Genomic DNA, 72089 nt, shown 5'->3' with positions numbered 1-72089 from the left:
TCATATAAAGTTTGTAATAAATACCCTAAAGCAAAAACATCAAATGCAGGAGTGTATGCATCTGCCAAAAACGGATCATAAAGTTCCGGGGCTATCCACGGCCGTTTATTTCGCTCTCTGTCTGCGTAGGAGACCGCCTATGCCACCTTCTCAAGGTTCTTGTCTGCTTCAAATACAAAATTGAGAGACACCCATTTTTTGGGTGCTCTCAGCAGTAACCCCCAATCGATAATACCTACGCGTGGCTTCAACTCTTTTGTAAAATCCAACACTACATTGAATGGATGTAGGTCGGTATGTACAATTCCTGCCAAATGTGTTGCCGCTAGGCCTTCCACCAGGGCATGCATAATATGTGGCATGGTTATTACTATTTGTTTTATTTTAGAAAGTTCTAGATGACTTAAAGGAATATTATCGGGTGGGGGTTGTCTCCATCCTTGATCCAAACGAAAAATTGCTCTGGTGAACTCACTGAATCTGAACGGGACCTTCAGAAGAGTATCACCAAGCGAGCCGCCATTATAGTATGGGAAAATAGTGATCCAAGGAGATTCTTTTGTGAAGGCAATACACCTGACAATTGATGGGTGTAGAACCTGCATGCCCTGCTCTGCCTGGAAGCTCTCGAACTTGGCGCTGCCTTCTCCTTTGTAGTGCTTTCCGCAAAAAGTAATGTGCTCCGGCAAAAATGATATACCTTTAACTGTATACTCTTTTACTGTGCCAAAAACACCAAAGCCTATTGTTCGCCCTTCGAACAGAGCCTCGTGCGGGATGCCAATGAGGTGTGTGCACATAGAATTGTAGATTGTACGATTAATGGCACCTGTCCCACTCGCATCTGCCTCGGGGGGGTCACTCACAAAAAAAATGTAAATATCACGTGCATTCAATAGAAGCATATTTTTAATTTATGAAACTTACAGAAATATATTAACATAGGGGTATGATTTAAAAATTTTTCAAAAAAATTTACAGATTCATAAAGAAAAGGGGATATTATATAGATAAAAAAATTCACAGATAAAGGATTTAAAATATAGGCCTTGAACGCACGTGATAGGGGTATTCTACATATAGTGACCCCCCCGAGGCATCTGCCTGGCTGGATGTTGTAGCGACGTCCTGGGCAATGCACACTCTTTTGGGGAGTGACTCTGCATCCAGCGCCTTCATGCGCTTGCTCTTGTCTCTTTACTCGCTCCATACAACATCCCATAACTGTAGACGATGCATATTAGCTTCAGGCGGGGCAGCTTCTCTAAGATCATTGCATGCTACACGCATGCTCCCCAAAATGGTTCGTGTTATATGTTGATGGTTGAAATCTGCTATCTTTTGTCTATCAAGCAACTCAGCGTTGCCTCCGCTTCGAAGTCGACGCTGTGCATTTTCCCATATCTGCTCTATTAGATCTCGCATGAGTATCTCAGACTCATTGATCTTTTTGACGACGTCATCAGCACATTGTGACACTGTGATGACTGCTTCAATGCGAATTGCTCGTAGAACGATTTTACGCTCTTCAGGGAAAAGCATGTTGGTCGTCTTCGTAAATCTAGCAAATATCACTAAACATAACAAAAACAGAATATTAAACAACATTACTGAAATCAACATCAAGCAAATGTGAGAGAACAGCAACAAGTGTATCATTACTTATCAATGTTCAAACAAAAACGGAATATCAAATAATTTTACTGAAATCAACGTCATCCAATACATCATCAAACGTGAGAGAACAACAACAAGTGTATCATTACTTATCAATGATCAAACAAAAACGGAATATCAAACAAATATTACTGAACTCAACATCATGCAATACATTATCGAACGTGAGACAACCGCAACAAGTGCATTATTACTTATCAAGTGTATACATGTTGCACTCCTCATCTACACACCTATCGTGACAGAGAGAGAAAGAGAGAGAGTTGTGAAGTGTATTATGAGAGAGAGAGAGAGAGAGGGGGAGGAAGAGAGAGAGGTGTGACAGATAGAGAGAGAGGGAACATTAGATGACATTTTTAATAGTTTTGTGAGTTCCTAAAGAGAGGAAAATAATGTTTTGTATTCCTAAAGCACTCCTCATCTACACACCTATCGTGATAGAGAGAGAGTTGTGAAGTGTATCATAAGAGAGAGGGTGAGTTGTGAAGTGTATCGTGAGAGAGAGAGAGAGAGAGAGAGAGAGAGAGAATTGTGAAGTGTATCATGAGAGAGAGAGAGAGAGAGGAGAGAAGAGGAAGAGAGAGAGTTGTGACAGATAGAGAGAAGAAACATTAGATGACATTTTCAATATTTTTGTGAGTTCCTAAAGAGGAAAATAATGTACTGTTTTAATTTTTAAGTAAATAGAGGGAGACAAAAGAAATTATTAGGAATTATGTATATTTTAAGAGAAAAAAAAAGAAATCCTCATCTACACATCTATCGTGTTGTGAAGTGTATCATGAGAGAGAGAGAGAGAGAGAGAGAGAGAGAGAAAGAGTTGTGAAGTGTATCATGAGAGAGAGAGAGGGGGGCAGGAAGAGAGAGAGAGATATTCATTTTTTCGAGTTACGATATTATGAAATAAAATGCAAAGACAATATGATGTAAACTTTGATCCATGAAATACTCATGCCGCGTTAGCAACCAAGTATCGCATGAAATACTCATGCCGCGTTAGCAACCAAGTATCGCATGGATCAAACATAATAAAAACAATACAAGTCAAATCAAACAAATTTATGACATTTTTTCGACCGCGTTAACGATCATATGCCGTAACATGCAAGCAAATTTACGACATTTTTCTGACCGCGTTAACGATCAAATGTCGCAATATGCAAAAAACAATATATGCACTAGCGGACGACACCAACTTGCCGCGTTAACGACAAAATGCCACCCGATTCTATGGGAATACGAATAGGATACGGACATACACTGGCCGTGTTACCGACCATATGCCCGCATTTGACAAAGGGAAGGGAAGGGAAGGTGACATCGCCATAACGATACTATGCTTGCCGCGTTACCGACTAGTACCGCTACGGCGTGCCATACTTACCATAGGACACAGACTAGCCGCGTTACCGACTAAGTGCCCCAGGGTAAGCACCATTCCGAAGAATGGCCTTACACACACACCCCTCGTGTGGCGGACCACCCACATCGTGCCGCGCATTGCGACAATGGGCGGCTGCCCGCACGAACACACACCCACACACACACCCCTCGTGTGGCGGACCACCCACATCCTGCCGCGCATTGCGACAATGGGCGGCTGCCTACATGAACACACACCCACACACACACACACATAAACACAAGTCTCATTACCTGTGTATATTGTCAGCAATGAACTCCCAAAGGGCCCCCCGGGCCCATATATATAGAAAATTGTAGCCCGCCGGGCTAGATGACGACCCCGCCGGGACCCGTCGGGGTTTTCTTTTCCCCGACGGGACCGCCGGGTATTGCAAAACCCCCGCGGGATTTTATCCGGTTATCAGGGAGCTTCCCATCGGCTTTTTTGGGAACATGTTAACATGTTAACACATGTTATTAACAAAAAAAAAATTTGTGATCACGTGAATATAAAATCATTGACGAGTACTCTTGTAAGAACTTCATAACCATATCTCACACCAAACTCATAATCACTACGGATTAAATGCCAGGGCTTGCAAAATTGAATGTTGTCTGATAGGTAGAGGGGATCATCAAACTACGGATGACCTTGACAACTCACTAGGATTAGTGATGTGTAACTTTTAAGTTACTCCACTCTCCTTGCTTATTCCATACCATCGAACAAATCGGTCCCTCGATTTGAGCAACGTCAACATATTTATGAGTACCTCGATACTCATGGATTGTGGTTCGGTAATTTAAAATGTTGATCTAGAGTATCTTTCACTCGAGGATCTTAATTTTATTAGCAGCTATGTATTAGTAGTGAGTAACTACGTACCCACTATCATCACACTAGTAGCTCCATACTAGTCTATGAGTAACTCCGTATCCAATGGCGTACCTCCCCCGAGTGGGAGTACCATATACAACCATCTATAACAAGATGCTTAAGTCACTTGCTGCTAAGAAGTGACTACACAAATTGACCCCTCCATTGCACATTGCAGTACAATCTCTGGTATTACAACACGAATTTTCGGACGTCCTTATCATAGAGGTCAACTTAAAAACTAGTGCATAGGTCTTGTGGAGTCTCGGCTGACCTAACCACACCACTGGTGACTTCCTACAAAAAATGTGGCGCCAAAGTCACCACCTATATACTTTAACTCCGTAAAGTACATGGTCTTCATCTATCATCTATGGAAAGTTGTAAAACATTCCTGCGATGGATTTTTATCACCCTAAAATTATTGTGCACTATTTTAGTGTGAAGAGCTTTTTTCCTGGGTACCATGGTTCACCCCAAGCTCATCTGTTGCTAAATTCTCCGATTTAACAAAAGATATGTCTACCTCCGAACACTCCAGTTCAGCCCCAGACTTTGAGTTTACTTCATAACACTCCGGTTAAGTCAAAACTCACCAGATACAGTAGGATTTACCACTAAGCTCTCTGGCTTAGCCTCCTATCCTAACTCAGCCCGAGTTTATGTACACTACATATATCGGATCCGATACTAACAACAACCAGGCTCGTCTGGAGTGAGATACTACTCACTATTGCCATGTAAAACCTTATTAAATCCTAGAAATGCTCCACTCATTCCCCAGGGGTCATACGACTTATAGGGTTTACACGCACATGAACTTTGTAAGCAAAATAGCCTGTCATGCAATATTACAATTGCTTATGTAGGAAAGTAATATATTTCCCAAATTCATATGGTAGCAACTAAAATGTGCTCACAATCGCACACTTATGTTGAACATAGGCAAGACTACGCTTGCAAAATGCTATAGGGCATCCCCCATGCATGAAACTGTCCAACCAAACTAGTCTTACTGCTAACCTCTAGATTTAGATCACTCCGAAACTAAATCACTCTGTTAGCACTAGTACACCATCATGGTCTTGCTACCTAGATCTTCTCCGAACTCTGTAACTGGGTTTTATCCCAACTTATGGCTATATTTGGTAATTTTCAAAGTTCAAATTTTATCTTGCACACTTTATCACTACAAACAAGTGTACATACAGACCTGCCAAAGAGTCAAGTTACATGCACAAGCCTTGGCGTCCCATTCCACCAAGACTACAATCGATTCCGTGAGAATTTGATGTCCCATACCATCAAATTACCACCAAACCAATTGATGTGACATATACCAAGGCTCTTTCCCCCCTTGAAAGATCACCACAAACTCTCGAGCAGTGGGATGTCGATGCATGGCAATAAAAAGGAGAGAAAACCATGCTAGTAAGTTTAAGAACAGTTCTCTTCGATCAACTTCTATAAGGGCATTGAGCATTACATCTCAAGACTATACCCCTTCAGATTTACCTTTGATTTCTACAAATCAATCCTAAATCTGCTATTATTATCTAGGCGTGTGCTAATCCCTCAGATTAGTACTCCTAGATAAACCATTCAATTGAGTACTGCTAGCAGCACTGCTAGCCCCTTTATCCCAAGTAATACACACCTTAGGGATTACTTTTACAAGGCAATCTACGTGACTAAATCAAACTAGTCACTACTCTCTAGGCCCAAGTAGTGACACTATTTTGTTACTACCAACAAGGTCCAGCTTGCCTCTATGGGCCAAGGCTCTCTTGTTGCTACAAATAGTAAGCAACTTGTTTGGACACAAGGCATAACCACATCAATACTACTCTTGTACATGGTTCTCATCTGCCAAAGTTTATCACAATCTTCTAGCAACTGTTAAAAGATTGTGAAGGGTTATGAGCACTATGGCTCAATTAGGCTTACCTTGATTTCTCGTGATAAGCACTTCGTCTAATTTGGGCACAACTGACGCCACTGTCGGTCCTCTTAGCCCAAGTAAAACACACCGCAGTTTTAGATTTACACTATAGCCAAACTACGTGACTTTGATGGTTAATAGTAAGTCTATGCTCAGCTTAAATTTAGTCTCTCTGAACCAAATGTGTGATCATCACATGTGCTACCCTCAATTCACTTCGAACTAGGACCAAGTCACTCCGGACTAGACCCTTGAATGGTGACACTGCAGAGAAGGTGTGTCCACAGAAGAACACACTTGTTTGTCACTACGAAACAAACACAAATTTGTCCGAACAAAAACTTTAACTCTAGCAAGACGACGTTCGCAAAAGTGGAAATTGAAATCTGGCAAGGCTACGCTCCCAGAGTCTAACACTAGTCATGTCTAGACAGTACGTTGCTAATGGGGTCATGTGATCAAGGCTACTAGCAGGTAATCGACAAACGCGACCTCAATCCCAGCTATCTTAAATGCCATCGCACCAATTTTAGAAGTCATGACCATGGCAAGACTGCGCTTGCAAAAGTGTCTCTACGGACTACACTTGTTCGTCACAATGGACCACATCCAAGTAGACATTTTTCATCACACTGCAGTTGGGTCTAAGCACATTGGAGTCACGAACTTCTTCTTGTGGACTTTCAACAAGAACAATGTGTCTGATCTGCTCTCATATTACTTTGTGGTAAACCACATGGTTAAACCACTAACAGAGAGAATTTATATCATGTATTTATGTATTGTCAACGAATACTTCTCGAACTACGCAAGAACATTACCATCGATTTCCATCTTGCCACCTAAAAAAAAATTCTAGTGCACTACGGCTCAATGTGGGCAGGGATTTCATTAACGTCTTCACAATTTCGTGATCACGTTAACAAAACCTGTTGTTAACATAAAAATTCTTGTGATCACAATGTATATTCACGGGCATTTTTTATGACCTGCAAAAACCTTCTCTGCCAGTAATCCCGCCGGGAAAATGTACATTTCCCGGCGGGCCCGCCGGGAAAACCCATTTTCCCGGCGGACAAATTAAAAAAATAAAAAATAATAAAAAAATAAAAAAATAAAAAAATAAAAAAATAAAAAAAATCATGTTCACAGTCATTCTTACCATTTTTGGGCCTTCTGGACTCATTTATGATGTCAAAAGTTCAAAATTCTTGGCACAAAAAAAGTTTTATATAATTTGCTGGCCTTAAGTTCAATTGACACACCAATTAAATCTAACTATACTTACATCAATTGACTCAATTGTCCATGACATCATTGCACTCAATTGACCCCAATTGGACTCAATTACACTTGATTTACACTCAATTGATATTAATTGGGTGTCAATTGATGTCAATTGTGCCTAATTCGACGCAATTGAGCCCAATTTACACCCAATTTACATAAATTGGGTGTAAACTAAGTATCAATTGAGTCGAATTGGACTCAATTGATAATAATTGGATGTTAATTGATATTAATAAAGCCCAATTGACTTCAATTGGGTGTTAATTTATTACAATTAATGTCAATTAAGCTCAATTGAGCTCAGTTGACATCAATTGGGTGTCAATTGATATCAATTAAGCTCAATTGAGCTCAATTGACATCAATTGGGTGTCAATTGATATCAATTGAGCTCAATTGGGCTCAATTGCACTCAATTGACACTCAATTGGGTGTTAATTCGATGCAATTGAGCTCAATTCACATCAGTTCATATCAATTGGGTGTCAATTGATGTCAATTGAGTAAAATTGAGTCTAATTGGGTGTCAATTGAGTCAAATTGAGTATAATTGGGTGTCAATTGATATCAATTGAGCCAAATTGAGTCTAATTGAGTCTAATTAGACTTAATTAAGCCAAATTGAGTCTAATTGGGTGTCAATTGATGTCAATTGAGCCAAATTGAGTCTAATTGGGTGTCAATGGAGCCTAATTGACATCAATTGGGTGTCAATTGATGTCAATTGAGCCCAATTGAAGCTAATTGTGTATCAATTGACACACAATTGATGTCAATTGGGCTCAATTGACATCAATTGGATTCAATTGACACACAATTGATGTCACATAGGCTCAATTGACATCAATTAACACCTAATTGATGTCAATTAATATCAATTGGGTGTCAATTGATTATAATTGATGCTAAATTGAATGAATTGAGTCCAATTGACATCAATTAAGTCTAATTGGGTATTAATTGATCAATTGGGCTCAATTGATATCAATTGACACCCAATTGGACTCAATTGACATCAATTGGACTCAAAAGGGTGTTTAACTAATGTTAATTGAGCCCAATTGACATCAATTGGGTGTTAATTGAGCTCAATTGGACACAATTAACAATAATTGGGTATGAATTGAACTCAATTGACATCAATTAGGTGTCAATTGAGCCTAATTGCATCCAATTGAACTCAATTGACATCAATTGGACAAATTGCATCCAATTTAATTCAATTGACATCAATTAAGCCTAGTTGCATCCAATTTAACCCAATTGGACTCAATTGAATCCAATTGGACTCAATTGACATCAGTTAGGTGTCAATTGAGCCTAATTGTATCTATTTGGACTTAATTGACATCAATTGGGTGTTTATTGATGTCAATCGAGTCCAATTAGATGCAATTAGACTCAATTGGGTGTGAATTAGACTCAATTAATATCAATTGGGCTCAATTGATATCAATTAGGTGTGAATTGATGTCAATTGAGTCCAATTCGATGCAATTGATATCACTTGGGTGTCAATTAGACTCAATTGGCACCCAATTGATGTCAATTGAGTCCAAGTGGATATCAATTGATATCAATTGAGTCCAATTGATCAATTGACACCCAATTAGACTTAATTGATATCAATTTGACTCAATTAGGTGTTATTTGATATCAATTAGACTCAATTGGGTGCTAATTGATATTAATTGAGCTCAATTAGACTCAATTGATATCAATTATGTGCTAATTAAGTGTAATTGATGTCCATTAAGTCCAATTTGGCTTAATTGACATCAATTAGGTATCAATTTACTACAATTGATGTCAATTGAGCTCAATTGACATCAATTGAGTGTTAATTAATGTCAATCGAGTCCAATTAATATCAATTAGGTATCAATTAAGCCAAATTGATATCAATTGGGTGTCAATTGAGCCCAATTCACATCAATTGGGTGTAAATTGAACCTAATTGGACTCAATTAACATCAATTAGGTGTGAATTGATGTCAATTGACCCCACTTGGATGCAATTGATATCAATTTGGTGTCAATTGGACTCAATTGGTACCCAATTGATGTCAATTGAGTTCACTTGGATGTCAATTGATATCAATTGAGCCCAATTGATCAATTGACACCCAATTAGACTTAATTGATATCAATTTGACTCAATTGGGTATTAATTGATGTCAATTGAACTCAATTGGATGTTAATTGATGTTAATTGAGTCTCAATTGACATCAATTGGGTGCCAATTGAGTGCAATTGATGTCAATTAAGCCCAATTTGGCTCAATTAACATCAATTGGGTGTCAATTAACTACGATTGATGTCAATTGAGCTGAATTGACATCAATTGGGTGTTAATTGATGTTAATTGAGTTTAATTAACATCAATTGGGTGTTAATTGATGTCACTTGAGTCCAATTAGATGTAATTAGACTCAATTGGGTTTGAATTAGACTCAATTGATATCAATTGGGTTGAGTTAATTGGGTGTCAATTGAGCCCAATTGACATCAATTGGGTGTGAATTGAATGTGATTGGACTCAATTGACATTAATTAGATGTGAATTGATGTCAATTGAGTCCAATTGGATGCAATGGATATCAATTGGGTGTCACTTGGACTCAATTGGCACCCAATTGATGTCAATTGAGTCCAATTGGATGTCAATTGGTACCAATTGAGTCCAATTGATCAATTGACATCCAATTAGACTTAATTAATATCAATTTGACTTAATTAGGTATTAATTGATATTAATTAGACTTAATTAGGTATTAATTGATGTTAATTGAGTCTAATCGGACTCAATTGATATCAATTGGGTGCCAATTGATATCAATTGGGTGCCAATTGAGTGTAATTAATATCAATTAAGCTCAATTGGCATCAATTGGGTGTCAATTGACTACGATTGATGTCAATTGAGCTCAATTGACATCAATTGGGTGTTAATTGATGTCAATTGAGTCCAATTAACATCAATTGGATGTCAATTGAGCCCAATTGACATCAATTGGGTGTGAATTGAACCGGATTGGACTCAATTGACATCAATTAGGTGTGAATTGATGTCAATTAAGCCCAATTGGATGCAATTGATATCAATTGGGTGTCACTTGGACTCAATTGGCACCCAATTGATGTCAATTGAGTCTAATTGGATGTCAATTGATATCAGTTGAGTCGAATTGATTAATTGACACCCAATTATACTTAATTGATATCAATTTGACTCAATTGGGTATTAGTTGATGTCAATTGGACTCAATTGGGTGTTAATTGATGTTAATTGAGGACTCAATTGACATCAATTGGATACCAATTGAGTGCAATTGGTGTCAATTCGGCTCAATTGGCATCAATTGGATATCAATTGACTAGGATTGATGTCAATTGAGCTCAATTGACATCAATTGGGTGTTAATCGATGTCAATTGAGTCCAATTAAGCCCAGTTGTGTCCAATTGGGTGTCAATTGATTGAATCCAATTAAGTCCAATTAAGCCCAATTGAGTCCAATGGGGTGTCAATTGATGTCAATTGAGCCCAATCGATCAATTGACACCCAATTAGACTTAATTGATACCAATTGGACTCAATTGGATATTAATTGATGTCAATTAGACTCAATTGGAAGTATAATAAGATCTAATTGATGGTAATCGAGCTTAAGGTGATAAATTTAGAGATAACTTTTTTTGTACAAAGAATTTTGAACTTTTGACATCATAAATGAGTCCAGAAGGCCCAAAAATGGTAGGAATGACTGTGAACATGAATATATTTTGACCATTTTTTTAACTTTTTTTCCCGCCGGGAAAATGGATTTTCCCGGCGGGCCCGCCGGGAAAACAAAAATCCCGGCGGGCTTCGGCAGGTTACCAGGTCACTGGTAACCTGCTATTTTGAGAACATGAAAACATGTGAACATGTGAATAACATGTTCACAAGTGTTATTAACAAAAAAAATCTTGTGATCACGTGAATATAAAATCCCTGAATGTGGGTATGAGTGCACTTACGACGTGACACCAACATGTGCACGCCATGACATGACTTGTGTGTGCAAGACTGTCAATGGTTCAACAGACATGGGCACGCTACGGCACCCTTAGACGTATGTGCACCGCACGAGCAAGTGCGTTATGCCACAAATGGCCAGGGTGCACTACGGCACGACTGTGCCACACTTCTCCCAAAGATATAACTCCAAGTGTTGGTGGGGGGGTTAGTGTGCTACGGCACATATATTCGTCTACTACACCATGAATGCAAAGCATGTGCACTACAGCACAAATTAGACATGAGGGCATACGTACACTACGACACGATTGGGTTGGACTCTACCAATGCGTCCACAACTGGTACCAAACATTGGAGGATGCAGACATTGCGCATAGGCAAGGTGTAAAGACAATTGTCGCAATCATTTTCTACATTAGAGCCAGTGGAGGAGTGTCGATCGACTCTAGCATAAACGTGGGCTATGTCACGTGGGCTATGTCCGTAGCATAGAAGTGAGCGCTTCTATGATTCGGTCTTATGCACTACGGCATAAGTAAGGTGTGTACATGTGGCTACAAAGGCACTGCTAACAAATTACGATATGGGCACTGGCCTTACTCTCATGGGAAACACCCCCTTTTTTTAAAAATCCTTTTTAAAAATTAAAAGGCTACAAAATTCAATTGTGTGGAGTTGAAGCGCCATGCTGCCAGCGTGCATTACACGGAGGCAAAGAAGATATACCCTGCAGCCCACGTGCTCACACACGCCCCTCTCAATTATCTGCGCACGCACACGCCCATCTCTGCAAGGTCCACGTGGGTGTGCATGGGGCACTGCAGGAAGAGGATAAGCTTTTGACCTCTCTCAACCACACTCATCCCTGCGCTGCTACAAGCTTCAACCCCTCTGCTGCTCTTGTATGTGTGCAAACATGGTGCTTTCTCGTGCAGCGTGCTCCTTCACGCCCATCTCTGCAAGCATCACCCCCTTTATCAGCTCATACATGCACTGTGCCTTTATCGGCTCATACATGCACTGTGCATTGCGCAGAGGGCTAGAGACTTCTGTGACCTCTCCTGCAGGTGCTGCCCCAAGATTAACTCCCTGCTGATCAGTCCCGCATCTGCTGCTTGTTTCCTCCGGCAGCACCACACACATAGCCTTGTCCGCCTGCTCTTTATTGCAGCACTACGGCTGCTGCCCCCGCTAGCTCCTGGCTCTTCTATGCTAAAATTCCCGCCTTCAAGCTCTTACCTGCTGTAGGCTGCTTAGTAGCAGCCTACTTCTATACTTCTATTGTTTCTTGGGTAACAAAGACAGATATTGCTTGATGCTCGCTTTTCACTAGCGGCCTGGATATTACATCCAAGCCTAACAGCTTGCCAACACACAATTTCGATTTCTCATTGTATGTGTAGCACACACACACTATCACCATCTTCTTTCTCTCAAGCAATATAGAGTTCACTTAAAAGACAGTATTCTCCTCTATTCCAATAACTGGAATCAAAGAAGATAGATCCATATTCCACACACAAAACAATCTGGGAAAAATTATATGAGAAATTTATGAGAACAAATGACTTAGCTCCTGTTATTCCAGAAGAAAGCTGTGCGCGACAAGTGAGAGGAAGAGGACAACGCCGCTCTGATACCAATGTTACGCCAACGTAACGACGCCATGGACTCTGCCATAGCCGAGAGGGTAAGGAGCTCGTGGTCTCACCACCCAACCATAGAGGGCATGCTCTCAAGAGAGCCATATATGAGAATGAGGATAACACCTCATGACCAGGTCATATATAGTGGTGGCCTGCCTGCCCACACTAACCCGACCGCCCGCGGTACTCCGACCCGGGTGCCCTCACCCCTGAACCCCGAACACCTTCGCCACCCATACTCCGACGTGTGGTCTACGTGTCCGGTCGAGCTCGACCGCCGCTACTACGGGCAATCCGACGTGCCATTACAGGCTACGTGACAGAAATCCAAGACTTTTTCTGGTTCGTGTGGTAAGGATGGGGGTTCAATAAGCTGTACTAGGATCTCTTGAACTGACGATACTATCGTCATCACCCAACTTCTTTTTCAATCTACTGACCGGAAAAACTAGATGAACTTTAGAGCTTTATGATAAAGCTAACTTATAAGAAACATTACCTACTTTTTTAAGTATTGTAAATGGACCACAATACCTTGGAGATATCTTCAGACTTCTCCCCATTTTCAAAGATTGGGAGTGTTCGAAAACCTTTAAAAACACTTTATCACCTTCCTCAAAGATGATTTATCGATGGTCTTTGTCGGCATAATGTTTAGCACGGTCTTGTGCTCTCTTAATATTATCTTTCGTGATTTTTGTCATCTCCTGGAGATCTTGAAGAAAATCTTTCGGCATAATGTTTAGCACGGTCTTGTGCTCTCTTAATATTATCTTTCGTGATTTTTGTCATCTCCTGGAGATCTTGAAGAAAATCTTTAACCTTTTATATCTTTTCTTTCTTGAGTCCAACGGACACTAGAGATCGTGGTCTAAAACCATACATCAAGATAAATGGACTAAATTCCATTGTTGAATGTCTGGCACTATTATAGGCGAATTCCAATATGGGTAAATAATCTTCCCAATTGGTTTGTTTTGCTTACATATGCTCGTAGCATGTCTTTCAAGACTTGGTTGACTCTCTCTTTGACCACCACTTTGAGGATGATCAACTGTCTTTCATACTTATCATGGTGTCTAATCTCTTGACCACAGCACGCCATAAATGCCTGTTAAACTTTGTATCTCAATCACTAACTATATCGGCAGGTAAGCCATATAGTCGATAGATATTTTTAATGAACAGCCTTGCCAACTTAGGCATAGTCACTGTCGTTTTTGTTGGAATAAACCGACACAACCTATTTATGAAACCACCCAAACCAAATCGTGGCCTCTATTCGTTTTAGGTAATCGAACTATAAAGTCCATTGAGATACTCTCCCATTTGCCATTTGGGATCTCTAGTGGACTAAGTAAACCACCTACCTTTAGGTGCTCTACTTTATTTACCTGGCACTTTTGGCATTTTAAGACATAGTCATGGACATCCTTACTTAAGCTAGACCAATAAAATTGTCTCTTAACTAGTGCATATGTCTTCCATATTCCAGGATGGCCAGCACTCAGACTATCATGGCATTCATATAAAATACGGTGCCTAATGTTTGAGTCCGAAGGTATTGAGTCCGAAGGTATACATACTCTACTTTTGTAAAGTAGGTAACCATTATCAATGGAAAAATTCTTCTAACGATTTCTTTCGTCACTTGTAAGTGACATGTCTCCTTGAGACATCTCTCAAGACTTACCTCTAGTGGAAGTGTCTGTCTCCTGATCGGGGCTATGTTTATTTATGTTCAAGGGATCCCTCTTGTCTATGACACTCCACATAATGTGGATCATCAATGCATTTCCCCTTAAGTGATTCCAAAAAATCACTCTTAATTTGAGTAAAACTCAACTTATTAACCATGGGCATACGACTAAATGAATTAGCTACCACATTGTAACGTCCTTTTCTATATCTCAGTTGAAAGTCATACTCTTGGAGAAACTCTACCCATCAAGCTTTGCATCCTCTCAACTCTTTTTGACTAGATAGCCATTTGATACTCTTATGATCAAAGACTATCTCAAATCTGGCACACCATATAAATAATGCCTCCACTTCTTTAAGGCATGAATTATAGCATGTAACTCCCTTTCATAAGCTGAATAATTTTGTTAAGCTCTATCCAGCTTTTTACTTTCAAATGCAATAGGTTTCCCTCCTTGTAAGAGGACTACTCCTACTGCAATATTACTAGCATCCATCTCTACCACCACAAAGGGTTGATTCGAATCAACAACTTGGAGAATGGGAGATATAGCTATAGCTACCTTAAGTTTTTCAAAACCTTTTTTCTAGGAACCCCCCAAACAAAATTCTTTCCCTTTCCTTTAAGCTGATCCATTCGGAAAACAACTATCTTAGCATAATCTTGAACATATTTTCTATAGGATCCAGACAAACCAAGAAAAATTTGTAATTCTTCTAAGTTTGTGGGATGTGGCCATTTCAATATGGCTTCAACTTTCATTGGATCCATACGAATGCCATCTTCTGAGATTATGTGGCCTAAGTATTGGATTTTTTTAATTAAGAATTCATATTTACTCTCTTTGGCATAAAGTAAATGCTTCCTAGGTAACTCAAATACTTGCAAAAGTGTTCAAGATGTTCTTTCTTAGTGCGACTACAGATCAGGATATCGTCTAGGAAAACCACGATAAATTTTCCTTAATAGGGTTTCAAGACACTATCCATGAGTGTCATGAACGTGGCCGGAGCATAAGTCAAACCGAAGGCCATGACTAAAAACTCATAGTGACCAAACTTAGTTCGAAACGCAGTCTTTTGGACATGCGCTTCCCAAATTCTCACTTGATGATATCGAGATCGTAAATCGATTTTTGTAAAGTACTTTTCCCCTTGGAGTTGATCAAACAACTCATCTATTCGTGGAAAAGGGTACTTACATTACGGGGCTGGGGAGGTAGCAAAAAGGGCCCTCTAAGAGACGTTTTTCTCATTTTCTATCTCTAATAGAGAAAACGTTTTCTACTCATTTTTTAACGAAATCTCACAAAAAAGATCTTTGTTGAATTTGATGGTTCGTTAAAGCCCTTGAAAAAATGTGCACGAGTGTATCTCATAGATTTGCAATCAACACCGAGGTAAGAAGCTTAACCTACCAAAATAACAAACTTTTGGAGGCTAGTTTGAAAAACTGAATGGCAACAAAATCTACTGCATTAGCCATGGAGACTCCTATTAGGACGGGATAGCCATCACAACAATCATGGTGGACAATGCAAACACGCAAATCTACACAGTTCATGCTAAACTTCCAAAAGAGTATGCTATGCCGAAGGACCGTTCTGATGAGGGCAATGGAGAGCCTTGCATTCAAAGAGGTTGCAAAAGCTATTAAGAAGCAAGATATTGTCTAAGGTAGATAATCCAGTTGAACTTGATGATGCAAAGAATTTAAGATGTTGTCCAGAACATCCAGTTTTATAGTTCTGCTTGAAAATGGACGAAAGCGAGATAAAAAGAGACAAAAACTGGAGCGTGTCAGCTTGGTGGTTATGAACGGAGGCGTTATGTCCATCACAAAGATCAATGAAGAGGGAGAATCCAACAGCTTTCAGCGTTCAATCGGAGAATGATACATGGTGGCTTGCTGCTGTCGAGGTGCCAAAGGAGAATTATGGCGTTCTTTCTTGGATCTTCTCCTTGTCACATCTCCCAGAATCCATAGGCTGACAAATCGATGGTGAAAAATTATTTGTTGACGGAGGAGGTGAGTTCAACATGGACTTGCATATATCGGAAGATCTTAAATCAAGTGTCTTGGTCGATGCGAACAAGGGCCAAGAGCGAAATAATGTTGCCCCTTCTGTAGAGTTCAACGCAAAATACAGAAAAATACCAATGAGATTAAATGGGTGAAAGATTGCGTGTCAGTGGATTATACCAAGCCACCGGATATTGATCAAAGGAGCAATAATGCAGAGGAAACCGATTGCGTTTGGACCCCATCCCACTGACTAATGCGCATTTTTGTACTTTACATGTGGAGATGAGGATAATCGACAAATTAGTCCACCTTCACATAAACTACGCAAACACAATGCCTAACAGAAGAATGTCATGCATGACATTGAAGGCATGCTAAATGAGATGGGTGCTTATGGAGGCAATACTAGAGCTGGAAAAGATGTGCAGCTTTCAGGAAAGACAGTAGATGTACCAAACAAAGTCTCCATTGGGGGGGTCAAGTGTAGGCGTTTCCTAGTGCCTGTGTCTGACAAATGCTATGGAAAGTTTGAGTACTGGAGACGTTTGTGTGGGATAACCACTTCAAAAACAAAAAAATGCAAGACAAGCTCTCATGTACAAGGAAGTTTTGGTTAATTTCAACAAACTTGTAGTGTACCTTTGCCGCCATACTATCCATCCTGTGATGAAGCTGAAGAGTATCAGGTCACTGTCACTGCATTCTCCACTATGTTTATCAAAGCTTGGGGAGAAAGACATTGGTTTTTCTTGAATTAAAGAATAAATTATTTCTATTTTCATACTTACTGTATCCTTTTTTTCACAATGTTACCTCCTTTGGCAAGCCCAATATTTTGGTCTGTGTATCTGCGTTGCTTAGGGATCATCCGTACTATCCATGGTTTGGTCACACAGCTCAGTATTTTGGTCTGTGTATTGAGGGTGTGTGGGTGATTTGGGTTGTTTTGGTATGAGTATTTTGGGGGTGTGGGTGTTCTGGGTTTTTCTATTTCGGGACTCTGTGTCTGTGTTTGGTTCTGTGTCTGGAGGAAGGGACGCAAATTTAGAGGATAGGAAGGAGCATGCAGGAGAGCCACTGACCTATGCAATAGCTTTGGCTTCGTTTGCTGCTTCGTCTTCGTCTTCCTCTACTTCGTGCGATAGCTCACGCGAACGTTTGAAATAAACGATTATAAGTCATGGTGGCTGCGCAAGCGTAACCGTTGAACTAAAGGTGAGTGACTGCGTTCACCAGAAAGTAGCAAAAAACAACCGACTTGCTGGTCCCATGCCTTAGCTTTGCCAGGGTCATGCATGAGACCCTCCAGGCTTACAGAGAGTACAAAGTGACACATGTGGCATTGTGTACCATGCAAGAGGTAGCAGAAGCGCACCTTATCGACTTGATGGGGCCGATGGCATGGAGTAGCTATTAACATAGGCAAAGGGTCACCTTGATGCCAAAAGATTTGTGCCTTGTGAAAAGACTACGGAAAGACCAGTATGCAGTAAGCTATGCATCCATGTCAAAGACGGCCTGGTCAGCAGGCTAGGTGCAGAAGCACACTGTTGAAAAGCGGCAACAAGGAAAGAAACAAGAAGCTCCAAAGATATAAACAGTGCTAGAGAACGATAATGATAACATGCGCATTCTGTCACACCAATACAGAGTCTGTTGTTCTCGGCGATGACTTGATCAATGCTGGTGCGGCTTGGCTCCACAACACTTGCATGAAGGGTGATCCGCTTGACGAAGTTTGTCGCTACTCGGTGTTTCTAAGCATAATGCTGCTCCGGGATCATTAGCACAAGGATTTTCTACATTAAAGACCGTGGGTTTTTGAAGACAATGAAATACATTCTTTTTCCTATATATCATGCGTAAGTAAATTTGAAGTTTGGTGAAAAACCTCTTTACAAGTTTAAAACACCATATTGTGGAATATGGGAATTTTCCACAAGTTTGGGACACGTGGTCAAAAGTTTGGATTAACCATAACTTGAACACCACTAATCCAAAATGAGCGCTTTATAGCTCTTTAGATTCCATTTTTCAAGCGCTTTCCAACGATAGGTCATATGATAGGGTTTTGAGAAACTTACAAACATGTTATCCATGTCCCCTTTTTTAAGTATTCAAAAATGGGAATTGGAAAATTCCCAAATTCACTAATATGGTGTTTTAAGGAGAAAAGAGTTATTAACAGACAGACTTATTGTGGAGGAGGCGCGTCTAACCGTTGAACTAAAGGTGAGTGATTGTGTTTTGCTAGGAAAGTGTAGCTGAAGATGTAAACACAGCAGAACTTTTTCTGAATTAAAGAAATACAATCAAGCTTCAAAAGACATGTTTTCCAAAATTGTTGTGACTAATTGTCTTACATAAAATGCTTGAACAAGGTTTACATTGGAGAGATGTTTAAGTGGAATACATCCTGGTTTTCAAAGAGTTTTTGTATTGTAAGACTGGTTTCTCTTCTCTTGCGAATAACTTTGTTGAGGTGAAGGAAAACAAAATCTTCAAGGTAGCATCTATTTCCTTGTAAAAGTTGTCGAACATCAAATAAAGACCACCAACGCTCCACTTTTATCACTTCTACCTCCTCGTTGTTCAAGAACACTGTTGTTGTTGCAAGCATTGTTGCTTCTGCACGTGTATGCTCTGTTTCTCTCCATGATGTTCCTTCGTGTGCATACCTCGTGAAAGAGAAGGTCATACGTAGCTCTAGGGTTTTGATGATGTACCTAAAAGAAGCAGATGAAGGGTTTAACTCTGCCTTGACCAACTCTCTTCCTATTTAGACCTCTTTGGTCAAGCAGGCTTCTCCAAAGAGATCATGAATGATAGTTTCATCACATTTTGAAAGTGTATACATTGTCCTTGTCTTCTTCATGGCTGCACTCTGTTGAAACAAATCAACAAAAACATTGAAGGGAACAAGCCATTTCACATGAACCCTTTTTGACCTGAATGTCACCTTCATGTTATTCTTTATGTCTGCCTGCTACAAGTTTTGTCTGCACACAAACTCAACTGTTTGCGTGCATGGCACTGCCCACTCTTGGCTGTGGGGAAAGGAGGGAGAGGAATGTGAAGAAGAGCACCATATGCTTGGCCTGTTGAGGGAGTCTCATAAAATTTATTGTAGAAGAAAAACTCCTTTTTTATCCGTTGGTTCATCCGGTATACTTCTTCTCCCATCTCTACATGCCAGACATCTAATAGACCTGTAATGCTCTCGATTGGCTGCCATTCATAGATATCCGAGGGAAAGATATCTACAAAGACCAGTAAAAAATTTAATCAATGGCACAATAGTGTGTGGTGGGACAACTCTAGTTGATGTGAATAAAGCACAGACGAAGCTTTCATAGGCCATTACTGAGTGGAAATAAAGTTAGCTAATTGATTCCACTCAAGAAACAAGAGCTCGTGGCTGAGCTCGTCGATATAATGTAGCGGGCTCAGCATAATGCTTAGGTAGTGCATGTAGAAAATGGGGCCATCCCATGGGGCTACCCCAGAGAAGAGTCTAAGGCTCTTTCACTGGGCATGGGCCAGCTTAGAGCCACCCCAACGGGCCAAGAAGGCCCCAAGTAGTGCCCACCAACCCTTGCATGGGCTGGGCAGGTTGTCGACCAGCCCTAGGGGCCCTGGCCAAGCAGCCAACAAAGCCATGGCCCTGCCCAGCCAGTCAGCTAAGTGTGGGGCAATCCCACATGGTTTTTGTATAACTACCCACCAACAGGTGGAAAGAGGTCAGGTGATCTATGTATCTGGTCTACGACCGGGTACCAGACATCTGTAGGTGCATGTAGGATTGTATCTAGAGAAGCGGCCAGCCCATAAGACTACCCCAGGGCAGAGCCTTGTGCTCTTCTTGTGGGCATGGGGGATGTATAGAACCCCCCCAATGGACCAAGAGGGCCCCATAGTGTGCCCACCAACCTTGGCTTGGGTGAAGGGAATGTCGACTAGCCCTATGGCCCATGGATAGCCAGTCGACTCGGCCCCAGGCCCTAGAGAAGCTAGTGGCCAACTATAAGACAACCCAAATAACCAGCCCAGTAGTTTCCTAGCAACTGACCGGTTTTCTTAGGGTCGCCAAACCATACACAGTCAAGGGGAGGCTCTAGTCCTATGGGTATTCGGGACCCAATATTGTGTCCTCTTCTCCCTCTCTCTCTCTCTCTCTCCCCCTCTCTCTCTCTCTCTCCCTCTCTCTCTCTCTCTCTCTCTCTCTCTCTCTCTCTCTCTCTCTCTCTCTCTCTCTCTCTCTTTTCTGCACATCTACTTCAATTTTGTGCATTATTTTTGTCGTGAAAGATTGTTGAATTCTAAGCATGGAAGTTACTGATTCGAGCCCGTAGCTTCCGCATGTCATACCGAGAATCTCTCCATTATATTGGTGGTCTTCATCCCAAGACCCTAGGAAGGTGTGGAGTCAACACCCAGGTAACAAGCTTAACCCACCAAAATAACAAACTTTTGGAGGCTAGTTTGAAAAACGGAATGGCAACAAAATCTGCTGCATTAGCCATGGAGACTCCTATTAGGATGGAACAGCCGTCACAACAATCATGGACAATGTAAACACGCGAATCTACACAGTGCACGCTAAACTTCCAAAAGAGTATGCTATGCCTTCATGACCAAACTTAGTTCAAAACACAGTCTTTTGGACATCCGCTTCCCAAATTCTCACTTGATGATATCCGGATCATAAATCGATTTTTGTAAAGTACTTTGCCCCTTGGAGTTGATCAAACAACTCATCTGCTCGTGGAAAAGGGTACTTACATTAGGGGGCTGGGGAGGTAGCAAAAAGGATCCTCTAAGAGACGTTTTTCTCATTTTTCTCTCTAATAGAGAAATCGTTTTCTACTCATTTTCTCATGAAATCTCACAAAAAAGAAGATCTTTGTTGAATTTGATGGTTCGTTAAAGCCCGTATCATATAGATTTGCAATCAACACCCACGTAACAAGGTTAACCCACCAAAATATCAACACCCACGTAACAAGCTTAACCCACCAAAATAACAAGCTTTTGGAGGCTAGTTTGAAAAATGGAATGGCAACAAAATGTACTGTGTTAGCCATGGAGACTCCTGTTAGAACGGAACAGGCATCACAACAGTCATGGACAATGCAAACACGAAATCAACTCAATTAAATAAGATGTTTTTTTTTAAAGTCACAACAGTCATAGTGGAAACATGAAAAAGAGGGTGAGATCGATGAGGTCAGTGTGTTGGTTCATTATATAAATTTGTAGAACTTATGCAATTAAATCTTAATGGTGTTTTGGTATTTTGTAGGATGACTGCATTAGCAAACACGGCAAGTGGAGAGAAAACCAAAGGCAATCTTCCAGCACAATTAATACAAACATCCGAGCTAGTGGAGGGAATTACAAGCAGACGAAGGATCGTTCTCATGAGGGCAATGGAGATCCTTGAATTGAAAGAGGTTGCAGAAGCTATTAAAAGAAGCAAGATATTGTCTAAGGTAGATAATCCAGTTGAACTTGATGTTGCAAAGAATTTAAGACAATCCTATTGTTGTCCAGAACATCCAATTTTACAGTTTTGCTTGAAAATGGACGAAAGCGAGATAAAGAAGAGACAAAAACTGGAGCGTGTCAGCTTGGTGGTTATGAACGGAGCCGTTATGTCCATCACAAGATCAATCGGAGGATGATACATGGTGGCTTGCTGCTGTCGAGGTGCCAAAGGAGAATTACAACGTTCTTTCTTGGATCTTCTCCTTGTCAGATCTCCCAGAATCCATAGGCCGACACATCGATGGTGAGAAATTATTTGTTGACGGAGGAGGTGAGTTCAACATGGACTGGCATATATCGGGAGACCTTAAAACAAGTGTCAAGTGTCTTGGTCGATGTGAACAAGGGCCAAGAGCGAAACAATGTTGCCCCTTCTGTAGAGTTCAACGCAAAATACAGAAAAATACCAATGAGATTAAATGGGTGAAAGATTGCATATCAGTGGATTATACAAAGCCACCGGATCATGATCAAAGGAGCAATAATGCGGAGGAAGCGGATTGCGTTTGGACCCATCTTCCCCATCCCACTGACTAATGCGCATTTCTGTACTTTGCATGCGGAGATGAGGATAATCGACAAATTATTCCACCTTCACATAAACTACGCAAACACAATGCCTAACAGCAAGGATGTCATGCGTGACATTGAAGGCATCCTAAATGAGATGGGTGCTTATGGGGGCAATACTAGAATTGGAAAAGATGTGCAGCTTTCAGGATAGCAGCATACATACCAACCAAAGTCTCCATTGGGGGGGGGTCAAGTGTAGGCATTTCCTATTGCCTGTGTGTGACAAATGCTATGGAAAGTTTGAGTACTAGAGACGTTTGTGTGGGATAACCACTTCAAAAACAAAAAAATGCAAGACAAGCTCTCATGTACAAGGAAGTTTCGATTAATTTCAACAAACTTGTAGTGTACCTTCGTCGCCATACTATCCATCTTGATGAAGCTAAAGAGTATCAGGTCACTGTCCACTGCATTCTCCACTGTGTTTATCAAAGCTTGGGGAGAAAGACATTGGTTTTTCTTGAATTAAAGAATAAATTGTTACTATTTTCATACTTACTATATCCTTTTCATCACAATGTTACCTCCTTGGCAAGCCCAATGTCTCCTTGGCAAGCCCAATATTTTGATTTGTGTATCTACGCTGCTTAGGGATCATCCGCAGTATCCATGGTTTGGTCACACAGCTCAGTACTTTGGTCAGCGTATTGAGGGTGTGTGGGTGATTTGGGTTGTTTTGGTATGAGTATTTTGGGGGTGTGGGTGTTCTGGGTCTTCCTATTTCGGGACTCTGTGTCTGTGTTTGGTTTTGTGTTTGGAGGAAGGGACACAAATTTAGAGGATAGGAAGGAGGGGAGGGAGCATGCAGGAGAGCCACTGACCTATGCGATAGCTTTGGCTTCGTCTGCTACTTCGTCTTCGTCTTCCTCTGCTTCGTGTGATAGCTCATGCGAACGTTTGAAATAAACGATTATAAGTCATGGCTGCACCTTGTTCGCACGTTCCAAGCGTAACCGTTGAACTAAAGGTGAGTGATTGTGCTAAGGGGGCGTTCACCAGAAAGTAGCAGAAAACAACCGACTTGCTGATCCCACGCCTTAGCTTTGCCAGGGTCGTGTGTGAGACCCTCCAGGCTTACGGAGAGTATAGAGTGACACATGCGGCATTGTGTACCATGCAAGAGGTAGCAGAAGCGCACCTTATCTACCTGATGGTGGCTGATGGCATGGAGTGGCTGTTTACATAGGCAAAGGGTCACCTTGATGCCAAAAGATTTGCGCCTTGTGAAAAGACTACAGAAAGACCAGTATGCAGTAAGCTATGCACCCATGACAAAGATGGCCTGGTCAGGCTGGGTGCAGAAGCACACTGTTGAAAAGCGGCAACAAGGAAAGAAAGAAGAAGCTAAAGATACAAACAATGCTAGAGAACGATAATGATAACATGCGCATTCTGTCACAAATACAAAGTCTGTTGTTCTCGGCGATGACCTGATCGATGCTGGCGCAGCTTGGCTCCACAGCACTTGCATGAAGGGTGATCCACTCGACGAAGTTTGCCACTACTCGGTGTTTCTAAGCACAATGTTGCTCCGGGATCATAAGCACAAGGATTTTTCTACATCAAAGACCGTGGGTTTTTGGAGACAATGAAATACATTCTTTTTCCTATATATCATGCGTAAGTAAATTTGAAGTTTGGTGAAAAACCTCTTTACAAGTTTAAGAAGAAAAGAGTTATTAACAGACAGACTTATTGTGGAGGAGGCGCGTTCCAAGCCGAACCGTTGAACTAAAGGTGAGTGACTGTGTTTTGCCAGGAAAGTGTAGCTGAATATGTAAACACAGTAGAATTTTTTCCGAATTAAAGAAATACAATCAAGCTTCAAAAGACATGTTTTCCAAAATGTTTGTGACTAATTGTCTTACATAAAATGCTTGAACAAGGTTTACATTGGAGAGATGTTTAAGTGGAATACATCTTGGTTTTCAAAGAGTTTTTGTATTGTAAGACTGGTTTCTCTTCTCTTGCGAATAACTTTGTTGAGGTGAAGGAAAACAAAATCTTCAGGGTAGCATCCATTTCCTTGTAAAAGTTATCGAACATCAAATAAAGACCACCAACGCTCCACTTTTATCACTTCTACCTCCTTGTTGTTCAAGAACACTGTTGCAAGCATTGTTGCTTCTTCACCTGTATGCTCTATTTCTCTCCATGATGTTCCTTCGTGTGCGTACCTCTCCTGAAAGAGAAGGTCATATGTAGCTCTAGGGTTTTGATGATGTACCTAAAAGAAGCAGATGAAGGGTTGACCAACTCTCTTCCTGTATAGACCTCTTTGGTCAAGCAGGCTTCTCCAAAGAGATCATGAATGATAGTTTTATCACATTTTGAAAGAGTATACATTGTCCTTGTCTTCGTTATGGCTGCACTTTGTTGAAACAAATCAACAAAAACATTGAAGGGAACAAGCTATATGAACCCTTTTTTATCCGAATGTCACCTTCATGTTACTCTTTATGTCTGCTGCAAGTTTTGTCTACACAGACTCAACTGTTTGCGTGCATGGCACTGCCCACTCTCCTGGCTATCGAAAGGAGGGAGAGGAATGTGAAGAAGAGCACCATATGCTTGGCCTATTGAAGGAGTCTCATAAAATTTATTGTAGAAGAAATCCTCCTTTTTATCTGTTGGTTCATCCGGTATACTTCTTCTCCCATCTCTGCGTGCCAAACATCTAATAGACATGTAATGCTCTCGATTGGCTGCCATTCATAGATATTCGAGGGAAATATATCTACAAAGACCAGTAAAAATTTTAATCAATACCATTGTTACAACAACAAACATAAGAAAGCAAAGTCTTTTTGTACTCATAGTTTGATGGGAATGACGAGTGATACCGCAATGCTAGTTGGTTTTTGTTGTAAACGTGCTGCACTTCAACGAGCACCTTATTGCCAAACGATTTGAAGGAGATGATGCAGGCCTTCCAGTGATTCTTGGTGTCCCTTAACGCATTCTTTTTCTTCCTGCTGTGCAGGGTCCCTTCTGTGAAGGGAGAAGGGTTACCCAACCATGAAAACCGGTTGACTTTGATGGGCTCCCATTCGTCTGATTCTGACTTGGAGTTGAATATTACATACGAGTCCACGAACCTTGTGGGTCGTCGTCTTACCTCTTGCTGAATAGTATCTCCAAGCATCTCCTTATACTTGTCCAAGGTTATTCTGCGGGATGTTCTAGGCACCATTGGGTGAGCTGTACTAAAAGAGAAGATGTGCACAAAACACAACTCGTGAAGGAAGAGGAGACGTTTTGGGAGGGAACATTTGTTTTGGAGGGAAATTTACTTTTGAGGGGAAGGAGATTTAAGAATTATGAGCAAGATTTATCTCCTTGTATTCCCCTCACAGTTTCAAAACTACAAAAGAAAGTGTTAATAAAGGAGAGAAAGGAAAAATAAAGGGAGAAAGAGGGAAAATTCTGTAGCTGATGTTGACAGGCAGAGTCCCTGGGTACCCAATTCCAGCTCTGTGATTGGTTGGGGAGTTTCTTTTCTCTCTCTAAGAAGGGGCCTTTTGCCACCTCCCCAGCCCCCTAATGTTCTTAATCATGATTTAATTCAAAATACAGTAGTCTACACATAGTCGTATAGACCCCTCTTTTTTCTTAACCAATAGAATTGTTGAAGCCCAAGGTGAAGTGCTTGGTCGAATGAATCCACTTTTAAGGTATTCCTTTAACTGTCGTTCGACTTCTTGTGCTTCCTTAAAACAAACCCGATAAGGAGGCTTACTTATTGGCTTTGAGGCTTTGAGCCAGGTATTACTTCTATTGGATGCTCAACATTGTGGACATGAGGTAATCGTTCCGGTAATTCATTTGGAAACACATTTGACAATTGCTTTAGGGATTCATTAACTTTTTTATTGTTAACATGCTTTGATTGAAAAGAAGTCATGTATACACTGTGCTTACTTAAACCACTTATGTTTTCACATGTAGAAAAGGAAATGACATCATCAAGAATCATGTAGCACAAACAGATGTTTTCTACTTCATTAGCTTGTACAAGGAGATTAATTCCATAAAACATATAAGAGGTGAGGAGGGTACAACATGTTCACCTTGCAAGCACTCTTTCTTACCATCTACTTCAAACTCAAAAGAATTATGTAAAAAACTTACCCTGGCCAAGTAGCCAACAAAGCCATGGCCCTACCCAGCCAGTCAACTAAGTGTGGGGAAATCCCACATGGTTTTTGTATGACTACCCAACAGTTGGAAAGAGGTCAGGTGATCTATGTATCTGGTTTGCGATCGGGTGCCAGACATTTGTATAAGACTACCCCAGGAGGGTAGAGCCTTGTGCTCTTGTTGTGGGCATGGGGGATGTGTAGAACCCCCCCAATGGACCAAGAGGGCCCCATGTTGTGCCCACCAACCTTGGCTTGGGTGAAGGGGATGTCGGCCAGCCCTATGGCCCATGGATAGCCAGCCGACTCGCCCAGGCCCTAGAGAAGCTATTGGCCAACTATAAGACAACCCAAATAGCCAGCCCAGTGGTTTCCTAGCAACCGACTGATTTTCTTAGGGTGGCCAAACCATACACAGTCAAGGGGCAGCTCTAGTCCTACGGGTATTCGGGACCCAATATTGTGTCCTCTTCTCCCTCTATATCTCTCTCTCTCTCTCTCCCTCCCTCTCTCTCTCTCTCTCTCTCTCTCTCTCTCTCTCTCTCTCTCTCTCTCTCTCTATTTTCTACACATCTACTTCAGTTTTGTGCATTATTTTTGTCGTGAAAGATTATTGAATTTATTCTAAGCATTGAAGTTAACGATTCAAGCCCGAAGCTTCTGCATGTCATACCGAGAAGCTCTCCATTGTTTTGGTGGTCTTCATCCCAAGACCCTAGGAAGGTGTGGAGTTGAGAATTCAGCAGTACATCAGTTCAGCATTCATAAGTCAGCATTCTATCAAAGTAGCATCATCATCATCACAAATCTTATTAGATTTCACAGTTGTAACCATTTCATCTAATATAGCTGCATTGCATTTGCATTGAAACCATTCTCTATCTCTTAAGTATATTTCTAAGTATCGTTTGGTTTATTAGACTAAGGTTCTTTTACTAAAATCAATCCCTCACATGTCACAGATGATCTATGTATCTGGTTTGCAACTAGATGCCAATGTAGGTTTGCATGTAGAAAAAGGGGCCAACCCATAGGGCTACCCCAGAGCAGAGTCTATGGCTCTTGTAGTGGGCATGGGGCAGCTTAGAGCCACCCCAAGGGGCAAGGAAGGCCCCAAGCTATGCCCACCATCCCTTGCATGGGCTAGGCAGGCTATCAGTCAGCCCTAGGGGCCTTGGCCAGGTAGAGCTGACAGAGCAAGGGCCTTGTCGAGCCAATCGGCTAAGTGTGGGGCAATCCTACACTGTTTGTGCATGGTTGCTCAGCAAGATCGAATGATGTCAAGTGATTTGTGTATCTGGTCTCTGCGCGACGGGGTGTCGAAAACCTATAGACGCATGTAGGATTGCATGTAGAGAAGGGGGGGCTAGCCCATAAGGTTACCCCAGGGCAGAGCCTTGTGTTCTTGTTACTAGCATGGGGAGGTGTAAAACAAACCCCAAGGGGCTAGGAGGGCCCCAGGCTATGCCCACCAGCCTTAGCTTAGGTAGGAGGGGATGTCAGACAGCCCTATGGCGCATGGAGGATAGCCAGCCAACTCGGTCCCTAGAGAAGTTGTTGCCAACTATAGGACAACCCAGACAGCTAGGTAACTAGCCAATTTTCTTGGGGTGGCCAAACCATACACAATCAAGGGGAAGCTCCAGTCCCATGGGTATTCGGGACCCAAGGGCCAATATTGTGTCCTCTTCTCCCTCTCTCTCTCTCTCTCTCTCTCTCTCTCTATATATATATATATTTTCTACACATATACTTCAGTTTTGTGCGTTATATTCGTCTCGTGAAACATTGTTGAATTTTGAGCATTGAAGTTACCGATTTGAGCCCGAAGTTTCCATATGTCATACTAGGCAGCTCTCCATCCTTTTGGGGTGATCTTTAGCCCAAGACCCTTGGAAGGTGTGGAGTTTAACAGTCAATAGTACAATAGTTCAGCATTCATAAGTCAATATCATCATCATCACAGATCTTTTTGGAACCATCTCATATGCATTGCATTTGCATTGAAACCATTCTCTATCTCTTAAGTACATTTCTAAGTGTAGTTTAGTTAAGACTAAGTTTGTTTTACTATGATCAATCCCTCACATGTCAGAGATGATCTGTGTATTTGGCTTGCAACTGGATGCTAGACTTCTGTAGTGCATGTAGGTTTGCATTTAGAAAAGGGGCCCATCCCATAGGGCTACACCAGAGTAGAGCCTTAGGAATGGAACAACTTAGAGCCACTCCAAGGTGCCAAGAAGGCCCCAGGATGTTCCCACCAGCCCTCACATGGGCTGGGCATGCTGTCGGCAATCCCTAGGGGCCCTGGCCAGGAAGTCGACAGGGCAACCAGTCGGCTGAGCGTGGGGGGTAGTCCCACACTATTTGTGCATGGCTGCCCAACATGCTGTAATGATGTCAGGTGATCTGTGTATTTGGTCTATGACTAGGTGCAAGACATCTGTAGGTGCATGTAGGATTGCATGTAGAGAAGGGGCTAGCCCATTAGGCCACCCCAAGGTAGAGCCTTGTGCTCTTGTTGTGGGCATGGGGGAGGTGTAGAACCGCCCACAAGGAGCTAGGAGGGCCCCAGGCTATGCCCACCAGACTTGGCTTGGGTAGGAGGTGTTGCCAGCCAGCCCTATGGCCCATGGACAACCAGTCGACTGGGCCCCAGGCCATAGAGAAGCTTTTGGCCAGCTACTACGGGAGAGCCCAGACCACCAGCCTAGTGGCTGCCTAGCAACAAGCCAGTTTGCTTGGGGTGGCAAATCATACACAGTCAAGGGGAAGCTCTAGTCCCGCAGGTATTTGGGGAAGCTCTAGTCCCGCAGGTATTTGGGGTATGACTCAATCCTCATAAGTGACACTTGGTATTTAGCAGATTTACCTTATGACAAAAAGGCCATTGGTACAAAGTGGGATTATAAGCTAAAGCATAAAGTTGTTGATGGTGTCATAAGGCAATTTGTGAGGTAAGATGAGACAATTACGGATGATGCAATGGATGAGGGCCATCCAAGAGTATGCCAAAATGGCTAGTGTAGACATTGCCCTAGGATAGCAAATTAGCTACTCCTTTACCTAGTAGAGCATGTGCATGTTCTCATCATGAATCTTATTCTTTTATGGAGATCATGCTCTCGTTGTTGCCAATAGAGGAACCTGCTTCCTTTCAAGATGCATATAAAAATGATCATTGGATGCAGGCTATGCAGGATGAGTATGACTCAATCCTCAAAAATGACACTTGGTATTTAGCAAATTTGGACAAGATTTGGACCAGTTTAGCTCCCATTTTGATCTAGTTTGATTTAGGAGGAGAGAGGAGAGATAAAAATATCTTAATATTTTTCAATTAAACCCCCCCCCCCCACACATGTGAAGGAGGCGCCTACCTCAAAGGTCTCCCTCTCCTTACCAAGGTGTCAAAAATTCATCATCCCTCCAAAATATCTCATTTTTTTAGTAATATCTCATAATTTTTAACTAATATACTTTGTACTCAGTCAACTCTTCATCTTATGTGAGCATTTACTCATTTTTGGGTATTTTCTTTTATTCATTGGATTTATCTCATCCTAACACCTGGATTAATCTTATTGGCCCATAGGAACCTTAATTGGACCATAATCCAAAAATTTCAAAAAATCTTGACCCTTAGGCTAAGGTCTTTTAAATAATTTTTAATTTATTCCTAATGCACCTTAGAAAATTTATTTTGAACTTCTGTTTGAGGAAAATATATTTTTGATATTAGGAGAATTTGTTTATCCAAAAATATCTGCCCCACATGCATCAAGTGCTCTTCCCTTGACTTGCTTTTTTACAAACAAGAATGGCATTGATCAGGGACAAAACAATGGTGCTTACTTTCAGATCAGCACAATAAGCAGTTGATCTTGCTTTGTGAATGGTTAGGCATTTACGTCGTCAAAGAATAGACCCTTGATAAAAATGACTCCATGATCATGGCTAGAGGATGTACGTGTATGTTTGTATCACACCCAACATAAAACAACATGTGGGAAACCAACGATTGTACCTTTTGACTTCATCTCGTTAGGCGGGCCATGTTCTCTCACTAGCACACCAATCCCCTGTTGAAAAGGCCTTTCATTATTTAGAGGTGGGGTCATGTGACCTGCATTAGCACTTAAGAGTGGTTTGAGCCTTTTCCCTAGCACCCATCCACAATGGGTCCTTTTGCCTTACCAGCACATACAAAGCAAACTAATCAGTAGGGGTGGGAGGTTCTCTCTAGTATAGCACTAGGTTGAGAGGGATCGACCCTCAACATTATTGGTTTGGGAGGGGGACATTGTAGAAGTGTGTCAACTGGGACCCTCAACAATAGTATGATGCTTCAACTCCTCTATCCTTACATTATTCCCTAGTTAAGCTAACCCTATGTTATGATTCCACTTCTGATTCCAAGGGCAATGAGCTTTTAGTTTACCTCCTTGTCATCAAGCTTATATATTTGAAGAATTTGGAAGAGGCACTTAGTGCATCCACTTGGCACTTAATCATTTTTTTTCCTAATTCAAAGGAGTTTTTGCATGGGTTTTTATTGTCTCTAATGGGATTGAAAAAGTCATATTCCTCCAATGACAAGCTTTCTAGAGAAAAGGATTTGTCTTACTTATATGCACACTCAAGAAAGAGGACATAGAGCATGGAATTATCAACATAAACAAGGTGGCAACAATGACAAGATGAGAACAAAACAAAAATGGAATGCAAACTCGTCCATTGGATGGAAAACCATATATAGGAAAAATAAAGATATGGAAAGCTCTCTTGAATTTTCTTTGCATTTGTAATACTCCTAACTTGTGAAATCTTTGTCTTATGCTTAGCATTAAGTAAGAGCTTTGGCATGTGCTTGATCTTGCTTTACATTTGTTAATGCCTTTGCACCAAGAGCTTTACATGTGCTTGTACTTGTTTTGCATTTTCTCAATGAGTTCGTTCACTACCACGAATGCAATATTTTTCATTTAAATTCATTGGCCATTGGATTTAAGGAAAGTCTAACCTCACCCAAGCCAAACTAGAGGACCCAAATATCAGGATTGGTCAAGTTAAGACTCACCACTTTCCATGATGAGTACGAACTTCCTTGCTACCCTCATCAATATTGTCGCAATCGACTCTGGTTTCAATCCTTATTATTAGTCTTAATACATATTCTGTGAGATAAATATTGTGCATAGGCATCATTCCAATATTTTGAAACCATCTTAACCTTTTCAGTATTCTAAGAAATTCTCAAGTACTTTAACATATTCATTCCTCTTTACCTTACCACTCAACTATTCCACTTTAAAAGTGTAACTATTATGATTAAATGATATTCTTAACACCATAACTTGTAGGTTATCTCTAAGAAGGAACAATAAGACCTAATTTAAGAGAAGACAATCCTTCGTACTCATGCACACCAAGATCTCTACTAATAAGGAAATAAAAGCTCTCTTTATATCTCCTACACTCTCGCAAAACCTCTGCTTCTCTCAACGTACAATGATAAGGAAACCATAACTTGCACTATGCCTAGTACAAGAATAATTGATCCTTGCTTAATCTCGATTTACAAATATAAAAAATCTTTTTTCTACTTAAGGAGAATCAAAACCTAACTCTAATTAACCTTACAAACTCACAAACTCAACATCATAAAATATTAGTTACAATTTTCTCTCCTCTTTTCGAGAGAACACTATAATAGAATGAGGGTGTAGTTAGTGAAAATAGCAGCACTTTTATAACTAGAAGGCTAGGGAGATGCTGGGTTATTTTTGATGCTAAAAATATTGCTATTTTTGCTACAACAGGTTCGCTGTTGAGCAGCGAAATATCGCTGGCAGCGAAAATAGCAAGGACATATCGCTGCTCAACAGCGAACCTGCAGCACAGGCAGCAAAATTACTACACAGTAAAAAAAAGCTAGGTAGACTGGGGAGTCTACACGAGACTCCCCAGTCTACCCCTACTCTTTAAAAAAATTTTAAAATAGAGTCGCATTTTTATGACACAAACATAAACATAAAAAACACATAGCCTTTGGCCATATATACAAAAAAATGTATCAATGAATTAGAGGTGGCTAGTCAAAATCCTCATCGGATTCCAAGTTCTCATCATCATCCTCTTCGTCCTCCTCTTCACTTCCTTCCACCCCTTCATACTCGTAATCAGGATCCTTCTCTTCCTCTTCCCCTTCATCCTACATACATGCCATCAAGCGCAAGGTAAGCATAGGGAAATAAAATATAATTAAATGTAGATAAGAGAAGGGTTGTTTCACTAATTACATCATCTGCTTGAGTTCCCAAAATGGACTCATACACCTCGCGTATGCATCCACACTCACAATTGCGGATGCGGGGCTTTGTAGCCATAGTCGTACTCCTCCTTTGTTGGGTCACACACAATAGCCTCCCTCTATAAAAAACAATTAAGAAAATATACAATTAGTTAAAGAAAACAATATAGTACAAAACAAAATAAAAGAGGAGAAGAAATAATTAGTAAAATAAGTACTTACAAAACGAGCAATGGAGGACTTTCCTCCCAAGCCAAAGTGTGAAGCCCCTCGCTTCCCTGGTCAGGAAGCACTCGCCATCGCTGTTGTTGAAAAGTACGTACGTGCTTTCTCATAAAGCCACATGCGTGCCTCCACTAATCATGCGTGCAAACACTGGACTTTTCCAAATTATTCTTTGCCACTCTCTTGATATTTTCTCTCCTATTAGAGAGCAAAAGTTTGATTCTTCTCTTCATCCACTCCTTCGAGAAGCAAAGACACGCATGTGGAAGAGGGAACTCCAACTCAATGACGTATTGCTTTGAAATCTCATCTTGTGCTTTCCACTTTTTGAAGGAGTTCATGAACTCCAGGTTAGCAAATACATGCATGCAGTTCATGACTTGCTTCCCTTGTTAATCAATCACGAGGGAACCATCAACATCCATGTTACATGGTAGGGTGCGTGGATCAAATGGTGGAATGGGTCTCCTCGGGGTTGGCTCACAATGAGCAGATGAAGAGCCTCCCTAACTATTGGGTAGAGGCATCAGGAGACCTAGTGCTACTTTTGCCAAAGCAAAAGTAATCTGCTCCCCCCCCTCTAGTACATCTACTAGCCCCCCTAGACTTCCTACTACATCGTCATTGTGGTGAACATGGATGTGAGGGAGAAAGGGTGGGTATAATCGCGGTAGGTGGTGTAGGCTCATCACAGCCATACTGTGATGGACTTACACCACTTGGCCCTACGCCACTCAGACCTGTGCCTATCAAAGGCGTGTTGATGATGATGATAAGGTGGAATTATGTCTATGTGGTCTCAGGCCATAATACAAGACATTCAAGACATCTATTCAGACTCGGGAGAACATTCCCAACTTTATTGAAGAAAAGATTTTGGGTGAAGACCAATCTTCAAACAAACCAAAGGCAATTCAGAGCAACAAGCCTTCTACACAACTGCATGTAGAGGATGAGGTAGCTCTTCACCTTCTTAATCTCGTTCTCAAAGCTTAAAGCCAAGCTTTTAGCATATACTTTGTTGGCTTTTTACCCATAATTTTGGACTACAAGGAAGGAATTTCATTGGTGCTTCGCCGAGAGAAAAGCAAGCTTTAGAAGGTGTGTCAAGAGAAGGTAACAAGCATTTTTCAGTTTTCAGATTTGAAGAAATGCAAAAGTTCAGGTTTATGGACAAGAAAAGCTTCAATTTCAAAATTGTGGGATGGTATTTGCAGGAAATAAAGTGTTTGTGGCTTTAATTACTTGCAATTTCGGGTATATTTTCATCAATCTATTGTGAGCCTATCAATTTACCTGTTAAGGAGGGGGTAGCACTTCAACAATAGAAGAGCAAAGGGATTTTCTAGTAGAGAAGGCAAAGATTAAAGATGAAGCCAAATAAGGCCATACCCCTACCTGTCCATGATGATGTGGTGGGGTATCCACCGCCCATAATTCATGGGCAAAGTAATCTCCTTTTCCCATACATGGGTGGTGGGGTATGTGTGTATGTGTAATGGTACTAAAAACAACATGGTGTAGAGTAGTGTGTTCACTGCAAGAAAAGAGATGATGAGAGCGGTTGTATAACAACAAAGTGGCCCCCGTATACATTATCAGGCTATTGCTCATGTGCGCAAAGACCAGGCCCTCATATCTTGGGAAGAAGAAATGGTGGCAACTCTGCTCATCAAGAGTTAAAGAAGAAGACAATGCTGATGTTGGGAAAGGAGGTGCCTAATTTAATTGCTCTTCATAGAGATGGCAATCTTGCTTGTACAAGCACTGGTAGGCTTAATTGGCGATTGTGGGGTACGACTACCAGAGGTGATGGTGGCCATTGGTTTGAGTACTAGTGGAGAGCATTGGCATTGCTGCTTTCTCTCACAATGATCTTTCAACCTACAGCTTCCATAATGTTGCCTCTTCCTTCAATATATAAAGACACCATTTAGTGCCAGTTTGTTGTCTGTTGCTTTAGATTCGTAATGGCCACACCATTTGGCGCCACCTCTTCTTGAAGACCATGAGTGCAAGAAGAAGAAGATAAGGTGTTGAACCTTAATTCATTAAATTAGAAAATCTTGGTGTACATGGTCTCCTAAAAGGGTTGTTCCCACATAATGATCACACCAAAGGTTCACATGCTTATTTCTCAAGAGCAACATGAAGGGTCTTCCACATTTCTTTCACATGCATGGTGGGGACAAATTTTTACAAGGAAAGGTGGGGATTGCCAAGGAGATGTTCAAAAAAATCACACAACACACTAAGCTGAATTAAATTTGAGGCTTAGTTTATTTTTTCTTTTTCAATCAAAAACCAAAGAAGTGGATCAAGTGGGTGGAATGACATTCAAGCTTTATCTTTTGATGGGAGTTCTTTCATTGCAAAATTTTTATGGGTTTTCATTGGTGCCAAAAGGTGGACTTAGCATTCTTTTTATGCTTGGTTGGGAAGTTTCTTACGTTGTTCATTTTAGTTCCATTGCAGAGACCAAGGCTAGCCATAAAATCTACAAATAAAGGGGAGAAGGGTTGGTTCCAAGGCTTGTATGAATGAGGAAGAAGGATAAGAAGTGCTACTGTGGAAGCTGTGGAGATATTCATCGACCTATCTCAAGTGCAAGGAGAAGAAAGGAGTCCATATAATCAAGAGAGAAGAAAGGAGATATTCATCGACCTATCTCAAGTGCAAGGAGAAGAAAGGAGTCCATATAATCAAGAGAGTGATTTCAAGAAGAGGTTTACCATGTGGTAACATAATCATGAAATTTCTTTACTCTTTAGCCATGGAGTTGGAAGAGGTGGTGGGAATGACCCCTAACTTTGGGGCCTTGAAAGAAGAAAAGAAGATGGAGGGTGTGGTGTTACTGCAACACAGGATCATCAATGTCTGACCGCACCATTAGCAAAGGAGGTGGTAGAGCCCAGCAAGGTAGAAGAACTAGCAGCACTGCCTAAGGTAGCACAAAAGCAAAGAAAGAGAGTAGAGCACAGAAAGTGGTTCTTCTATTAAGAGAGCTATCCCCAGTTGAATTCCAATTGATGTCCAAATTTATTTGAAAAATCTCGAATCAAGTGGTATGCCTCTTGTCATAAGAAATCAGTCTACATTGGGCATAGGCAGCTTAAGAGACTTGGTGACACTAGAGGAGAGTGTAAGCAGCATGAGGGGGATACAGGAAACCCTTAGGTGCTAAGATGAAGAGAGAGAGATAGAGAAAAAAGTGTAAAGCAAATCCTACAGGCAAAACATAAATGACAAACCAACAAGACTCCCTGCTACTTTGGCTACAAATAGGAGAAATTGAGGAAGGTAGCAAATATAAGGCTCTTCACGGGGTAGGCAAGCTAGAAATTTCACAAATTTGAAAGAAGTTGACAGAAATTATGGTTCGTGAGGTGTAGGGAGAAGATGAAAAGGATGATGGTGTAGAGGAAGATGACGACAAGGCCTGGGTGATAGTCTGCTTTACAAAGCAATGGTGAGCTTCTCTTATGATGGCGGTGCCGACCTGTCTCCTACTTGAATGTGATGGTGATCTTGCTCACACGCGTGATGGAGTGGTCAAGCTCCTCTTTGGTCTGAGCACTCATGGGATGAGCGTTGGCAGCAGCGCAGATTCCCCACCATGTTGTTCACGGCGGTCAAGCCTCTATCTGCATATTTGTACAGCCATGCATTTGCAGCACAAAGAAGATAAGATAACGTGATCAGGGTTTTCAAGTTCAGGTGTGAAGTGTCTTCCATAAGCAAGTGCTTACATGGTGTGAAGTGTTATCCATAAGGAGGTGTTTACATGGTGTGAAGTGTCATCCATAAGCATGTGTTTACATGGTGTGAAATGTCATCGGGTGTTTACATGGTGTGAAGTGTCTTCCATAAGCGGGTGTTTACATGGTGGTGAAGTGTCTTCCATAAGCAAGTGTTTACATGGTGGTGAAATGTCTTCCATAAGAAGGTGTTTACATGGTGGTGAAATGTCTTCCATAAGCAGGTGTTTACACGGGGGTGTCTTCCATAAGTAGGTTTTTACATGGTTTTCAAGTTCAGGTGTGAATTGTTTTCCATAAGCAGAAGTTTTCAAGTTCAGGTGTGAAGTATCTTCCATAAGTAGAGGTTTTCAAGTTTAGGTGTGAAGTGTCTTCCATAAGCAAGTGTTTTCAAGTACAGGTGTGAAGTGTCTTCCATAAGCGGGTGTTTTTAAGTTCAGGTGTGAAGTGTCTTCCATAAGCAGGTGTTTACATGATGGTGGCTCCAAACCTATTTCTTCATGCTCTCTTGTCCAAGAAAACCCAACCCACTCACAACAAGAACCGATCTTAGTTTAGTTCTTTTTTCTTTTCCACATTAATAAATTCTCTTTCCTCTTCAAAGTTGGGAATTCACAAATATCTTTTCCGGTGGAGAACTTCATGATAAATATTTCGTGAGGGTGAACATTCATGTTAAATTCTTTTGATGGGAATTTTACTATGGTTTTTCCATGATTGCATTGAGCTTCAATGATGGTGGTTTTCATTGCTTCTTTTACCAAGTTGTGGGCATATGTGTGTTCAATTGGGAACGTTCTTTTGCCTTGTGTTCTTTTAAAATCAAAGTGGAAAAATAATTATGCAATTTTGGTGATGATGATGAAGAAGAAGAAGAAGATGAAGATGAAGATAGTGTGAGAGTGAAGAGTGAGAGTTGGTGTTTGAGAGAAATGAAGAGAAGTGAAGTGTTCGTGAGAAGTGTATTTCTTCATCGACATGTCCGAGGTGCTTATTCCAAGGCAAAGGGTTCTTCTCAAGTGTTCGCGAGGACACTTCACATTTAAGTGAAGGAGGAATGATAACCCCCAAATTTATGCTAAATTTGGCACATTTTATTGGTCTACATCGACAAACTTTTAGCATTTTAGCTATTAAATCATCTTATTTGATGAGCTTTTTAATATTAAATCAAATGTAAATTGCCATGGCTTTATAGCAGGTCCGCATAAAATTTTAAAAGCCATTGGTCAATACAATATTTATGTTTGATTTTTTAACTTTTCGAAGGTTGTGGGATACTTTTTAGTTCCTTATGTTGTAAAAAAATAAAAGGTCTCATGAACCTTAGACCAAAAGATGTACTCAATTTTTTATAATATCAAGAAAAGTAGTGGGAGTGGTCGAGGAGGTTATGCACGACTCTTTATGTGCATGCTTCTTCCACTTTTCTTTCTCTCTCATTTTGGCACAACTCTCTCTCTCTTGTCTTTCTTGTTTCTTACATTCTTTCTTGCAAAATTAGCTATGGATGAAGAAGATGAGAGTCAGGATGGTGAGGAAGATGAAATTTTCTGTGTGCCAAGTTCTTTGTGAGCGTGTGAGCTGTTTCTTGGTAAGAGAGCAAAATTTACAGGTTTCATGGTGAGGGGCTAAGCCCTAAGCATATATTTTGTTTCCTTGTTGGTACCCTGGTTTTGTGTCTGTTTTGAGTGATATGAGTGAGAGTTGTTCACTTAATGAGAATTAGTAGCTGACCTCTTAAGTGGAAGCTTCATATGTGATAGATCGTACAGGAGGAGGAGGTGGGACAGCGAGTGACGGGGGTCCAAAGTTGAGTGGTATGAGACGGAATGAAAAACCTTGATGGGTTAGTGCGGCCTCGACCCATGCTCCCACCGCCAGAGACCCTATCAAGAGGGCAATTCCCGCCGTAGAGAGCAAGGAGAGAAGGGGTGGAGATGACTTGGGAGACGCTGCAAGGCCTGCGCCATACGTAGGCCAGGAGAAGATTGAAGACGCGGGCCTTGCAGAGGAGAGAGAGGATCGGGTCGAGGAGCACCTCTAGCTGGGGTAAAGGCACACGATGGAGGCGCTCGAGGAGCAGTATTCCATAGAGGGCGGTGTAGTAGGCGAACGAATTGAAGCAGAAGAAGAGGGAGAGGAAGACAGAACCATCGTGAAAATGGTCGGCTGGGAGGTTATTGGAGGTAGCCGGAGAAGCAGAGAGCAGCAACAGAGGTGAAGAGAATGCCACCATTGACAAAGACTTTACGAGGCTGTGAGTAAAGTTTGCGCCAGGGAGAGTGCGTCTCTTTTATTTTGCATCGTCGTGTGTCGTGAGTCATGACCCACCGCCGGTCCGCCACCCCTATGGCCACTAACAAGTACAGACAGGCTGATTTTGCCATTAAGAGCCTGTGTTTTGTCACCACGTTGCATTGGTGCAATCGTCTAACCCTATCCAATCGTATAACCAAGGTATATCCCAAGGTATTTTTGCTTGCTTTTTCAAAACCTTAGCCTTCAAATTTTCCCTTCACTACTTGTGGGAACCCATGCTTCCCACGTCTTTTGAGGCTTCCAAAATCAAATGCCAGCCAAACCTCCTCCTCTCTTTCTAGAACCTTCAAATTCTTGCCGTGTGGAAACTTTGTGAAACTCTTCCTTAAGATGTGAATGGGGAACACTCCCCTTTTTGAGCTTTCTCGAAGGGTATGTTTTTTTGAAGCTTTTTTACAAACAAGAATGACATTGATGGGGGACAAAACAATGGTACTCACTTGCAGATAAGCAATAAACGGTTGATCTCGCTTTGTGAATGGTTAGGCATTTACGTCGTCATAGAATAGAACCTTGGAGAAAATGACTCCATGATCATGGCTAGAGGATGTACGTGTATGTTTGTATCACACCCAACATAAAACAACATGTGGGAAACCAACGATTGTACCCTTCGACTTCCTCTATTAGAGGGGGCCATGTTCTCTCACTAGCACACCAAACCTCTCTTCAAGAGGTTTTCAGTATTTAGAGGTGGGGTCATGTGACCTACATTAGCACTTAAGGGTGGTTTGAGCCTTTTCTTTAGCACCCATCACAATGGGCCCTTTTTCCTTACCAATACATATGAAGCAAACTAATCAATGGGGGTGGGAGGGTCTCTTTAGTATAGCACTAGTTCGAGAGGGATCGACCCCTCAACATTGGTGGTTTGGGGAGTGTATTGGTTGGGACCCTCAACAATAGTATGATGCTTCAACTCCTCTATCCTTACATTGTACATGTGTGTTAGCTACTGGGACCGTCAACAATAGTATGATGCTTCAACCTCTATATCCTTACATTATTCCCTAGTCAAGCTAACCCTACGTTATGATTCCACTTTTGATTCCAAGGGCAATGAGATTTTAGTTTACCTCCTTGTCATCAAGCTTATATATTTGGAGAATTTGGAAGAGGCACTTAGTGCATCCACTTGTTGGCACTTGATCATTATTTTCCTTTTTCTTATTTCAAAGGAAGTTTTCCATGGGTTTCTCATCGTCTCTAATGGGATCAACAAAGTCATATTCCTCCAATGAGAATATTTCTAGAGAAAGGGATTTGTCTTACTTATGTGCACTCAAGAAAGAGGACATAGAGCATGGCATCAACAACACAAACAAGGTGGAAAGGACAAGATGAACTACTCAAAACAAAACAAAATGGAATGTAGACTCATCCATTAGATGGAAAACCATATGAAGGAAAAATAAAATCATCAAAGATCTGTTGAATTTTCTTTGCATTTGTCAATCTCCTAAGTGAAATCTTTGTCTTATGCTTAGCATTGACTAAGAGCTTTGGCATGTGCTTGAGTTTGCTTTACATTTGCCAATGTCTTTGCACTAAGAGCTTTACATGTGCTTGTACCTGTATTGCAATTTCCAATGACTTTGTCACTACCATGAATACATTATTTTTTAGTTGAATTCATTGGCCATTGGATTCAAGGAGTACCAAAGCAACTAGAAAAAGGAAAGCTTTGAGGAGTACTAGAAAAACTAAAAAAGGAAACCAAAGTGGAAGTTTGCCCTTGGGAACAAGAAAAGGATGCTAAGAGCTTAACATATGTTGAATATTTGTTAATGATTTTATCAAGCATTGCATTAAATTTTGCACTTATTTTTTATTTTGCACATAGTATACATGTGTTTGTGTTTCTCTTTTTGAATTTGTGATATAGAAAAGATAACAATGTCTCTCATACTTTATCATTTCTTCCAAAGCCATTTTTTACCAAACTATCTACAAAAAAGCTTTCAAAGTAATGTTTTAAAATTCAAAACATTCTTATTAATCATGCAAACAAGCTTTCAAATAAATTTCCATGGTAATAACATTTCCTTACTAATAACCTTAATTTGGACATTTTTTTCCATTTGCATACTTTAGCAGTTTTAACATGCTAGATATAATTGAACTATGTCTCTCATACTTTATCATTTCTTCCAAAGCCATTTTTTCCCAAACTATCTACAAAAAAGCTTTCAAAGTAATGTTTTAAAATTCAAAACATTCTTATTAATCATGCAAACAAGCTTTCTAATAAATTTCCATGGTAATAACATTTCCTTACTAATAACCTTAATTTGGACATTTTTTTCCATTTGCATACTTTAGCAGTTTTAACATGCTAGATATAATTGAACATTACTATATTTTTGAGTAAGTTTTGTAAAGATAATGTCCATTTTCCATTCTGGTAGTGAGGCCTGACCCACCTACCATTGAGTCTATGACTGCTTCGCATGGGTGGTTTGCCTCCACTTGGATGCCAAAATTCCATTAGCCCAAGGGGGTAACACAAAGCATAAGAACCCACATGGACTCAATTTCAAAAATATAAATAGTGTTGATTCTGTTTAATATCAACTCCTTATCACTTATAACTTAGAAGTTATGTTCTACTTTCCAAGCTATAGTTCTCACTCCTTCATTAGTGTCTAGTAACTTGTTCAAACTATAAGCAACATGCATGTGTAAAGCTGCCAAAGTTTAAATCACTTTTGACTCGCTGACATGGCACATTCTCAGATATAGACTCTAAGTCTAGTCAGCATATATATAATGTTTCGATCATATCTCTTGTGTAAATAATACACTACTATGTATTAGTTCCATAAACCATTACATGAGTGTGTTCTATGAAATCTTTTGAATTATTGAATATGATTTTCCACTCATTGTGTGCCCCTATACCATCAAATGATCAATGGTACTAAGAGAATACAACCAAGTAGGGAAAATCAAAACAATAATGCAAGTATGCTATATTTTGTATAATGTGCTTATGTAAGGTTCTTACAAGAACTTCCAATCATCATATAAGTTGGAACAAAAAAACCCTATACTCATTTATCCCTCGCCGCAAGGCCTGCACATACGTAGGCCATGAGAATATTGACGACGCAGGGAGACGCTGCAAGGCCTGCACATACGTAGGCCAGGAGAATATTGACGACGCAGGCCTTGCAGAGGAGAGAGAGGATCGGGCCGAGGAGCACCTCTAGCTGGGGTAAAGGCACACGATGGAGGTGCTCGAGGAGCAGTATTCCACAGAGGGTGGTGTAGCAGGCGAATGAATTGAAGCAGAAGAAGAGGGAAAGGAAGGCAGAACCATCGTGAAAATGGTCTGCATGGAATCCGCTAGGAGGTTGGAGGTAGCTAGAGAAGCAGAGAGCAGCGAAGACAGAGGTGAAGAGGGTGGTGTAGAATGCTGCCAATCGACGGAGAGTGTGTCCCTTTTATTTTGCATTGTCGTGTGTCGTGACCCACCATAGGTCCGCCACCCCCATGGCCACTACCGACAAGTACGGACGTGAGCAATCTAAGAAGATCAGTAGTTGAGTGCTGCAGCCGCCCCAACGGACAGGCGGATTTTGCTATTAAGAGCCCGTGTTTGTCACCACGTTGCATTCGTGCCCCTCTAACCCTATCCAAAGGTATTTATCCTTAACTTTTTTAAAACCGTAGCCTTCATGTGAATGGGGAACCCAACCCTTTGAGCTTTCTCGAAGGGTATGCTTTTATGAAGCTTTTTTACAAACATTGATGAGGGACAAACAATGGTACTTGCTTGGAGATGAGCAATAAGCGGTTGATGGGTCTTTGTGAATGGTTACGCATTTATGTCGTAGAATAGAACCTTGCCAAAAATGACTCCATGATCATGGTTGGAGGAATGTACGTGTATGTTTGTATCACACCCAACTTAAAACAACATGTGGGAGACCAAGGATTGTACCTTTCGACTTCCTCTCGTTAGAGGGGGCCATGTTCTCTCACTAGCACACCAATCCCCTCTTCAAGAGGCCTTTCATTATTTAGAGGTGGGGTCATGTGACCTACATTAGCGCTTAAGGGTGGTTTGAGCCTTTTCTCTAGCACCCATCACCAATGGGCCCTTTTGCCTTACAAGTACATACAAAGCGAACGAATCAGTGGGGGTGGGAGGGTCTCTCTAGTATAGCACTGCATCGAGAGGGATCGACCCTCAACATTGGTGGTTTGGGAGGGCGACATTGTAGAAGTGTGTCAACTGGGACCCTCAACAATAGTATGATGCTTCAACTCCTCTATCCTTACATTATTCCCTAGTCAAGCTAACCCTTTGTTATGATTCCACTTTAGTTCCAAGGGCAATGAGCTTTTAGTTTACCTCCTTGTCATCAATCTTATATATTTGAAGAATTCGGAAGAGGCACTTAGTGCATCCACTTGGCACTTGATCGTTTCTTTTCTTTTTCTTAATTCAAAGGAAGTTTTCCATAGGTTTTTATCGTCTCTAATGGGATCACAAGAGTCATATTCCTCGAATGACAAGCTGTCTAGAGAAAGGGATTTGTCTTACTTATGTGCACTCAAGAAATAAAATACATGAATAAACTTTTTGTATAATAAAATCTATACAAAAATATTTTTCGTACAAAAATCTTGAGTGTTATTTTTTGTTCAACCTATTGCCTAGTAATTCAACCTAATATTTGATAATCCATCAAATAATCTACATAATCTTTTTCTAGCCCCAATAATGATAAATGAGATTGATAAGTGTCACTCATCCATGCTAGATGATGGTGGCTCAAATAGCTTAGTGTGCGTGGAACCATGGGGAGTTATCTTGTAGGTCTGTCATCTGACTAGGCTTGATATTTTGAGGGGGGGGGACAACCAAGAGATGGAAGCCTTCCTGGTGATGCCTTCTCTCTCCAATGTTGGGGTGGAATCCTTCCATCTCTTGATATTATTTTAAGTGGGGATGACCAAGAGATGGAAGCCTTCCTGGTGATGTCTTATCTCTGGTGATGTCTTCTCTCTCCAATAATGGTGGTTATCTTGGGTCCCTATTCCGATGCATCTGCTTTGGTGGTCCTTATTGGCATGGGCACCTTGGAGGTGGTAATGTTGTTTTGGTTTCTCACATGGTATTAGTGTTTGGGTCTGCGATGGATCTTGGGCTAGTTGGTTCATGTGGCATGATTAGAGGAGGGTGTTAGAGGCTCAAATTTCTTGGTGTGTGTGTGGAGCCACATGGAGCAATCTCGTTGAGCAAAGTTTGTTGATATATTAAAACTCTATATGAGGTCTTTTTGTCTCCCCCATGTCTACATCTCCCCATGCCTAATATTTTAAGGGGCATAGGGGGGAGGGCGGTAGGAGACAAGATCCTTCCTTTGATGACTTTTCCCCTCTCCTATGGTGGAAATGTCTTGGCCTCCTATTTGGTGCATTTTCCTGGTGGCCTTGAGTGATGTGTCGGGCAGCACCTCCACCATCGTGGGTGATGCTACTCTAACTATATCTATGGTTTCCCATAGAAGAATGTTGCATTTTGAATTTTTAGACCAGTATATCTTTCTTTGAGATCCCATCCCAACCTCAACTATTAGCTCAATGCTTCCTTAGATGACCTTGAACATTCAACAGCTCATAAGCTATGAGCTTTATGATATTTCATAGTCTTTCCTCTTAAACACTTAACAGCTCATAAACTATGAGCTTTATAATATGTCAAAGTCCTGCCCTCTTGAAAGAAGAGTAGTAACAAATGAACCTTTTTTATATAAATAACATCAATCATGGTGAAAAATGTCACTAATAATCTATTACTCTCCAAATAATCCTATGGGGGATCTATGGGGGTGTTTATGATGTACAAATTTGGGAATAAAAGGGCTGAAGTTGGATGCACATGGAGTAGCCAAACTCACGTTAGATGGCATCTTAAAATAGCCATGGGGTGTGAGATATGACCACTACAAAGTTTGGCATTGGAACAAGCTCTTAAGAGGTGTAACTCATTGGTATAAAGTAAGATTAGATGAATCATAAGAAGATTACATGTGTGCAACATGTCAAAAAAACTCCATGCCTTACAAGTGGTGGACTTGCTATATGAGGGTGCGATGAGTTATTGGAGACATCTTTCTGCAGGCACATGAAAACATTCTCATAGGATTGGGGAGGATGAGATGTTGCAAGATTTCTTGTGGAGTCTCTTACTCTAAAAAGACTTGGAGCATGAGCCTTATATATGGGCAATAGCCAATTACGCATAGCACAAGGCAAGGTGTTAGCTCTTGCTATAAAAATATTTGGGCACGAGCCTTGTATAAGAAAAGTCTGAATCATGTGCATTATCTTTGTATAAAAATATATGGGGCATGAGCCTTGTATAAGCAAGTACCAAAGTAATTGAAAATGTAGTGTGAGGCTTATACACCCTCACCAATATAGATGCTAGAGCTCCTCATTTAACCTTGTTGGGTGCATATAGTTGAAGCATAATGAGAAGTGAGGAACGAGACTCAATCAGACACATGCTAGAAGAGGTAATGAGTATACAATAAGATAGAACATTAACACAAGCATGAGTCACATCATATATGTAGAACCCAAGGAAACTAGAAGTACATTACTAACACACATCAAGTAGGAAAGCAATAGGCTACAAGAGTGAGTGTAGCTCTAACATATAGGGAAAGTATATGGCTCAATATGCAAATATGCTACTATATGCTAATATTTATAATATTCCTTACAAGTGAGCAAGATGGCTCCTTATATAGAAGATTTCTCACCCTCATCTCAAGAATTACATTAAGAGATAAAAGAAGCATTCAACTTTGGATTGGACATTAGCGATGGTTCGGTGTGAATGGTGCAAATGACATACTTAAAGCACACACATTGTATAAAGATAAACCAATTATATGGTTAGTTTGATTTTCAAAATGAGAGAATAGGAAAATCCACTTAATATAAAAACATCAGTCTTTATACTAATACATGAGTCTTTATAAAAACATAAGTCTTTATACCAATTTAATATTGTAATATTGGATCCCTATCAAATAAAGTGTGAAAGAGATAAAAATTGGAAATAACATAGCATAGATTTTCAAAATGAAAGAATAGGAATATCCACTCAATATAAAATCATGAGTCTTTATACCAATACAATATTGCAACAATAGATCCCTATCAAATAAATTACGAAAGAAATACAAATTAGAAATACCATAGCCTATACACAAAATTTTGGAAATGAAAATTGGAAATACCATAGCATATACATTTACATAAAAACTATTTCATATACAAAAGAAATACAAATTAGAAATAATGTAGCATATACATTTATAAAAAAACAATTCCATATCCAATGACCATCAGCAAGAGAGCCATACATCTTGCACAAGGCTTACCGTTGGAGTGGAGATCAATGTAGCAACACACACACAGTGTAGTAATAAGCAACACACATAGTGTAGTTAGATGGAAGCGTAGTAGATTAATGAGAGTGAGTGAACTACACGTGAAGTGACATGATTAGGTCACATACACACTCATAAGAGTGCGTATGTGACCTTATTACTACACACAGTGTAGTAATAAGCAACACACATAGTGTAGTTAGATGGAAGCCTAGTAGATTAATGAGAGTGAGTGAATTACACGTGAAGTGACATGATAAGGTCACATACACACTCATAAGAGTGTGTACATATGCTCGAGGGAAAAAAAACCTCCTAAAGAGGGAAAACGTGTCCCAGCCCATTAAATATTAGCCTATGTCCACACATCACTACCATATAAATGCTATAAATCCCCCCTGTAATCTATATAGGGATCATGCAGTTGATCAATCCCCAAACGACAATAAGCTCAAAGATTTGTGAAAAGCTCCAAACTTCTCTCATGAGAGAGCCTTTGTGAACATATCTTCCACATTGTCTTGTGTAGAGACATAAGCCAAGATCTAATCTCTCCTATAATAAGCCTCTCCCTGACATAATGATAATGTACCTCAATGTGCTTTGTGCAAGCATGAAACAGTAGGTTCCTCACAATGGCTAATTCACTCTATCTATCAGTGAAGATGGAGGTGTGGGCACGACTGTTGTGTCCCAACACAAAAATCTACCAAAAGGCATCTGAGCCATACACACTCCATAGTCCACTATAAAAGTTACCTTGAACTTAGCCTCACAGATTTAAGTGGTCATTTTTGGGCTACATCTTACTGAGCCATGATATACATGAATCACCAAGGTGAAAACAAAAGCCAGTAGTGTAACATCTTGCCTAATCGGAATCACTAAAAGCATTCAGTTGAACCTGGTATGACATATGGAAACTTCGGGCTTGAATTGATAACTTCAATGCTCAAAATTCAACAATCTTTCACGACGAAAATAACGCACAAAACTGAAGTAGATGTGTAGAAAATAGAGACACAGAGACAGAGAGAGAGAGAGAGAGAGAGAGAGAGACAGAGAGACAGAGAGAGAGAGAGAGAGAGAGAGAGAGAGAGAGGGAGAGGGAGAAGAGGACATAATATTGGGTCCCGAATACCCATGGGATTGGAGCTTCCCCTTGATTGTGTATGGTTTGGCCACCCCAAGAAAATCGACTGGCTACGTAGGCAACCACTACTAGCTGTCTCGGCTGTCCCATAGTTGGCAACAACTTCTCTAGGGCCTGGGGCCCGGTTGGCTGGCTGTCCACATGCACCATAGGGCTGGCTGACATCCCCTCCTGCCTAAGCCAAGGCTGGTGGGCATAGTCTGGGGCCCTCCTAGCCCCTTGGGGTTTGTTTTACACCTCCCCATGCTGACAAACAACAAGAGCACAAGGCTCTTCCCTGGGGTAGCCTTATGGGCTGTCCCCCCCATCTCTACATGCAGTCCTACATGCGTCTATAGGTGTTGGACACCTAGTCGTAGACCAGATACACAGATCACTTGACATCATTCGAGTTTGCTGAGTAGCCATGCACAAATAGTGTAGTACTGCCCCACACTTAGCCCATTGGCTCGGCAGGTCCCTTGCTCTGTCAGCTGCCTAGCCAAGGCCCCTAGGGCTGGCAACCCATGCAAGGGATGGTGGGCATAGCTTGGGGCCTTCCTCGCCCCTTGGGGTGGCTCTAAGCTACCCCATGCCCACTACAGGAGCCTTAGACTCTGCTCTGGGGTAGCCCTATGGGTTGGCCCCTTTTTCTACATGCAACGTACATGGACTATAGAAGTTTGGCATCTAGTTGCAAACCAGATATATAGATCATCTGTGACATGTGAGGGATTGATTTTAGTAAAACAACCTTAGTCTAATAAACCAAACTATACTTAGAAATAGACTTAAGAGATAGAGAATGGTTTCAATGCAAATGTAATGCAGCTATATTAGATGAGATGGTTACAACTATGAGATCTAATAAGATTTGTGATGATGATGATGCGGACTTTGACAGAATGCTAACTTATGAATGCTGTACTGTTGAATGCTCAATCTATGAGATACACTCATGCACGTTTTTTCAAGGGCTTTAACGAACCATCAAATTCAACAAAGATCTTCTTTTTTGTGAGATTTCGTGAAAAAATGAGTAGAAAACGTTTTCTCTATTAGAGATAGAAAATGAGAAAAACGTCTCTTAGAGGGCCCTTTTTGCTACCTCCCCAGCCCCCTGATGTAAGTACCCTTTTCCACAAATAGATGAGTTGTTTGATCAAGTCCAAGGGGAAAAGTACTTTACAAAAATCGATTTACAATGTGGATATCATCAAGTGAGAATTTTGGAAGCGGATGTCCAACAGACTGCGTTTCGAACTAAGTTTGGTCACTATGAGTTTTTAGTCATGCCCTTCGGTTTGACTAATGCTCCGGCCACATTCATGACACTCATGGATAGTGTCTTGAAACCCTATTAAGGAAAATTTATCGTGGTTTTCCTAGACGATATCCTGATCTATAGTCGCACTAAGAAAGAACATCTCGAACACTTACGGCAAGTATTTGAGTTACTTAGGAAGCATTTACTTTATGCCAAAGAGAGTAAATATGAATTCTTCGTAAAACAAATCCAATACTAGGCCAATAATCTCAGAAGATGGCATTCGTATGGAACCAATGAAAGTTGAAGCCATATTGAAATGGCCACATCCCACAAACTTAGAAGAATTACAAATTTTTCTTGGTTTGTCTGGATCCTATAGAAAATATATTCAAGATTATGCTAAGATAGCTGTTTTCCGAACGGATCAGCTTAAAGGAAAGGGAAAGAATTTACGGTTTGGGGGGTTCCTAGAAAAAAGATTTTGAAAAACTTAAGGTAGCTATAGCTATAGCTATAGCTCCCATTCTCCAAGTTGTTGATCCGAATCAACCCTTTGTGGTAGAGACAGATGCTAGTAATAATGCAGTAGGAGTAGTCCTCTTACAAGGAGGGAAACCTATTGCATTTGAAAGTAAAAAGCTGGATAGATCTTAACAAAATTATTCAGCTTATGAAAGGGAGTTATATGCTATAAATCATGCCTTAAAGAAGTGGAGGCATTATTTATATGGTGCCAGATTTGAGATAGTCTTTGATCATAGGAGTATCAAATGGCTATCTAGTCAAAAAGAGTTGAGAGGATGCAAAGCTTGATGGGTAGAGTTTCTCCAAGAGTTTGACTTTCAACTGAGATATAGAAAAGGACGTTACAATGTGGTAGCTAATTCATTTAGTCGTATGCCCATGGTTAATAAGTTGAGATTTACTCAAATTAAGAGTGATTTTTTGGAATCACTTAAGGGGAAATGTGTTGATGATCCACATTATGCCCATGTGTGGAGTGTTATAGGACTATAAAAAAAGATAGCCCCGTTCAAGAGACAGACACTTCCACTATAGCAGTAAGTCTTGAGAGATGTCTCAAGCAGACATGTCACTTACAACAAGTGACGAAAGAAATCATTGGAAGATTTTTTCCATCGATAATGGTTACCTACTTTACAAAAGTAGAGTGTGTGGAGTGTTATAGGACTATAAAAAAAGATAGCCCCGTTCAAGAGACAGACACTTCCACTATAGCAGTAAGTCTTGAGAGATGTCTCAAGGAGACATGTCACTTACAACAAGTGACGAAAGAAATCATTGGAAGATTTTTTCCATCGATAATGGTTACCTACTTTACAAAAGTAGAGTATGTAAACCTTCAGACTCAGACATTAGGCACCGTATTTTATATGAATGCCATGATAGTTTGAGTGCTGGCCATCCTGGAATATGGAAGACATATGCACTAGTTAAGAGACAATTTTATTGGTCTAGCTTAAGTAAGGATGTCCATGACTATGTCTTAAAATGCCAAAAGTGCCAGGTAAATAAAGCAGAACACCTAAAGGTAGGTGGTTTACTTAGTCCACTAGAGATCCCAAATGGCAAGTGGGAGAGTATCTCAATGGGCCGATATAGTTAGTGATTGAGATACAAAGTTTAACATGCATTTATGGCATGCTGTGGTCAGGAGATTAGACACCATGATAAGTATGAGATGGCTGATTTTTAGAGAGAGAGAGAGAGAGAGAGAGAGAGAGAGAGAGAGAGAGAGAGATTCATTTCACAAAGGACATTAAGGATATGTGATGTATTAAAAATAAGCATTTCACAAAAGACATTAAGGATATGTGATGTACTAAAAAAAGCATTTCAACAAAAGACGTTAAGTATATGCAATGTATTCAAAAAGACGTTAAGTATATGCGATGTATTTAAAAAGACGTTAAGGATATGTGATGTACTAAAAAAAGCATTTCACAAAATACATTAAGGATATGTGATATATTCAAAATAAGCATTTCACAAAATCCAAAGACCATGATAAAATTTTAATGTTAGAAAGGGTAGACTAGGCACAAGTGTACTTTATCTATGGACGAGATAAAGAAGAAGTTAAAATTATCATGAATACAAAATCTCTTAGTAAGCACAATGTAATCAATCTTAGCTTGAAAGATATTTCATATTTAGATTGTTTTAATGACTACTAGTTTGTTTAGCAAATGTTTGGATTGATCCTGAAGCCTTTCTTTTAATCTAAGCACAAAGTAATATCTTAGCTTGAAAGATATTTGATATTTGCAATGCTACTTTGTTTAGCAAATGTTTGGATTAATCCTAAAGCCTTTCTTTTACAAAGGTTGGCTTAGAAACTCCACCCATAAAAGTGAACATTAACGGTATAAATCTAGAACCCTCTTGTGCATATTTGTGTATAACTCTAGGAGAAGAACTCCTCTCTTAATGAGAATTAGTAGCTCTCCTCTTAAGTGGAAGCTTCATATGTGATAGATCATACCGGAGGAGGAGGCCGGACAGCGACTGACGGGGGTCCAAAGGTGAGCGGTATGAGACGCAATAGAAAACCTTGATGGGTTAGTGCGGCGGCCTCGGCCTATGCTCCCACCGCCAGAGACCCTATCAAGAGGGCAATTCCCGCTGTAGAGAGCAGGCAGAGATGACTTGGGAGACGCTGCAAGGCCTGAAAATGGTCGGCTTTGAATCCGCTGGGACGTTGGAGGTAGCGGGAGAAGCAGAGAGCAGCGACAAGGTGAAGAGGGTGGCATAGAATGCCGCCATCGACAGAGACGTTACGAGGCTGCGGGTAAAGTTTGCATCGTCGTGTGTCGTGACCCATCGCCGGTCCGCCAACCCCATGGCCACTAACAAGTACCGACAGGCGTATTCCTCCAATGAGTATATTTCTAGAGAAAGGGATTTGTCTTATGTGCACTCAAGAAAGAGGACATAGAGCATGGCATCAACAACACAAACAAGGCAAGATGAACTACTCAAAACAAAACAAAAATGGAATGTAGACTCATCCATTAGATGGAAAACCATATGAAGGAAAAATAAAATCATCAAAAGCTCTCTTGAATTTTCTTTGCATTTGTCAATCTCCTAAGTGAAATCCTTGTCTTATGCTTAGCATTGACTAAGAGCTTTGGCATGTTCTTGAGTTTGCTTTACATTTGCCAATGCCTTTGCACTAAGAGATTTACATGTGCTTGTACTTGTTTTGCAATTGCCAATGAGTTTGTCACTACCACGAATGCATTATTTTTTAGTTGAATTCATTGGCCATTGGATTCAAGGAGTACCAAAACAACTAGAAAAAGAAATTTAGCTTTGAGGAGTACTAGAAAAACTAAAAAAGGAAACCAAAGTGGAAGTTTGCCCTTGGGAACAAGAAAAGGATGCTAAGAGCTTAACATATGTTGAATATTTGTTAATGATTTTATCGAGCATTGCATTAAATTTTGCACTTATACCATTGAGTCTATGACTGCTTGGCATGGGTGGTTTGCCTCCACTTGGATGCCAAAACTCCATTAGTCGAAGGGGGTAACACCAAGCATTAGAACCCACATGGACTCAATTTCAAAAACATAAATAGTATTGATTCTGTTAAATATCTACTCCTTATCACTTATAACTTAGAAGTTATGTTCTACTTTCCAAGCTATGGTTCTCACTCCCTCATCGATGTCCGGTAACTTGTTCAAACTATAAGCATCATGCATGTGTAAAGTTGCCAAAGTTTAAATCACTTCTGATTCGCTGACATGGCACATTCTCGGATCTAGACTCTAAGTCTAGTCAGCATATATATAATGCCTTGATCATATCTCTTGTGTAAATAATACACTACTATGTATTAGTTCCATAAACCATTACATGAATGTGTTCTACGAAATCTTATGAATTATTGAATATGATTTTCCACTCATTGTGTGCACCTATACCATCAAATGATCAATGGTACTAAGAGAATACAACCAAGTAGGGAAAATCAAAACAATAATGCAAGTATGCTATATTTTGTATAATGTGCTTATGTAAGGTTCTTACAAGAACTTCCAATCATCATATAAGTTGGAACAAAAAAGCCCTAGACTCATTTATCCATCCCAACCGCATGCCACTATGTCGACCATCAGGATCCCCTTATTCTTATTACTCTATGAGAAGAATGGACTATGGGGTCAGGTCACCCAAGGACCACAGTTCAGTAGGGGGTTCTTCGCCTAAGGGTCTCTTAATAGGCGGGCCCATTTACCCCTAGACCACTGATCGTAAGCTCACCTAATCCAAAGCAGAGGATCTGAATATCAAGGTTGGTCAAGCTGAGAGTCACCACTTTCCGATGAGTACGAACTTCCTCGCTACCCTCATCAATATTGTCAATTGACTCTGTTACAATCCTTATTATTAGTCATTACAAGGCTGTGGGTAAAGTTTGCACCAGGGAGAGTGTGTCCTTTATATTTTCTGTCATGTGTCATGATCCCCATGGCCACTACTGATAAGTATGGACGTGAGTAATCCAAGAAGATCGGTAACAACATCAAAAACTTGACTTACAATTCGGAAACTTTCTAGACTTTTAAAGTTTTGGATTGGTTCTCTCATACCCGAGATGATTACCCAAAACAACTTGTATAGGCAGAGGGCATGGTAAGTGCAACTACGAGACATGTCATACATCCTAATAGAGATAATGATGGACATTGCATAAATCAACATGTAAGGCACTCCTATAAAATTAGATCCACATGACAGGGTTGAAATATTGATAATGAAAGGACAAAACCTAAAAACAAATTTGCTGCTCTCCATGAAACAAAATGTGGAGCCTCTAGCTAAGTAAGTTTTAATAAGAAAGTTGAAGCAACTAAGCTCAAATAAGTAGGTTATAGTGAGAGGATAGTGATAAGCCAATTCAACCACCAATTTTTTGATTGTCCTCTAATTTTGTGAGGGATGAGAGGGTTGATGTTACCCTCATAAACTTTTAGGGTGGACTTGATGTTACCCTCATAAACTTTTAGGGTGGACTTGATTACATTTCCAACTACAAAAAGAAGGAAGAAAAACAATGAGTTCATGAAAAATTCCTTTCATACAAATTTGCACGAGTCTTATTTCTCAGCTTACCATGGTTAAGTATGAATTGATATAGCCACCCAGCATCGCCAATCAAAACCTTGGTACATCCAGAACCACAAACCATGGCTTATGCTTTGATGTACCTATTAAATATAACTCTCTCTCTCTCTCTCTTAATGCATAAACAAATTGTTCAATTATCTCTTTCAAAAAAGATGCACACTTGACATGAAATTTGAATGGTTGTATATGTAAACATATTTATGTTGCAAATATGTATACAATTGATAGATTCAATGGCAAATCGTCCAAATCCAAACAACTTGCATCCATCTTTTCACAAAGTGTATTAGTAATAAGACTATGACAATAAAATGATGAAACCTCCACAAACTTGAAAATATGTAGGCTTTCATCATAGAATGAAAAGTATTGTCATCAGAGATAAAACAACTTATCATATATTGTATGCACTCAAAGGACTAAACTTCTGACAAGATTTAACTTCTCCCCATGCATTTGTGAGAGCATAGTTGATATCCTCTAGAGCATTTCCAATAACATAAATTTAATTTTTAGCTACAGCTGATCATTCTAGATTTGACCTTCACTCTTATACATGATAATGCACCTTATTCTATGTGATAGATAGATTCGAAAGAAAACACAACTCAAACAAGGAAAAGAAACGGTGTTCCAAAAATTTGTTAAAGGTCAAAGGTAGACTTTCTCTCCATATATGCATGTGATTGACATGGCATAAAACAACAAACATGAGGTAATATCAAGGTCAATTTGTCTATAGATATGTGTTTCGCTAACGAGATGCTTCATTCTAGAGCAAACCCTAATCGGTGTTGCTGCCCTGGCCTTTATGTTGCAAACGAAGCCATTCATTCATACGGTCTTTTCAAAGTTTCCAGAGCAAGAGCAAGCTGCATTTCAATAGCACAAAGCCAGAAAATATCCACAACATGGCTTGCTCAAGTAATCCTATTGGGGGTCTCTTTTTCGATGTTATCGGACTGCATGCTATATCAGATTTTTTGACCTTAGGAAAGCAGTTGAGGTCAAAACCATTTAAGTAGTGGATATCCAAACTCTCTAATCTAAAGGTTCAAAGAGGCATTTTTTACTCTAGTGATAAATGGAGGAGCTTCTTGCTCATTAAAAAGGGTCATAGTTTAGAGTGTTGATATATTTGGGCAACCTGTGGGGTTTGTGAAGTTCAAGGCATAGGTGATAGATGATGCCACCAGAAAACCACTTCCAAGTATTGTGTTTGCGCATGGTGCCAGAGCAGTAGCCATTCTTATTTTACTAGAATGTAATGGAGGAACGCATGATGTTTCTTATAGAGCAAGCATAGGTTCTAATCGGTTGTGTTCTTATTATTGAGCTGCCTATAGGCATGCTGGATGATGATGCAGGAGACTTTGTTGGTGCTACTGCTTGTGAGGTAGAAGAGGAAACATGTCTACAAATAAAGATTGCTGATTTGGTTAGTCTTACATATTTTCTCGACAATCTAACTGGACAACAAATATACTCTTCTCCAAGTGGATTTGATGAAAGAATCACTATGCCTCTACAAAAGCCATGTAAAACAAGAGGTAATTGATTCTTCAACACTTGCCCCACATGCATCAAGTGCTCTTCCCTTGACTTGCTTTTTTACAAACCTCTCTTGAATTTGCTTTGCATTTGTAATACTCCTAACTTGTGAAATCTCTGTCTTATGCTTAGCATTTAGTAAGAGCTTTGGCATGTGCTTGAGCTTGCTTTACATTTGTCAATGCCTTTGCACTAAGAGATTTACATGTGCTTGTACTTGTTTTGCAATTGCCAATGAGTTTGTCACTACCACGAATGCATTATTTTTCATTTGAATTCATTGGCCATTGGATTTAAGGAAAGTACTAAAACAACCAGAAAAAGGAAAGCTTTGAGGAGTACCAGAAAAACTAAAAAAGGAAACCAAAGTAGAAGTTTGTCCTTGGTCCGAAGAAGAAAACGATGCTAAGACCTTAACATATGTTGAATATTTGTTAATGATTTTATCCACCATTGCATTAAATTTTGCACTTAATTTTTTATTTTGCACATAGTATACATGTTTTTGAACATGTTTTTGTGGTTCTCTTTTTGAATTTATAATACATAAAAGCTAACAATGTCTCTCATACTTTCTCAACTTTATCAAATTTCTCAAAGCCATTTTTTCCCAAACCAAGCTTTCAAAGTGATGTTTTAAAATCCAAAGCATTCTTATAAATCATGGAAACAAGATCTCAAATAAATTTCCATGGTAGGTAGAGGGAGGAGATAAAATTTCCTAGTAATAACCTTAATTTGGACATTCTTTCCCAAGTGCATACTTTAGCAGTTTTAACATGTTAGATATAATTAAACATTACTCTATTTTTGAGTAAGTTTTGTAAAGGTAATGTCTATTTTCCATTTTGGTAGTGAGGCCCGACCCACCTACCATTGGGTATATCACTACTTGGAATGGGTGGTTTGCCTCCACTTGGATCCCAAAATTCCATCAGCCCAAGGGGGTAACACATAGCATAAGAACCTCATGGACACAATTTGAAAAACATAGATAGTATTGATTATGTTCATTCTTATCACATAAGAAAATACAACCAAGAAGAGAAAATCAAAACAATAATGCATGTATGCTATATTTTGTATAATGTTCTCATGTAAGGTTCTACAAGAACTTCCAATCATCATATAAGTTGGAAAAGAAAAGCACTAGACTCATCTTTTCCACCCAACTGCAGGCCAGTATGTCAACGACCAGGATCCACTTATTCTTGTTACTCTGTGTGAGATGATTGGACTATGGAGTAAATTGACCCAGGGACCATAGTCACCAAGGGGTGATTCGTCTACTAAGGGTCTCTAAGGCGGGCCCATTTTTCCTAGACTATTGATCCTAACCTCACCCAAGCCAAACTAGAGGACCCAAATATCAGGATTGGTCAAGTTAAGACTCACCACTTTCCACGATGAGTACGAACTTCCTTCCTACCCTTATCAATATTGTCGCGAGCGATCGACTCTGGTTTCAATCTTTATTATTAGTCTTTATACATATTCTGTGAGATAATTATTGTGCGTAGACATCATTCCAATATTTTGAAACCATCTTAACCTTTTCAGCATTCTAAGAAATTCTCCAGTACTTTAACATATTTATTTTCATTCCTCTTTACCTCAACACTCAACTATTCCACTTTAAAAGTGTAACTATTGTGATTAAATGATATTCTTAACACCATAACTTGTAGATTATCTCTAAGAAGGAACAATAAAACCTAATTTAAGACAAGACAATCCTTTTTACTCATGCACACCAAGCTCTCTACTAACAAGGAAATAAAAGCTCTCTTTATATCTCCTACACTCTCGCTTCTCTCAACGTACAATGATAAGGAAACCATAACTTGCACTATGCCTAGTACAAGAGTAATTTATCCTTGCTTAATCTCGATTTACAAATACAAAACATCTTTTTTCTACTTAAGAATAATCAAAACCTAACTCTAATTAACCTTACAAACTCACAAACTCAACATCATAAAATATTAGTTACAATTTTCTCTCCTCTTTTCGGGAGAACACTACAACAGAATGAGGGTGTAGTAGCAAAAATAGTAGCGCTTTTATAGCTAGAAGGCTAGGGAGATGTCAGGCTATTTTTTATGCTAAAAATGCTGCTATTTTTGCTACAACAGGCTCGCTGTTGAGCAACGAAATATCGCTGAGCACAACAAAAATAGTAGGGAAATATCGCTGCTCATCAGAGTAGCAAAATTACTACGCAGTAAAAAAAAGCTGGGTAGACTAGGCAGTCTACACGAGACTCCCTAGTCTACCCCAACTCTTTAAAAAAAATTTAAAATAGAGTCGCAGTTTTATGACACAAACATAAACATAAAAAACGCATAGATTGTGAAGAATGCAATTGAGTTTAAAATTTATTTTATTTTACGAAGTGTCGGGCCTTTGGCCATATATACAAAAAAATATATCAATGAAGAGGTGGCTAATCGAAATCCTCATCGGATTCCAAGTTCTCATCATCATCCTCTTTGTCCTCCTCTTCACTTTCTTCCACCGCTTCCTGCTCGTAATCACGATTCTTCTCTTCCTCTTCCCCTTCATCCTACATACATGCCATCAAGCGCAAGGTAAGCATAGGGAAATAAAATACAATTAAATGTAGATAAGAGAAGGGTTGTTTCACTAATTACATCATCTCCTTGAGTTCCCAAAAAGGACTCATCCAAGTGTACGCCTCGCGTATGTATCCACGCTCACAATTGCGAACGGGGGGACTCTGTAGCCATAGTCGTACTCCTCCTTTATTGGGTCACACACAATAGCCTCCCTCTACAAAAAAAACAATTAAGAAAATATACAATTAGTTAAAGAAAATAATATAGTACAAAACAAAATGAAAGAGGAGAAGAAATGATTAGTAGAATAAGTACTTACAAAACGAGCAATGAAGGAGGACTTTCCTCCCGAGCCAAAGTGTGAAACCCCTCGCTTCTGTGGTTGGGAAGAACTCACCATCACTATTGTTGAAAAGCATGTGGGTGCTTTCATAAAGCTACGTGCATGCGTCCACTCCTCGTGCGTGCAAACACTAGGCTTTCCAAATTATTCTTTGCCGCTCTCTTGATATTTTCTCTCCTATTAGAGAGCAAAAGTTTTATTCTTCTCTTCATCCACTCCTCCGAGAAGCAAAGACACGCATGTGGAATAGGGAACTCCAACTCAATGACATATTTCTTTGAAATCTCGTCTTGTGCTTTCCACTTTTTGAAGGAGTTCATGAACTCCAAGTTAGCAAGTACATGCATGCAGCTCATGACTTGCTTCCCTTGTTCATCAATCACAAGGGAACCATTGACATCCACGTTGCATGGTAGGGTGCGTGGATCAAATGGTGGAATGGGTCTCCTGGGGGTTGGCTCATAATGAGCAGATGAAGAGCCTCCCTATTGGGTAGAGGCATCGGGAGACCTAGTGCTACTCTTGCCAAAGCAAAAGCAATCTGCTCCCCCCCTCTAGTATGTCTACTAGCCCCCCTAGACTTCCTACTACATCGTCGTTGTGGTGAAGATGGATGTGAGGGAGCGGGGGTGGGTATAATCGAGGTAGGTGGTGTAGGCTCATGACCTACCTTCCTCACCTTCTCCTATTTGTAGCCAAAGTAGCAGGGAGTCTTGTTGGTTTGTCATTTATGTTTTGCATGTAGGCTTTGCTTTACACTTATTTCTCTATCTCTCTCGTTTCATCTTAGCACCTAAGGGTTTCCTGTATCCCCCTCATGCCTAGGCTCTCCTCTAGTGTCACCACCAGGTCTCTTAAGCTGCCTATGCCCAATGTAGACTGATTTCTTATGACAAGAGGCATACCTCTTGATTCGAGATTTTTCAAATAAATTTGGACATCAGTTGGAATTCAACTGGAAATAGCTCTTTTAATAGAAGAACCACTATCTATGCTCTACTCTCTTTCTTTGCTTTCGTGCTACCTTAGGAAGTGGTGCTACTTCTTCTCCCTTGCTGGGCTCTGCCACCTCCTTTTACTAATGGTGTCGTCAGACATTGATGATCCTGTGTTGCAGTAACACCACACCCTCCATCTTCTTTTCTTCTTTCAAGGCCCCAAAATTAGGGGTCATTCCCACCACCTCTTCCAACTCCATGGCTAAAGCAAGAGTATTGACTATAGGTTTCTCTTCCATTGTAAGAAGAGTAAAGAAATTTCATGATTATGTTACCACATAGTAAACCTCTTCTTGAAATCACTCTTGATTATATGGACTCCTTTCTTCTCCTTGCACTTGAGATAGGTCGATGAATATCTCCATAGCTTCCATAGTAGCATTTCTTATCCTTCTTCCTTGTTCTTATAAGACTTGAAACCAACCCTTCTCCCCTTTCTTTGCAGATTTTATGGCTAGCCTTGGTCTCCGCAACGGAAGTAAAATGTAAAAAGCAAGAAACGTCCCAACCAAGCATAAAAAGAATGCTAAGTCCACCTTTGGCACCAATGAAAACCCATAAAAATTTTGCAATGAAAGAACTCCCATCAAAAGATAAAGCTTGAATGTCATTCCACCCACTTGATCCACTTCTTTGGTTTTTGATTGAGAAAGAAAAAATAAACTAAGCCTCAAATTTAATTCAGCTTAGTGTGTTGTGTGATTTTTTTGAACATCTCCTTGGCAATCCCCACCTTTCCTTGTAAAACTTTGGCCCCACCATGCATGTGAAAGAAATGTTAAACATCCTTCATGTTGCTCTTAAGAAATAAGCATGTGAACCTTTTATGTGATCATTGTGTGGGAACAACCCTTTTAGGAGACCATGTACACCAAGATTTTCTAATTTGATGAATTAAGGTTCAACACCTTATCTTCTTCTTCTTGCACTCATGGTCTTCAAGAACAGGTGGCGTCGAATGGTGTGGCCATTACAAATTTGAAGCAACACACAACAGACTGGCACTGAATGGTGTCTTTATATATTGAAGGAAGAGGCAACATTACGGAAGCTGTAGGTTGAAAGATCATTGTGAGAGAAAGCAGCAATTCCAACGCTCTCCACTAGTACTCAAACCAATGGCCACCATCGCTCTGGTAGTAGCACCCCACAATTGCCAATTAAGCCTGCCAGTGCTTGTACAAGCAGGATTGCCATCTCTATGAGGAGCAATCAAATTAGCACCTCCTTTCCCAACATCAACATCGTCTTCTTCTTTAACTCTTGATGAGTAGAGTTGCCACCATTTCTTCTTCCCAAGATATGATGGCCTGGTCTTTACACACATGAGCAACAGCTCGATAATGTATATGGGGGCCACGGTGTTGTGTTATACAACCGCTCTCATCATCTCTTTTCTTGCAGTGATGAACAGACTACTCTACACCATGTTGTTTTTAGGTCCGTTACAAATACACACATACCCCACCACCCATGTATGGGAAAAGGAGATTGCTTTGCCCATGAATTATGGGCGGTGGATACCCCACCACATCATCATGGACAAGCAAGGGGATGGCAATGTGTAATGGGCCTTATTTGTCTTCGTCTTTAATCTTTGCCTTCTCTTGGCCTTCTCGATAAGAAAATCCCTTTGCCTTCTCTTGGCCTTCTCGATAAGAAAATCCCTTTGCTCTTCTATTGCTAAACTGCTACCCCCTCCTTTTGACAGGTAAATTGATAGGCTCACAACAAATTGATGAAAATATACCCAAAATTGCAAGTAATTAAAGCCACAAACACTTTAATTTATGCAAATACCATCCCACAGTTTTGAAATTGAAGCTTTTCTTGTCCATAAACCTGAAACTTTTGCATTTCTTCAAATCTGAAAACTGAAAATGCTTGTTACCTTCTCTTGACACACCTAAAGCTTGCTTTTCTCCCGGCGAATGCACCAATGAAATTCCTTCCTTGTAGTCCAAAATGATGGGTAAAAACCCAACAAAGTATATGCTGAAAGCTTGGCTTTAAGCTTTGGGAAAATGAGATTAAGAAGGTGAAGAGCTACCTCGTCCTCTACATGTAGTTGTGTAGAAGGCTTGTTGCTCCAAATTGCCTTTGGTTTGTGTGAAGATTGGTCTTCACCCAAATTCTTTTCTTCAATTATCAGCAATAAAGTTGGGAATGTTCTCCCGAGTCTTAATATATGTCTTGAATGTCTTGTATTATGTCCCGAGACCACATAGACATAATTCCACCTTATCATCATCATCAACACGCCTTGATAGGCGCAAGTCCAAGTGGCACAGGGCCAAGTGGTGTAGGTCCATCACAGTATAGCAAATATAAGGCTTGTCATGGGGTAGGCAAGCTAGAAATCTCACAAATCTGAAAGAAGTTGACAGAAATTATGGCTCGTGAGGTGTAGGGAGAAGATGAAAAGGATGATGGTGAAGAGGAAGATGATGGCAAGGCCTAGGTGATAGTCTGCTTTACAAAGCAATGGTGAGCTTCTCTTATGATGGCGGTGCAGGCCTGTCTCCTGCTTGAACGCAATGGTGATCTTGCTCACATGCGTGATGGAGTGGTCAAGCTCCTCTCTGGTCTCTGAACGCTCATGGGATGAGCATTGGCAGCAACGCAGATTCCTCACAATGTTGTTCACGGCAGTCAAGCCTCTATCTGCATATTTGTAACGGCCACCCATTTGCAGCACAAAGAAAATAAGATAACATGATCAGGGTTTTCAAGTTCAGGTGTGAAGTGTCTTCCATAAGCAGGTGTTTACATGGTGTGAAGTGTTATCCATAAGGAGGTGTTTACATGGTGTGAAGTGTTATCCATAAGGAGGTGTTTACATGGTGTGAAGTGTCATCCATAAGCATGTGTTTACATGGTGTGAAGTGTCATCCACCATAAGCGGGTGTTTACATGGTGTGAAGTGTCTTCCATAAGTGGGTGTTTACATGGTGTGAAGTGTCTTCCATAAGCGGGTGTTTACATGGTGGTGAAGTGTCTTCCTCCATAAGCGAGTTTTTACATGGTGGTGAAATATCTTCCATAAGAAGTGGTGGTGAAATTTCTTCCATAAGCAAGTGTTTACATGGTGGTGTCTTCCATAAGCAAGTTTTTACAGGGTTTTCAAGTTCAGGTGTGAATTGTTTTCCATAAGCAGGAGTTTGCAAGTTTAGGTGTGAAGTATCTTCCATAAGCAGGGGTTTTCAAGTTCAGGTGTGAAGTGTCTTCCATAAGCAAGTGTTTTCAAGTTCAGGTGTGAAGTGTCTTCCATAAGCGGGTGTTTTTAAGTTCAGGTGTGAAGTGTCTTCCAGAAGCAGGTGTTTACATGATGGTGGCTCCAAACCTATTTCTTCATGCTCTCTTGTCCAAGAAAACCCAACCCCCTCACCACAAGAACCGATCTTAATTTAGTTCTTTTTTCTTTTTCGCATTAATAAATTCTCTTTCCTCTTCAAAGTTGGGAATTGACACATATTTTTTCGGGTGGAGAACTTCATGATAAATATTTCGTGAGGGTGAACATTCATGTTAAATTCTTTTGATGGGAATTTTACTATGGTTTTTCCATGATTTCATTGAGCTTCAATGATGGTGGTTTTCATTGCTTCTTTACCAAGTTGTGGGCATACGTGTGTTCATTTGGGAACGTTCTTTTGCCTTGTGTTCTTTCAAAATCGAAGTGGAAAAATCATTATGCAATTTTGGTGATAATGAAGAAGAAGATGAAGATGAAGATAGTGTGAGAGTGAAGAGATAGAGTTGGTGTTTGAGAGAAATGAAGAGAAGTGAAGTGTTCGTGTGAGAAGTGTATTTCTTCATCGACATGTCCGAGGTTCTTATTCCAAGGCAAAGTGTTCTTCTCAAGTGTTCGCGCGAGGACGCTTCACATTTAAGTAGAGGAGAAATGATAACCCCCAAATTTATGCTAAATTTGGCACATTTTATTGGTCTACATCGATAAAATTTTAGCATTTTAGCTATTAAATCATCTTATTTGATGAGCTTTTCAATATAAAATCAAATGTAAATTGTCATGGCTTTATAGTAGCAGGTCTGCATAAAATTTTAAAAGCCATTGGTCAATAAAATATTCATGTTTGATTTTTTAACTTTTCGAAGGTTGTGGGATACCTTTTTAGTTCCTTATGTTGTAAAAAAATGAAAGGTCTCATGAACCTTAGGCCAAAAGATGTACTCAATTTTTTATAATATCAAGAAAAGTAGTGGGAGTTTGTTGAGGAGGTTATGCACGACTCCTTATGTGCATGCTTCTTCCACTTTTCTTTCTCTCTCATTTTGGCACAACTCTCTCTCTTGTCTTTCTTGTTTCTTACATTCGTTCTTGCAAAATTAGCTATGGATGAAGAAGATGAGAGTGAGGATGGTGAGGAAGATGAAATTTTCTTTGTGCGAAGTTCTTTGTGAGCGTGTGGGCTGTTTTTCTTTGTAAGAGAGCAAAATTTGCAGGTCTCATGGGTGGGGAGGGGCTAGGCCCTTAGCATATATTTTGTTTCCTTGGTATCCTGGTTTTGTGTCTGTTTTGAGTGATGTGGGTGAGAGCTATTCACTTCATTTGGAATCAACTTATCTTCAAGTATTTTCAAATATAATTTAGTCATCATTGATAGAACATAGGATACAAATCTATATCACACTTTTGTAAAGTAAATTAACGTAATCAATGAAATGAGAACATATAGCTACTATGTTGCAAGCTACAAATCTTAACTAGATCGTCAATGTAGAGTATAATTGTATATTAATTCTATTACATCTATGATGGTCCCATGTTAGTATATGTTGTCGTGGTAAAACATGTTCTATCATGCACAAAGACAAGAATAATATACCAAAGTGTAACCAAACCTTAAAAGTTTAAAATACTTGGACACCAAAGTGAGATCATGATTTTACCTTGCCCTACCTCACAAAGAAATAGGGCTACTAACCAAGTCTCACAAGAATTCCCAAGTCAAGTGGAAGTGTTATATGCTAGGATTCCCCCCACCAAGTAAAATTAGTGAGATCACGACTGAACCTTCCATTAAGTCGTAAATGAGGTGGAATTATGAACCAAATCTATATAAAAAAAACTTGCATAATGCATACACAAGGCCATATTACATAGCCACACCCAATATATGGCATATGGTAGGGGTGTGTGTGTAGCATAATGCTATTTGGATATGTGTTGTTTTTTTTGAGAGAGAGAGAGAGAGAGAGAGAGAGAGAGAGAGAGAGAGAGAGAGAGAGAGAGAGAGAGAGAGAGAGAGAGAGAAGCTCTATATTCACTTACAAGAAAACATTAAGGATGTGTGATGTATTTAAAATAAGCATTTCAAAAAATCCAAGGAGGACCATGATAACATTTTAATGTCAGAAAGGGTAGACTAATGATAACATTTTGATGTTAGAAAGGGTAGACTAGGCACTAGTCTACTTTATCTATGGATGAGAAAAAAGGGGATAAAGAAGAAGTGAAAATTAGCATGTGAATATAAAATCTCTTAGTAAGCAGTATAATCAATCTTGGCTTGAAAGATATTGGATATTTGGATTGTCTTAATCACTACTACTTTGTTTAGCAAATGTTTGGATTCATCTTAAAGCCTTTCTTTTACAAAGGCTGGTTTAGAAACTCCACCCATAAAAGTGAACATTAACGGTATAAATCGAGAACCCTCTTGTGTATATTTGTGTAGAATGCTGCCATCGACGGAGTCGTTACGCAGCTGCGGGTAAAGTTTGCGCCAGGGAGAGTGTGTCCCCTTTATTTTGTGTTATCATGTGTCGTGACCCCCATGCCCACTACCGACAAGTACGGACATGAGCAATCTAAGAAGATCAGTAGTTGAGCACTACAGCCGCCCCAAAAACGGACAGGTGGATTTTGCCATTAAAAGCCCGGGTTTGTCACCACGTTGCATTCGTGCCCCTCTAACTCTATCCAAAGGTATATCCCAAGGTATTTATCAAAACCTTAGCCTTCTTCATGTGAATGGGGAACCCACCCCTTTGAGCTTTCTCGAAAGGTACGCTTTTATGAAGCTTTTTTACAAACATTGATGAGGGACAAACAATGGTACTTGCTTGGAGATGAGCAATAAGCGGTTGATGTTGCTTTGTGAATGGTTACGCATTTATGTCGTAGAATAGAACCTTGCCAAAAATGACTCCATGGTGGGAGGAATGTACGTGTATGTTTGTATCACACCCAACTTAAAACGACATGTGGGAGACCATTTTTGACTTCCTCTCCTTAGAGGGGGCTATGTTCTCTCACTTAGCACACCAATCCCCTCTTCAAGAGGCGTTTCATTATTTAGAGGTGGGGTCATGTGACCTACATTAGCGCTTAAGGGTGGTTTGAGACTTTTCTCTAGCACCCATCCACAATGGGCCCTTTTGCCTTACAAGTACATACGAAGCGAACAAATCAATGGGGGTGGGAGGGTCTCTCTAGTATAGCATTGGGTCAAGAGGGATCAACCCTCAACATTGGCGGTTTGGGAGGGCAACATTGTAGAAGTGTGTCAGCTGGGACCCTCAACAATAGTATGATGCTTCAACTCCTCTATCCACACATTATTCCCTAGTCAAGCTAACCCTATGTTATGATTCCACTTCTGATTCCAAGGGCAATGAGCTTTTAGTTTACCTCCTTATCATCAAGCTTATATATTTGAAGAATTCGGAAGAGGCACTTAGTGCATCCACTTGGCACTTGATCATTACTTTTCTTTTTCTTAATTCAAAGGAAGTTTTCCATAGGTTTTTATCATCTCTAATGGGATCAAAAGAGTCATATTCCTCGAATGACAAGCTTTCTAGAGAAAGGGATTTGTCTTACTTATGTGCACTCAAGAAAGAGGACATAGAGCATGGCATCATCAACATAAACAAGGTGGCAATGACAAGATGAACTAAAGGGAACAAAACAAAAATGGAATGCAAACTCGTCCATTGGATGGAAAACCATATGTAGGAAAAATGAACTCATCGAATGCACTCTTGAATTTTCTTTGCATTTGTCAATATCCTAGGTGAAATCCTTGTCTTATGCTTAGCATTTACTAAGAGCTTTGGCATGTGCTTGAGGTTGCTTTACATTTGCCAATGCCTTTGCACTAAGAGCTTTACATGTGCTTGTACTTGTTTTGCAATTGCCAATGAGTTTGTCACTACCACGATGCATTATTTTTCATTTGAGTTTATTGGCCATTGGATTTAAGGAGAGTACCAAAAAAACTATAAAAAGGAAAGCTTTGAGGAGTACCAGAAAAACTAAAAAAGGAAACCAAAGTGGAAGTTTATCCTTGGGAAGAAGAAAACGATGCTACGAGCTGAATATTTGTTAATGATTTTATCCAGCATTACATTAAATTTTACACTTATTTTTTATTTTGCACATAGTATACATGTGTTTGTGTTTCTCTTTTTGAGTTTGTAATACATAAAAGATAACAATGTCTCTCATACCTTTTAAACTTTATCAAATTTTTCAAAGCCATTTTTTCCCAAACCATCTACAAAGAAGCTTTCAAAGTGATGTTTTAAAATTCAAAGCATTCTTATTTATCATGTAAACAAGCTTTCAAATAAATTTCCATTTCAAAAGCTTTAAAAATGTAGCCACTTATCCAACTAACTATGAATTTTCCCTATTAGCTTATCCATAAATTCCATTTTTGGGAATTGATCAGCAGCATATTTGGTAGCTAATGCCTCTCTTATGTGCAATACAATGGATAGCAGAGAGGGAAACGACCTTTTAAGTCTAGCTACCACAGCTATTCATCTTCTCACGGTGATACAGCCCATTAGTAGCAATGGCTATAAATCTTTTGGTGCCTAGCTTCAAGTCTCCAAGAGCATTATAAATTGTTTCGGCATCTTCCCTTTCTATTTCGAATAGCTGCAAGAAGTTCATCTGAACCTCAAGTTGTGTTGTTAACTAAGTTACATAGACTATCAAATGTTTCTCCAAATGTCAATCTATGATTTTATCAATGGACAAAGAAAAAAACTCACTTCTCCTCAGCTTTGCATCATGGAGCATTTCCCTTGCATCCATAGCATTTCAATAAGCTCCATAGCTATCATTAAGAGGGATAAAAGGAGTTTTCATGAGTCTCAAGAACTCTATAAGCCTCAGGATTCCATTCAAGCTCTTCCCTTCCAAAGCTTTGTAGTATACCGCCTGCATGACACTTATAACTTGAAACCTATAAACTTCCCCACTTCTCTGCAAGCCGGTCTCCAATGCTCCTAAGTAGCTTCTCCAATATCCTCTCAATGCTTTGGTGTTGATTTATGCTTTCATGTTTCGTGAATGCTCCAATGTGCATAACTTCTGATCCTGTGGTTTTGCAAAAATGTTTCTTTTCTTTGCTTCTTTGCAAACCTTGCATTTCACCACTAGCTCGCCATCTTTGGAATCTCGTGACACCCACGAGTGATAGAACCTCCATGAGTCCCTAAATTGTCTTTTTGATCCTACCTTAGACTTTGAGCTGCTAGCTTGTGCAACTGCATTACTCTCTTCTAAATCAGCCTCAAGCTCATCACTTCCTTCAGAAGTAGAGAAATTTTGTCCAAAAAGTTGCTCAAACATTTGTCCTCGTGCAACATCCTGCTAGAGTGTTGTACCTCAGAAGGCACTAGGGGTGGTTGTGGCAGAACCCAACTATTTAAATTCAATTGTTTGAAACTTCCTGCTTGTCAAGATCTTCCATTGATATGCAAAAACACAAATGGGTAATGGGGACACAACAAAATTTTGCAGAGAAAATATGTAAGATTCCTCCTCAGCGGCCTGAATAACAAATAAGCCTCTACTTCAATCCCTTGTAATCATTCTATGTTTCTGAATACATGAAAATATTATTTTTCCTTGTTTGGCCTAGAGAGATAAAAATTTCTAGAGAGTGGTAAATCAATATTGGGATATTTTTGGATAAATAAATTCTACAAATATATAAAAAAATGTTTTCCTAAAATACAAAATCAAAATAGATTTTCCAAGGTGCAATTAGAATTAATTAAAAATGATTTAGAAGACCTTACCCTAAGGGTCAAGATTTTTTGAAAATTTTGGATTAAGGTTCCTATGGACCAATAAGATTAATCCAAATGTTGGGATAAGATAAATCCAAAGAATCAAAGAAAATACCCAAAAATGAGTAAATGCCCACATAAGATGAAGAGTTGACTAAGTACTACATTTATTAGTTAAAAATTATGATGTATTAATAAAAAAATGAGATATTTTAGAGTAATCATTCATTTTTGACACATTGGTAAGGAGAAGGGGGCCCTTCAAGGAGGTGCCTATTTCACATGTGTGGATGAGCTTTAAACTCAAAAATAATAGGATATTTTTATCTCTCCTCTCTCCTAGATCAAATCAAATAAAAAAGGGAGCCAAACTGGTCCAAAACTTATCCAAATTCAGCCAAACTGAAGCTGGAAAATTCTAGAACTCAGTTGGACTCATTTAGTGGCCTCCCTCACCTATAAATAGACCCTCATTCTTTTGTATTCTCATCTGTGAACTAAACTATGCCGATATTACTCTAAGATAAGCTTATTTTCTATTATCCTCTAAAAACCCTCTACAAATTGAAGAGATTGGAGCTTCTCTCTCTCTCTCTTCAATCTTCCTTGGAGACTTCATCAACATACCAAACCAATTGATTGGTTGGGGGCCTCTACTTTGATCAAAGAATCAAGCAATCTAGGAGGTAAATTGTGGTTTATGGTCTTTTTTCTTTAATCTCTAAATGTTTCTCTCTTCTCAACCCCTCTCAAGCTTGAGAAGCATTCAATTAAATGGCTTTTGAATACAGTTGAAGTTCTTTAATGAGTTGTAGTGATAAAACACATAAATTTTCATTTATGCTTAAATTATAATATTTTTTAACGTATTTCTCTCTCTCTCCTCCAAAGAATGGTCATTCCTATGACCTATTCTATATTCAAATGAAGCTTCTCATGAAGCAATTCTCTAATCTAAAAGTAATTTCTATGCTTGTCAAATTGAGGCCAAATAAGTGGCTTTTTAATACTTTTATGCTATTTAATTTCTGGAAAAATTAAGAATCAAGTCCATAATTGGATATTGATCCAATTAATGATCATTCTAATCATACGGATATTACTAAACTTTATGCTTTCAAATTATTGAGAATTACCAAGTATCTAGTTGGATAATCAGGCTGAATGATGGGTAGATTACCCTGATGAGAGATCAAGGAGCCTCATTATGAAACTGGGAACTATGGAAAAAGGGTTTTTGGAACCAATCTCAAACTCGAATCTTACTTGCATTGGAACCTCTATTTTTTTTAAATTCAAAGGACTGTTTTACGCCAGAATGCTGGAGGAAGCATTTGGCTTATGTTTTTCTAAGAGGAGGTTTGCTGGAACAGCCGGTGGGGAGTTGTCAAGGGATATTGCTCGCGGCAAAGCGTGCCAAGGTCTTGACCAGCCTCGGTACAGTTAAAATGGTGCGCTTCCGGTACGATGGGCAAGGACCGACGAAGCGGTCCCTGAGTGAAGTGCTAGGACACCTAAGGAGGATCCTAGAGGGTTCTAACCAGGCGATGCACGGGCTCGCGGTTGCTAGGACACCCATGCGTACGTCGAGGAAGATTTCGGATGGACTAAAAGGAAAGATTTTTGGGAACCAAAATTTGATACTGGATCTCGTTGGTTGGCCAGCTGGTCTTCAACGCAGAGTCTAGAGGATATTATTGTAATACAATGGACTCAAAATTTTGGAAAATGATGATCAAAAATATTATGATTTCTATTGAAGGATTGTTTTAAAGCCAGTCGAATCTGTTATAAATGGTAATTTCATATTGGGTGTGTATGTGGTATGCCTAACTTAATTTTAAAATGAATCGCTGACTAGGAGGCCTAGGAACTCTTTTCCTTAGTACCCAGGCAAAAACACAACCAAATCTTTATAAAGGAATCCCACCAATATAGTGGTCCGGTGGTTGGCTAACCCATGGGCTGGATGGGGTTAGGCTGGATCGGAGGATTCCTGAGAAACAACTAGATACGATTAGTTACGTTAATTAGTTTAAATCCTGAGAAGACCTTGTTCTGTGGGTGGGGATCAAGGGCTGCGCCTCATAAATGAGGAAACAAGCGGTGATTCCATGGACCAAGTGCAAGTCTCTTCTTGATCTAACTATGTGACTTCAGGTTTGGTCAGATTAGTTTAACTAGTTAAGACTTTGACTCGTTAGAGTAATTCCCCGTTAGAAGATTTTTTTCCATGGCGGAATCGCGTGTGCCTTCCGAGTGAGGGGAGTCTTCCGGGCCCGGTCTCGAAGGGACCACCCAGGCTAGCCTCTCATCTCGGACATCCGCGGGCGAGGCCTCGAGTGTGGATCCCTGCCCTGCGCGGAAGGCCGACGCCGCTTCCGTCGCCGGCGGCAGGGCACCGTGGAGGGGGCAGGAACCTCATAGCTAGTATCAGAGCTTTGTTGAAAGCTAATAAGTATAAACGAATTCTTATCAGAAATTGATAATAAAAAACTCAGAAAAAGCATTTTTCATAATGTATTTTCATTCCGCAAGTCTCATTAATAAAGAATTTTTAATCAAAGAAATTGGTTTTTTAGATGGAAGTTCCATACTTATCTGGTGTTCCCGACCTCACCCAATCACAAGACATGACTGCGTTCGCCTTCAAGCATCTCATCTCTTCCGCTACAACTCGAACAAGCCGAGTCAAACTCACATGCTGTTTCGAGGATTTATATTTTCCTGACCCAGCGGAGAGACGACAGCATAAGTGGTTTGTAGGGCAGTTATGTCCACGCCTCTTGCGACCAGCGTGTAATGCTGAGGCACAACCTCTCATTGGCCATGATTCTAATGAAGCTGAAAGTGGTACATGGCGTCATTCTATATCATTCATTACTTGGAATTTCAGACTTTCATGCCAAATCTACAGACTCCTTAGTCGCTTTATTCCTAAGGAGAAGATAATAGCTCCCTTGGCAGTAAGAGAACGGTTGTATTAGGGCATGGCTATGGCAGCCCAATACTGCCGTCTTATGCATCTCCCGAGGAGATTTTGATTTCTGGAGCCGAGGTAATCTATGTACATATTGTAACTTTTATATAAATAAAGAAATGTTTTCTAGA

The 72089-nt window shown here is 40.1% G+C and overlaps 3 pseudogenes; 1 reads left to right on the top strand and 2 right to left on the bottom strand.

The window, feature by feature from the left end:
- Positions 1-18970: 18970 nt before the first annotated feature.
- On the bottom strand, positions 18971-19863 carry LOC147617064 (uncharacterized; annotated as a pseudogene).
- A 4986-nt stretch (positions 19864-24849) lies between these two features.
- Positions 24850-25900, bottom strand: LOC147617063 (uncharacterized; annotated as a pseudogene).
- Positions 25901-55361: 29461 nt separating this feature from the next.
- LOC147617062 (nudix hydrolase 14, chloroplastic pseudogene) lies at positions 55362-56078 on the top strand (annotated as a pseudogene).
- Positions 56079-72089: the final 16011 nt, after the last annotated feature.

The sequence above is a fragment of the Cibotium barometz genome, chromosome 37 (assembly GCF_041138505.1).
Source record: "Cibotium barometz isolate CiBa-2024 chromosome 37, ASM4113850v1, whole genome shotgun sequence".
NCBI classification, from domain to species: Eukaryota; Viridiplantae; Streptophyta; class Polypodiopsida; order Cyatheales; family Cibotiaceae; genus Cibotium; species Cibotium barometz.
This window is presented reverse-complemented; position numbering and strand designations above follow the sequence as displayed.